Source organism: Loxodonta africana, chromosome 24, assembly GCF_030014295.1.
Source record: "Loxodonta africana isolate mLoxAfr1 chromosome 24, mLoxAfr1.hap2, whole genome shotgun sequence".
NCBI classification, from domain to species: domain Eukaryota; kingdom Metazoa; phylum Chordata; class Mammalia; order Proboscidea; family Elephantidae; genus Loxodonta; species Loxodonta africana.
The window spans coordinates 56,930,842-56,993,071 of NC_087365.1; the positions used below are offsets into that span (position 1 = coordinate 56,930,842).

The following is a 62,230-nucleotide window of genomic DNA, read 5'->3' on the forward strand; positions in this document are numbered from 1 at the left end:
GGCAAATGATGACGGACGACCTCATGATAAAAGACGAGCACAGGCCTCTCCAATGCTCTCCTTTCTGACTCATCCGAGTTTTTATCGATTAGGTAGCTTATGTAAGAGGGCAACGCACGTGAAAGGTCTGATTAATTTTGAAAACGTCACTGAATCACTAATACGAAATGTGCTTTGCTTCGTGCTTTTATGTCTAAGGTGATGCAGGCACAGGCAGAATCTGTGTGCTTGAGTGGCGTCACTGAGCCCCCCGTGTGCCGGTGGATGCCGGAAGCCCACACTGGAGGGCGTACCCCGCCGCCCCCCTTGCCCTCCTTGATGACAGTCAGCTGCAGCGATTCCTAACAGGGCACATTTGGGGCAGGACAGTATGTGACTCTGTCCAGCACTTTGTAGGACCCTGAGTATCCCTGGCCCTAACTCTCCAAATGCCAGTGGTGCTCTCCAATACCTGTGACAGTCAAGGAAGCCAACCCCCACATTTCCAAAGGCAGCCCCATGGTAGTGGTGCAGGCTCTGCCCTGTGGGACAGCACATTCAAACAGTTCGGTTCTGCCAGGCTCTAGAAGAGATGCCATGTGTCCACATAGCTGAAGTCAGAATAGCCAAACCAGTTGTCCTCCAGTCAGCTCCCACTCCTGGAGACCCCACGTGTGTCAGAGAAGACCTCCGCTTTGCAGGGTTTTCAGTGGCAGAGACCCTACGTGTGTCAGAGAAGACCTCCGCTATGCAGGGTTTTCAATGGCCGATTAGCAGAAGTAGATGTCCAGGCCTTTATTCCAGGGGACCTCTGGGTGGACTCAAATCACCAACTTCTTGGTTAGCAACCGAGCACATTCACTGTGCCCACCACGCAGGGACTCTTGATGTGTTTGTTGGTGGATGTCTTAGTCATCTAGTGTTGCTATAACAGAAATATCACAAGGGGGTGGCTTTAACAAACAGAGATTTATTTTCTCACTATTTTTGAGGCTAGAAGTCTGAATTCGGAGTGCTGGGTCTAGGGGAAGTTTTTCTGTCTCTGTCAGCTGTGGAGGAAGGTCCTTGTCTCTTTGAGCTTCTGCTCCTGAGTGATCTTCACGTGGCTTGGCATCTATTTTCCCCCCATCCCTGCTTCTCTTGCTTGCTTGTTTAATCTCTTTAATATTGCAAAAGAGATTGACTCAAGATATACCCTAATCCTGCCTCATTAGCATAACAAACACAACCCATTCACAAATGGAATGATAACCACAGGCACAGGTTAGGATTTACAACACATCAAAAATGGAGGATAATTACATCAGATCACAAAATGGAGGACAACCACACAGACTAGGAGTCATGGCCTAGCCAAGATGACACATATTTTGAGGGGACACAATTCATTCCATGACAGTGGGTACTGAGAAAAGGTCATATCTGAATCGTGAGAAGGTCCAGCCATGCACAAACCAGAAAGAACACTCCAGGCAGAGAGGATAGCAGGTGCAAAGGCCCTGAGGTAGGAATGGATTTGGCTCGAGGATGTGGCCAAGCTGAACTCACAAAAGGGACTCTTAATTTGAAGTTCTAAGGGAATCCTTATAGCCCCCAAGGGCTGACCCCCATTTGGATCCTGAGGGTGCAGTTAGCAGATGGAACAAGTTAAAAAAACAACGGACTGCATTTTTCAGGATTCTTCTATTTGCTCTATGTCCCCTCACCCACCAAAGCAGTTAGCATGCTGTCCGGCCTGGTGAACTGTGCTCTGAAACGTGTTAATAAATGTCACAGATGCACTAGAAAGTGGAATAGAACAGCCCTGGGCAGACCTGCAACAAATACATGCCTTTCTGTTGATATACAAATACCTACTACACCTAGGGGAGTTCCTGGGGGTCTAAAAAGGTTAAGCGCTCGACTGCTAACCACAAGGCTGGCGGTTCAGACCCACTCAGAGACAACTAGGAAAAAAGGGCTGGCGATCTGCTTCGGAAAGGTCTCAGCCTTGAAAACCCTTTGGTGTGCTGTTCTTTGCACACACGGGGTCTCCAGGAATCGAAATGGACTCAACGGCAACTGGTTTTTGGTTTATCTGCAGATATTCACAGAGATACCCCTTTCAGGCCCTGCTCCATTCCCGTGGAGAGTTAGATTTCATCTCTGACTCTGTCTTTTCTTTCTTTTTTTTAGGAACAACATATGTCACATGAAACTTTTTTTTGACATGACAATACCTGGAATAATTAGATACATAAAGAACAATGACGAGCGAAGCCTTTCTAAGTGTATTTTGAGCAGTTATTATCCACCATCAGTGCCTTTCAAATGTCACCAGGGCCTTTGTGAAATGCTTGTCTGTTTGTAGAGAAGGAGAAAACTTTTTCGCTGTTCTCCTCCAAAGTGATTGAGAACATTTGAAATCTCCATATTGGCAAGTCGCTCCAAAATAAAAGTGCTTAAAGCCTCTATTTTGAAAAGCCTGAACGGTGTCCATCAAAGCCACCTTGGAAAAAACATTCTCCCGGGTTCTTCCTGGAGATGTCAGCTCTGCTCTGATTGAAATGATGTGACAGCTTGCCAGAAGACACCTGATGAGAACTGCACTCGATTGTTAAAAGTACAACAAAGAAAAGTCCAAAAAGTTTTTTTTTCCAAAGAGTTTATGATCGATCATTCACACGAGCTGCTTTATATGTGGCTGCCGACTGAATGCAGTTAGTTCATCGCTCTCTCCTTGTCTCCTGGTACAGATGGAGACCGTGAAGATGTTTTCACATAAAGGACACCTGGAACTTTCACCTGAAAGGAAAAATACAAAGGCCAAGACTACTCGGATGAGCTTCACGCACTCAATATTGTTGTTGTTAGGTGTTAGGTGCCCTCGAGCTGGTTCTGACTCATGGCAATCCTAGGTATACCAGAACGAAACATTGCCTCCTTCTGTGCCCAACTCACAATAATAGTTATGTTTGAGCCCATTGTTGCAGCTACTGTGTCAGCCCATCTCATTAAGGGTCTCCCTTGTTTTTGCTGACCCTCTGCTTTACCAGGCATCATGTCCTTCTCCAGGTGTTGGTCCTTCCTGATAACCTGTCCAAAGTAAGCAAGACTAAGCTGGTATAGGGACCAGGTAACATTTCATTCTGGTATACATAAGGTTGCCATGAGTAGGGGCTGACTCGATGGCAACTAACAAGAAGCAGAGCCTGACCAGTGCCAGGAGTAGGAACCCTGCAACAGGGCAGCTGACCTCACACGTCACCAAAGATGTGGTGAAATCCACATTAGTAAGTGGACACAATTAAGCCCGAGCGCACCTTGCTTACTGGTTAATCTGGCCCAGGGTATGGACACAATCAGGAAGCCTCCGCTCACACAGCCTCCTTGCCCAGGAGAAGTTGAGCCCCGACGGGTGGAGGCCCTGAGCACATTGGTAATGCAGCCAAACCCATTCCTGTCGAGTTGATTTCAACTGGTAGTGATCCTGTAGGACGAGGTAGAACTGGCCAGTAGGGTTTTCCAAGGCTGAAATCTTTACGGAAGCAGACTGCCACATCTTTCTCACTAACCTTGGGGTTAGCAGCTGAGCGCTTTACCACTGCACCACCAGGGCTTTTTGGCGATGCAGCTGGTGTTGCGAATCCACGGGGAGGAATCGAGTAATGGACTGCCATGTTACCTCTCACCAGGTTTACATTAATGTCTTCAAATATTCCCGTTAGTTAACAGTGATGGATCAAGTGAAGATATTATTAATAAAAATTAGGTACCTGGATTGGGAGGAGAGAATTTTGTTCGCAGCTCAGCATTTAGCAAAGGGCAAATGAAAAAAAGATATTTTCAGTGGCTTGAAATTGCAATGAGTCAGGCCACTTATCAAAGCTGTCAAGATGAGGCTCCTCCAACCCCCCGGCAGCGTTTACCAACGTTCACAACACGCATCCTGCTAATAGGAACTTGCTCGGCTGTAACTCACAAGACTGTGAAAACAACTCTGGCTATTTAGCGTGCCCATTTTATCGAATATGCATGGGTCTCGTAGCCCTTGATGCTTGCAATTATGGGAATGCACTGAGGGGCTTTTGGAAAAGTGAGCAACGTAGGTCTGAAAAGATGCCTGCTTGGGGTGGCTTTGGATCAGCCCAGCAGTGCGTGCACTAGGGAGCTGGTGGAGCAAGGGAAGGGCAGCGTCAGGCGTGAAAAACGAGTGGTTCCGTCAGGTACAAAACATAAATCCAATTCATGGAAATGAGAGGGAAGAAACGGAGACGCGAAAGCATATGGAAAAAGTTCAGCAGAAACCTGAGGTGATGCCACCATTCCTCTATGATTGGAGATTTATCAGAGGGCAGGTGCATTTACTGGGTGCATTTGTTGCCCCCACAATGCACTTGGCACGTGGCCATAAGCAGCCTCCTATGGGGTAGCCTGTAGACCTGCCCAGCTCGCCTTCCCAGCTGGGTTTGCTTGGCAGGCATTTGCTGAGCATCTACTACGTGCCAAGCATGATTTCAGGTGCGGAGGGTGCTAAAAGGAGTGAGAAGGGTGCTAAAAGGAGTGAGGAGGAAGGCACTTTGATGGCAGGGGACTCTGGCTTTGCTTCTTTGAGCCCTCCCCCATGCTGAGCCCCCCATGGGAGCCAATTGTTAAATAAATTTGTACCCATGAAAAACTGTGGTGCTGTGAAGTCAGCCTTCCTGACTCTTGAGGACTCTCTGCATAGGGTTCTCATCGGTTGTTTTGCAGAAGTAGATCACCAGGCGTTTCTTCCTAGTCCATCTTAGTCTGGAAAAAAAGCTCCCCTGAAACCTGTTCAGCGTCACAACCTGTTCAGCATCACAACCTGTTCAGCATCACAACCTGTTCAGCATCACAACCTGTTCAGCATCACAACCTGTTCAGCATCACAACCTGTTCAGCATCACAGCAACACACAAGCCTCTGCTAACATGTGGTGGCTGCGCATGAGTTACGTTGTCTGGGAGTCGAACCTGGATCTCCTGCATGGAAAGTGAGAATTCTACCACTGAAACACCACGCCTTCAAACATGCCAGGCACTATTTTAAGTGCATTTTCTTGGGTGGCCAAATCCAATCCTTGTAATTCTGATGAAGCAAGTACCATAATTACTCTCACTTTACTGATGAAGAAACTGAGGAAACAAAGTTTATGGCTTGACCAAGCTACTTGGCCAAGATATAAGTTGAAGCGCCTGCCTCCAGCATCCATGCTGTTGACTGCTACTATATATTGCTTCCCTAATACGCACCTCGGGCCCCACCTACAGCTCAACAATATCAAGCCCATCCCGATGTCTGATGACCTTCATGGCCGATGGGATCCACTGCTCGGTGAGGTTGATGACCTCTGTATAGAAGTTGGTGTCCAAACATAGGGTTCTCACCCACTGATTTTCAGAAGCAGATTGCTAGGCCTTTCTTCCTAGTCGGTCTTAGTCTGGAAGTCCCTCATTGATTTTCGGCTCCCCAGTAGTCAGCCTGGTATTGGAGAGGGAGCCTCAAAGGGCTTGTGAGCGGAGTCCAGGCCTGAAACCATGCCCTAAAGCGGGCAGGGCCTGGCTGTGCTAGCTCAGGGATGCATCACAGCTTCCTGGCACCAAACCTCAGGCCACTGTAGGCAGAACTATAGGACTAAGATAGAAGCCAATTTAATTGAAAATTAAAGAATTATGGAATCTACCACATATGAAAGGAGCCCTGATGACACAATGGTTAAGTGCTCAGTTGCTAAGTGAAGGGTCAGTGGTTTAAATTCACCCAGTGACTCTTCAGAAGAAAGACTGGTGATCTGCCTTCGTGAAGATTATAGCCAAGAAAACCCTATGGGGCACTTCTACTCTGTCACATGGGTTCAACTCAACGGTACCCAATAACGACATCACCTGTGAGAAGGCACAGTCCCCCCACCCCGACCTCACCACCCCACTTATCATTTTCCTGCCGGAAACACCAACTTACTGAACTAAAGCCCCTGCATTGGCACTGGTTTGTGATTCCATATAGCCAGAGAAAATTTCTTACCCTCTCAACAATTTCACTATTTCTTTAAATATCCCAAACACCAGAATGGAAGCTGCTTTCCTACTTCACCATTTGTCTTTCTGGATTGCAGCTCCAGAACCACATAGGCTAGTTCTTGAAAGGGGGCTATGGGTTGCCATCTTTTTTTGTTTTTGTTTTTGTTGAGAATCTACACAGCTAAACGTACACCAACTCAACAATTTCTAGATGTACAATTCAGTGACACCGATGACATTCTCTGAGTTGTGCAACCATTCTCACCCTCCTTTTCTGAGTTGTTCATCCCCCTTAACATAAACTCACTGCCTGCAGGATTCCTATCCAAACTTTTGAGTTGCTATGGCCAATTTGATTCCATATAGACAGTTCTTAAAAGAGCACAATGCTTGAGGCAGATCTTTTTTACTACTAGTTAAGCTAAACTATTGTCCAGTTTTAAGATTTGAGGGGCTATTTTTGGCTTAAGGTTTGAAGATTATCTCTGGGCATTGGTTTTGAGGGGTTCATCCAGGTTTCATGGCTCCAGAAAGTCTAGATTCTAGGAGATTTGAAATTGGGTTGGCATCTTTTATCCATCAGCTTCTGCAGTCATTTATTACAAAATTAGTTTTTTTTCTGTGTGTGTGAAGATCGACCATCTTCTGCGTCAGGATGTGAGAACGGCGGTGGTGAGGGCCTCAGTTTTCACGATATTTCAGCATAAATATATTTCAGGTTTCGACAATTAGGTCAGATGTCCCAGTCTCTGGCAAGATGTACTGGCAGGGTCCCCACCTCTGATGATCTGTCCCCAGATCTTGGCAGTGTGAACCTACACCCCCACCCCCTCGGAAGAGGAGGTATGAGTTAGACTTCCTGAGTTTTAGAAATTATCCCAGCATGGACCAAAAAAGAGGTTTTTGTTCTGAGCTGCACTGTTACCACGGTGGGAAGAACAATTTGCATAGTTACCAGGGAGCACTGAGAAGGGTCTCGCTTAGTTTCCAAGCAATTATCATTATTTCCAATAGAGTTAACCGTTCTGCAAAGTGGATCCATTTTCTCGCCACAGGATGAGTGAGTTGGATTGTTTTTGTGGTAACTATGCAATTAGTTCTTCCTGCCGACGTTTCGCCTGGTGCTGCTGTCTTTTATCAGGGTGTGTGCTTGGAACAGTGTTCAGTGGCAAATTTGTTCTCATTTTGTTCGTTGAACTCGCAGAAGGTGGACATTGTTACTGTGGTGCTTTGAGTTGGAAGGGTTGTGTTAGTTTAAAGATGAGGAAACCAAGACCGGAGAGGACAAAGAAGTCTCCCGAAGGCTCTGTCTGTGATGAGCAGTGTTGGCAAGGGCCCATCTCTCCCTCTGCTGATTGGCGTGTCCATCTGTCTAGAGCCCCATGCGGATGGCATGGGCATTTTACAAGACCAGATGGAGCACGTCATACAACTACTGCCATCAACTCAAAAAGTCAGATACAAACAAAGGCCCAGAATAAACGGCAATGGTGGAAGATGGGCAGTTTTGGAAAAAATCTGAGGATGCTGTGATTACAACGTGCAAAATGAAGGAGAGAACCAAGTCAGGGTTGTAAAAAATTACAGCAAATCTGAATTTTCAATTTTGTTGGGTCTTAACTGATAAACTGTCCTTTTCGCCTTACGTAGTTGTTATTGTTGTTGGTGGCCATCGAGTTGGCACCGAATCATGGAGACCTTGTATATAAGCGAATGAAACACTGCCTGGTCCTGTGCCCTCTTCATGATTGTTGTTGTGTTTGCATCTTCCAGCATCATGTTGGACAGTGTTCTGTTGTGATCCGTAAAGTCTTCACTGGCTGATTTTCGGAAGGACCTTTCTTCTTAGCCTGTCTTAGTCTGGAAATTCTGCTGAAAGCTGTCCCCCGTGGGTGACTCTACTGGTATTTGGAATACCAGTGGCATATAGCATCATAGCAACCTGCAAGCCACCACAGTGCGAGAGGTTGACAGGTGAGTGGTGAATGTAGTTGGGGACCTAACTACTTAGCTTGTTCCTTCAACCACCCATTATAATCTGTGCATGTGGCACCCAAACAAAGAATTCCCAAGCATCCAGCAAGAACGGAGACAGCAAACACGATGTCAGAGTCATCCGAACCAGATAAAAGGGGAAAGAAACAAAAACCAAACCAAAACAAAATCAAGGCCATCATGGACTTTGGAATCCACAGCAGTGAATGTGTACAGTGATGAAGCGAGATGACTTTACAGCTGAGTAGGCCTTAGATCACCACTCGTCTGTCAGTTTCTTGCACTGTGGTACATTTGTCATACCAGATGTGTTAGGCTTAGTTCTCTACAGAAGTAAAACCAGTGAAATGTATATGTATAATTTTTTTTTTTTAATCTCAGGGAAATGGCTCATGCAGTTACACAGGCTGGTAAGTCCCAAGTCCATGGGTCAGGCATCAGGCTGGAGGCTTCTCCTGGCTCACGTAGCTGGAGAATCTGACGAACTCAAGTTTGGCAGGTCAGATAGCAGGCTGCTGGCTCACGGGCTGCAGAGGTTGACAAACCCCAAAACTGGCAGGTAATACAGCAAGAAGCTGGCTCAGGTCCCAAGAGCAGAGTTCAGATGGTGACGAGCTGGATGTAGGATCCAGAGTAAGCAAAAGCCAGCGAGCTTTGCCAAAACATCCATATATTGGATACAGGCCACACCCCCAAGGAAATTCCCCTTACAACTGATTGGTGATCATATCAGCTCACATCATGGAGGTGACTATATCATTACATAACTGCCACTACGTAACTGAGAATCACAGCTCAGCCGAGTTGACCCACAACCTTAACCATCATAGTCCACCCCTTGTCAACTTGTTTCTTGTACATATCTCCTTAACCATACACAATCTCTAAATAAAGACAGTTACAAAGTCATACGTGCTCCTAACAGGATACAACTAACGTGTACAATCAAAAACACACTATCCCCGTTTACATCTTATATTTTATGAGTGAAGAAAACAAATATTTGATGTGCACATACAAGGAAGAAATACTCTCACCAATTACAGTCCTTATTTCTGCAACTGGTCACATGGTTATAACTGGTATTTAGAACTGCTTTTTTCCATCACCCGTTCCATATTCCCTGTACCCTCAGCAAGTACCTCAGCTGGTGGTTCTGTTGTACATAGGGTGGCTGTGAGTCGGAACCAATTGCATCTCACAACAGGGCCTTAGAGTGTATCTCTTCCACTTCCACCCTTGCCAGGTGAGGAAAGTGAGACCCAGACAGGTTTCAGAAGGGGTAAAAAGGAAAAGAAAAACAAACCAAAAACCAATTGCTGTTGAGTCGACTCCAACTCCTGGCAACCCCGCATGTGTCGGAGTAGAAATGTGCTCTGTAGGGTCTTCGATGGCTAATTTTTTTGAAATAGATCACCTGGTCTTTCTTCCAAGGTGAACTCGAACCCCCAACCTTCTAGTTAGCAGCCGAGCACATTAACCATTGTATCACCCAGGGACTCTAGAGGGGCAGAGACCAGAAACAACCCAGGTCTCCTGAGTCTTAGTTGGGTGTGGACTGGGTTGGCCTGGCTCAGTCAGGACGCTTCTAGATGTAAATAACGGGCAACCAGACTCAAAATGACTTCAACGAGTCTTCTTTGAACCATGCAATAGTTTAGCTTAACTGGTGAAGAATGTCTGCCTTGAGCATTGTGTTCTTTTAAAGAACTATGTGGGATCAAACTGACAATAGCAACCCGAAAGGTTAGATAGGAAGCTTAGGGGACGGTGAGTTTATGTTAACGGGAAGGAACGATTTGGGAAAGGAGGTTGAGAATGGTTGCACAACTTGAAGAATGTAATCAGTGTCACTGAATTGTACAAGTAGAAATTGTTGAATTGGTGTATGTTCTGTTGTGTATATTCTCAACAACAACAGTAAAATAAAATAACAAAAAATGGCTTCACGGACGAGGAGTTCTGTAATTTCCCACTGTCCAGAGGCGAGCAGAGCAATTTTAGAATCTGAGTGCCCCAACTTGAGGGCGATTGTCCTGCCTTGGCCCTGTGTTGCAGTCTCCTCTGTATCAGCTAATTGTCAGCAGCTTGAGGGCGGTGAAGGCTAAAGGGCGAAGCCACTCCCAGAGGCAGAAGCAGGTGGACCTACAGTGGGTGTGATGCTGTAACGTCATCGTTTCAGCAAGGCTGCGGCTCTCTCAGGCCACTTCATAAACCTGGCGAAGAAACCTCCTGAGAAAATCAACAAGATTTTATAGCCCCGCTGTTCCCATGGGTCAGCAAGGGTTGAAACGGGAGGTAATTAGGCCTCTGAAAAGTTCTAATACCTGGATATTGGCATTTATTTACCATGTCTTGAGTGTAAAGCTTTGCAGCTAAAATCATCTTTTATTAACTGTATTCAGGCAAGTGGTTTAGCTCTAGATCCATTTCAATTTCTTCATTGTGGAAAACATAAGCAAACAAACAAAACCACAGCCCTCCAGGGGAAAGACACCTTAATGATGTAATAAGTTGACCCCACATCTTCAAACTAAAAAATGGACTATGTAATCTTTTTTTTAAATTATTATTAATTGTGGTGAAAACATACACGGGAGAACGTACATCCATTCATCGGTTTCTGCCCATACAGTTCAATGACATGGACTACATTCTCCACATTGGGTCACCATTCTTGCTCTCTCTACCCATGTTGTTCCACAACCATTGACTTAGACTCCTTACCCCCTGAGCTTCTTATCTGTGCTTTAGCGTTACTGTTGACAGTTTGATCTCATACAGACAGTTCTTTAAAAGAATAAAATTCTCATGGTGAACATTCTTTACCGGTTTAGCTAAACAGTTGTTTAACGATGGCTTCAGGGGATAATTTTTTTTTTTTAATTTTTTTATTGTAGTTTTTTTTTTTCTTTTACTATGCTTTAAGTGAAAGTTTACAAATCGAGTCCGTCTCATACAATAATTTGTATACACCTTGCTATGTACTCCTAGTTGCTCTCTCCCTAATGAGACAGCACGCTCCTGCTCTCCACCCTAAATTCCCGGTGTCCATTCAGTCAGCTCCTGTCCCCCTCTGCCTTCTCATGTCCCTCCAGACAGGAGCGGCCCACATAGTCTCACGTGTCTGCTTGAGCCAAGAAGCTCACTCCTCACCAGTATCATTTTCTGTCTTATAATCCAGTCCAATCCCTGTCTGAAGAGTTGGCTTTTGGAATGGTTCCTGTCTTGGGCTAACAGAAGGTCTGGGGACCACGGCCTCTGGGGTCCTTCTAGTCTCAGCCAGACCATTAAGTCTGGTATTTTTACAAGAATTTGAATTCTGCATCCTACTGCTCTCCTGCTCCATCAGGGATTCTCTGTTGTGTTCCCTGTCAGGGCAGTCATCGGTTGTAGCTGGGCGCCATCTAGTTCTTCTGGTCTCAGGCGGATGTAGTCTCTGATTTATGTGGCCCTTTCTGTCTCTTGGGCTCATAATTACCTTGTGTCTTTGGTGTTCTTCATTCTTCTTTGCGCCTGGCGGGTTGAGACCAATTGATGCATCTTAGATGGCCGTGTGCTAGCGTTTAAGACCCCAGACGCCACTCACCGGTGGGATGCAGAATGTTTTCTTAATATATTTTATTATGCCAGTTGACTTAGATGTCCCCTGAAACCATGGTCCCCAGACCCCTGCTGCTACTACTCTGACCTTCAAAACATTCGGTTTATTCAGGAAACTGCTTTTGGCTTAGTCCAGTTGTGCTGACTTCTCCTGTATTATGTGTTGTCTCTCCCTTCCCCTAAAATAGTTCTTGTCTACTGTGTGGATACCCCTCTCCCTCCCTCCGTCCCTCCCTCCCTCCCCCGTCTTGTAACCATCAAAGAATATTTTCTTCTGTGTTTAAACTATTTCTTGAGTTCTTATAATAGTGATCTCATGCCATATTTGCCCTTTTGCAACTGACTAATTTCACTCAGCATAATGCCTTCCAGATTCCTCCATGTTATGAAATGTTTCACAGATTCGTCACTGTTCTTTATTGATACGTAGTATTCCTTTGTGTGAATATACCATCGTGTATTTATCCATTCATCCATTGATGGGCATCTTGGTTGCCTCCATCTTTTTGCTATTTTAAACAGTGCAGCTATGAACATGGGTGTGCATATATCTGTTTGTGTAAAGGTTCTTATTTCTCTAGGATATATTCCAAGGAGTGGGATTGCTAGATCATATGGTAGTTCTATTTCCAGCTTTTTAATGAAGAACCAAATCAATTTCCAAAGTGGTAGTACCATTTTACATTTCTACCAGCTGTATGTAAGTGTTCCAGTCTCTCCACAGCCTCTCCAGCATTTACTATTTTGTGTTTTTTGGATTAATGCTAGCCTTGTTGGAGTATTTTTTATTGTACTTTAGATGAAGGTTTATAGAACAAACTAGTTTCTCATTAAACAGTTAGTACACATATTGTTTATGACATTGGTTAACAACCCCACAACATGGCAACACTCTCCCTTCTCACCTTTAGGTTCCCTATTATCAGCTTTCCTGTCCCCTCCTGCCTTCTAGTCCTTGCCCCAGGGCTGGTGTGCCTCTTTAGTCTCATTTTGTATTATGCGCCTGTCCAATCTTTGGCTGAAGGGTGAACCTTCATTACTGAGCTGATAGGGTGTCTGGGGGCCATACTCTTAGGGTTTCTCCAGTCTCTGTCAGGCCAGCAAGTCTGGTCTTTCTTTTTGAGTTCGAATTTTGTTTTACATTTTTCTCCAGCTCTGTCTGCAACCCTCTATTGTGATCCCTGTCAGAGCAGTCAGTGGTGGTACCGGGCACTGTTTAGTTTCAGGGGATAATTTTGGTTCATGGTTTGGAGATTTTCTCAGAGCAATAGATTTGGGGGTTCCTCCAGTCTCAGGGAAACTCTGGTGGTGTAGTGGTTAAGAGCTCAGCTGTTAACCAAAGGGTCGGCAGTTCAAATCCATCAGGTGCTCTTCGGAACCTCTATGGGGCAGTTCTACTCTGTGTTATAGGGTCACTAGGAGTCAGAATCGACTCGACGGCAACAGGTTTTTTTTTTTTTTTTTTCCAGTCTCCATAGGTCCAGTAAGTCTGGATTTTAAGAATTTGAAATTCTGGGCTACATTTTTCTCCCCTTTTGATCAGAATTCACCTACTGATTCCTTGATCAAAACATTCAGTCATGGTAGGTAGCTGGGCACCATCCAGTTCCACTGGTCTCATGTAAGGAGGCAGTTGTTCATGTGTTCATGGAGGCAATTAGACCTGCATAGACTACATGATCTTTTAAAGACCCTTTCAGTTATATTGTCCCATGGCAACAAAATAGAAACTTGGCTCATTCAACTCTATAAAATTACCCTCTAGATTGCAGAGACATTGCGATCGCCCCATAAATGTAGAACATCTAAATATTTGTCCCTAACAAACACAACTGAGGTGGACGACCTGGATCACGGGGCAGGATCATTGCAAGTTGGACAGAGCTGTCCTGCTCTTGGAAACTTTCACTGTGGATCCACTGGGGTGTCGATCTAGTGGCAGCCTTGGCAGTTGAGACCTGGGGCTGACTGGCACACAAACCTTTGGCCCCAAGGCTAAGGGTTTACAGTGTGTTTTGTTTCTATTACCTTCTGAAAAACCACTGCTCCTCTCCTTACCAGGTAGGGGCCATGGCCTTCCCATGAATTCAAGTTCCTGAGTGGAGGGGCATTTTCAAAGTCAGTCCCCTGGGTGGAATGAACCCATTCCTGTCAGCCCATCAGTCGGAGGTCATGGTTTCCCAGTTAAGGGCCTTCACTAGTAAAATGGCATATTTGCCCTCTGTAAGCTTTTTTTTTAAGCTTTAGTTGTTTCATCTCTGTAATGAAAGAATCGTTTAAGATTGGTGGATTTCCAACTTTTTCCATCTGTGAATTCCTTGTACAAATAATCCAATACGGAGGCCTAATATGTACAGTGAGAGTCCCTGGGTTGAACAAAGAGTTAATGCGTTCAGCTGCTGATCGAAAGGTCGGAGGTTTGAGTCCATCCAGGGGTACCTTGGAAGAAAGACCTGGAGACCTACTTCCCAAAACCCAGCCACTGAAAACCCCACGGAGCCCCGTTCTGCTGTGATAAGCGTGGGGCTGCCGTGAGTTGGAGTTGACTCAACTGCAGCTGGTTGTTTAGTATGAACAGCAGGTCAAGCCAGACATATTGAAGAGGGCTTTGAGTACTTCTCTCTCAGCCTTTTCCTGTCCCCTTCTTTGAGGGGGCCCAGGGGAATCCCCTAAAGCCCCTCAGAGCACAATTTGGAAACGACTGGTCTTGATTCTGGATGACCTCAAACACTAATATGGCTGGTCTTTGGAATTTCTTTTATTGGCCTCGAGGTAACCAAGAAACACAAAGATACGTTGCAGTCCAGCTGTTCTCAGCATGCTACTCTGTGGCCCCACCCAAGTTCACACCTTTGTTGTCCATGGTTCACCCAGAACACGGCCACATCCCACCCCAGCCTCACCTGGTCACACCTTTTGAATCCCAGTAGGCCGCGCCCTTGCTTTCATGCTGCCTCTTGGCTGTTCCATCTCTTACGGGGTTTCACAAAGCTGTGCACAGGCTCACTGTCTCTCTTCTGCCCAGTGCTTCCTGATAGCCCATAGGTGGAACAGCTGAGGCCCTGGGCCACACAGGTGGACAACTAGGCTGACCCCTGCCTGCGGCTTCTTCTCCACGAGTGGTTGATCCACAGAGTGCACCAACAGACCACGATGTGGGGGCACAGGGGACCTGGGCCGGGAACTCCCCTAGGGTCCCTGGGCTGCTATGTTCGCCCTCCACTTTGAGGGCAGAGTAAGAGCTCATCGCTGGAGGAATCTCACCCCTGCTGATCTCTGGGCCATGTCCATGCCACCGTTGACCATGGCCTGCCAGTGCCTGCCCTCCTAGGGAGCGTGGACTATTGACTTGGTGGCAGACTACACACTAGTCTCCCTTGATTAGACCCCTCACGGAGGTCTGATGGAAAATCTAAGGTTCTGGCATTTGGGTTGTCTCTCCAGCCTGACCTGAAGTCCTTGAGGAAGTTGTTTTTGAAGAGCATAGTGCTCGGCTGTACAGATGGCTACGTAATCTGCAGGGCCCCTAATCACAAAGTGGGAAACAACCATTTCCTCTCTTCACGTCTCGCTCTGACCTGTCAGGGTGCTTTTTATTTGCTAGTTGATGCCACACTCTGTTGGGCATGGGGTACTCAGGGGCGAGGGCAGACTCTCACAGTCCCGTGACTCAGTGTGGGTGATCATACCCAACCCCGATGGTCTTCACACGCCCCATGGGGGCAGGAAGCTACAGTGGTCCCTGGATGGGGGTGGGGGGACAAGGGGGCGGGCAGCCGGGAACCCATCCCAAGGAGGTGGGGAGGTGACAGAAGGCAGAACCGTCAGTGAGCTGAGTTGCATGACCCATCATCCCGTTAAAAAAAAAAAAAAAGTTACCGTGGAGTCTTTTTCAACCCGTGGTGACCCCATGTGCGTCAGAGTAGAACTGTGCTCCATAGGGTTTTCAATGACCTTTCTTCTGAGGTGCCTCTGGTTGGACGCGAACCTCCAACCTTTTGGTTAGCAGCTGAGCACATAACTGTTTGCACCACCCGGTGACTCCTACAAAACACAAATTCAAATATAATATTACTTAGAATTTCAAGATGGTGACTTCAGAGCATTAAACCCCAAGTGTGCGGTTCCCTTTTGAGTGTCCGTGAAGCTGGCTGAGCTGAGTATACAGTAGGTGCCCAATATGTGCTTGATAACTAGGTGTTGGGGGTATATAGAGAAAAAGAAAGTCAAAGTCAAGGGGCTCAGATTTTGGAATCTTTCTAGAGAAATGACTGTACTGGTCAGTACTGGTTGAATGAATGAACATACTTGCTTTGAGCCTCAGTTTCCTGACCTATAAAATGGGGAAGATAATAGAAGTACTTACCTCAGAGAAGATCGTGTCGGGCATGCCATTCCTGGCACACAGTGAAAGCCCAATACTATTAATACTGTTTTCTCCAGTTTTGTAGGCATAGTAGTCAGTTCATAAATGTTTAAGCTGAGGATTCCTAGAGAAAGTGAGAGTTCAGCAAATTGTACTCAAAACTTCCCTTTTTCAACCTGTTTGATTATCTTATATCAAGGAAGGATAAAGCTGGTGTAGACATGTTGTTTTTGTTAGCTGCTGTTGAGTCGGTCCCCCACCCGATTCCTGGTGACCCCATGCACCATTGTGATCCATAGGGTTTTTTTTTGGCTGAATTTCAGAAGTAGATTGCCAGGCCTTTCTTCCTAATTTGCCTTAGTCTGGAAGCTCCAATGAAACCTATTCAACATCCTAGCAACACGTAAGTGTCCACTGACAACCAGGTGATGGCTGTGCGTGAAGTGCATTGGCTGGGAATCGAACCAGGGTCTCCCATATGGAAAGCAGGAGTTCTACCACTGAACCACCACTGCCCCTTGGTACACACGTAGGAGGAGTGAAAAGAGATCAATAATAGAGATCAATAACGGAGTTCAATAATAGAGATCAATAATAGAGATCAATAATAAAAGAGATCAACAACGACAACGTGTGTATGGAACCTCAGGAAGGAGGTAGGGTTAGGTTTGAAACTATGTTTGCAGTGTCAGGTCTTCCTTTCTCCTTCTTTCCCCAAAACAGTGTTGCCTCCAGGCTCAACTTTTTCTAAGTTTCAAAAAAGAAGAGCTTTCTTGGAGCTAAGAAAATATACACTCAAGTAGCTCTTGAAAAGCTACGGGCGGGGAGTGGGGGGGTCCCTCTGGCATTTGCCCCAGGAAAGACAAAGGTATTGGCTGTATAAGCCAGCTGCTATAGCCAGCTCCACCCCCCACCCAATGCACAGAGAAAACCCACCAGGGGTCTGCCTGGGGTCCACTGGGGACTTCACAAGTAGGCTGCCAGTTTGGCTAGTTCAGCACAGTCAACCAAGTTGGTGGTCCCATGGGGAAGACACGCTGCTTGGCTCAGCTCCTTGAAGATGTTGCTCAATGAGTCCCTGTTTGGGTCAGAGAGCTTCCCAGGGCACAGGAAATTGGGGCCTCAGGTTGCAATTTTAACTGAGGGACACGGGAACTTCGGCTATACTTTTGCCTATGTGTCCCAGACCCCAGCTTCCACTGGTATCATTTGCTTTTTCCAGGGAACTCTGTGCTTTCAGGTGGATTCGCAGCAATATTTGCTTTTTAGCATTTTTGACATGGGACAGTTGCAGAAGAAGAACGCCATGGTTCTGCACTGGGAGTGTAAGTAGTTAGATGGCTGGATGGAGGGCTGTGATGGTTAACGTTGTGTGTCAGTTTAGCTGAGCCATGATTCTCAGTGGTTTGGTTGGCAGTTATGTAACGATGTAGTCATCAGTCCTGATGTGATCTGATGTGATCAGCCAATCAGTTGTAAGGGGAATTTCCTCAGGGATGTGGCCTGCATCCAATATATATGGATGTTCTGGCAAAACTTGCTGGTTTTGCTTGCTCTGGATCCTGCATCCAGCTCATCACCATCTGACCTCCAGTTCTTGTGACTTGAGCCAGTGCCTACCATATTGCTTGTTGATCTTGGGATTTGTTGGACTCTGCAGCTGGTGACCCAGCAGCCTGCTGTCTGACCTGCTGATCTTTGGCTTTCAGCCCCCACCAGCTGTGTGAGTCAGAAGAAGCCTCCAGCCTGACACCTGACTCACAACTTGGGACTTGCCAGCCTCTACAGCTGCATGAGCCATTTCCTTGAGACAAATCTGTCTCTATAAAAATAGATATATGCATATATATATGCTTCACTGGTTTTTCTTCTATAGAGAACCCAGCCTGAGACAAAGACAATGGTGATTCTCTGTTGCTATATTTTAACTTGACCTAGGTGTTTCTCTCCCACAAGATTCAGCATATAAACGCCTTGAATTGAGAGGTAACATTAAGGACTGCAGACAAGCTCAGGTCTTGTTTTCAATCTGTGTGCTCTTGCAGGAAATCAACCCATTACACTGTTATCAGCAAAATGGAATCTCTCCCAGTTTGGAGAGATGAAACACACAGCTATAAATGTGTGTTTTGCATATTTATGGTTGCCTCTGAATGGGTAGTTTCACTGATGTCAGATGCTAAGAAAGTGCCCCTTAGCAACTGGGTCTTACGCAGTTGTTGGATTTGGACAAAACCCAAACTTACATATGGATAACAGTGCCACTGGTTATAGATTATAAATGGGAAATGGAGTTCCTGGGTGGTGCAAATGATTAATATGCTCGGCTGCTATTCAAAAAGTTGATGGTTCAAGTCCACTCAGAGGTGCCTTGGAAGAAAGGTGTGGCAATCTACTTTGGAAAAATTAGCCATAGAAAACCCTGTAGAAACTAAATGGTGCCCAGCTACCATTACTAAACATTTTGATCAAAGATTTTATAAAATTCTGATCAAAAGGGGGAAAATACAGTATGGAATTTCAAATTTTCATGGAATCCAGACTTTCTGGAGCCATGGAGGCTGGATGAACCCCTGAAACTACTGCTCTGAGATAATCTTTAAACCTAAACCTCAAACCAAAAATATTCCCTGAAGTCTTCTTTAAACCAAACAATAAGTTAGCTTAGCTAGTGAGGAGCATCTGCCTTGACCATTGTACTCTTTTAAGAACTACGTATATGGAATCAAATTGTCAACAGCCACTTGAAAGGTTAAATAGGAACCTTAGAGGTCAGCGAGTTTATATTAATAGGGGACGAACAACTCGGAAAAGGAGTGTGAGAATGATTGCACAACTTGAAGAGTGTAATTAATGTCACTGAATTGTACAGGTAGAAATTATTGAATTGACCTGTACAAGGTAAGGTGGTGGAAGCTCCATAGACACATCCAAACTCCCTGAGGGACTGAATTGCTGGGCTGAGGGCTGTGGGGACCATGATCTCGGGGAACATCTAGTTCAATTGACATAACATAGTTTATAAAGAATATGTTCTACATTCTACTTTGGTGAATAGTATCTGGGGTCTTAAAAGCCTGTAAGTGGCCATCTAGGATACTCCACTGGTCTCACTCCTTTGGGAGCAAAGAACAATGAAGGAAACTAAGATACAAGGGAAAGATTAGTCCAAAGGACTAATGGACCACAGCTACCACTGCCTCCAGCAGACTGAGCCCAGTACAACTAGATGGTGCCTGGCTAGCACCACTGACTACTCTGACAGGGATCACGATAGAGTGTCCTGGACAGAGCTGGAGAAAAATGTAAACAAAATTCTAACTCAAAAAAGAAAGACCAGACTTGCTGGCCTGACAGAGACTGAAGAAACCTTGAGAGTATGGCCCCCGGACACCCTTTCAGCTCAGTAATGAAGTCACTTCTGAGGTTCACTCTTCAGTCAAAGATTGGACAGGCCCACAAAACAAAATAAGACTAAAAGGGCACACTAGACCAGGGGCAAGGACTAGAAGGCAGGAGGGGACAGAAAAGCTGGTAATAGGGAACCCAGAGTTGAGAAGGGAGAGCACTGACATGTCGTGGGGTTGTTAACCAATGTCATAAAACAATATATGTACTAACTGTTCAATGAGAAACTTGTTTGCTCTGTAAACCTTCATTTAAAAAAAGAAATTATTGAATTGGTACATGTTCTGCTGTGTATATTCTCAACAACAACAAAAATAAAATATAAAAAAATAAAAGAAAACCCTATGAAGCACAGTTCTACTCCGACACCCAGGGAATCACCATGAGTCAGCTGGACAGCAACTTATTTTCCCCTACGGGAAATCATTCCAAACTAAATAAAAGTGCCCCATATTGTATTTGCAATGGAAGACCCAGTTGGTTAAGTCTGAGTAAGTGACACACAGCGATGCGCTGCTGGTTTGAGTGGACGTTGGTGATGCATGCGTGCTAACACAGCCCTGCGCCTGGTCCTCCCTGTGCTCCTGGGCTGAGACTGTCATTCGCAGCACCTTGCATTTACCACAGTTCCTTAGGAACTGTCTCAGCTGGCCATCCCACGCCCACGGGGAGAAGGGAAAGTCCGGACCTGACCTCACCTGAGGCCTAGGGCCCCCCTGAGCTGTTTGACTCGCTGTGGGCGGCTGAGTTGGGTCCTCCCCCCGGACTTCTCACCCAGTGCTCTCTAAACTCCAGGGAGCAGCTTCCATAGCTCATTAAACCAGACCGAAGTTCTCTCGGTTTGCAAAGCAGATTCTTTGCGGCTGTGATAAAGGTCCCACTGTTCAGGTGTAATCTAGCAAAACCGACAAGCCTCCTTCCATCCCCAAACTCTTAGACTTGCAAGTCTGGTGAAAAGTATCTAATTAGCTCCAGGAAAAGCAGCACCCAGACCCAACCACTGGAGAACACATGGAAGGTTCCAGAAATGGCAATGGTAGCTCATGAGGGGCAGTGTGATGGGGTACTCAGAGCCCAGCTTGCCTGAGTCCCTCTGCTGCCCACAGTAAACACTTGATGAAGTTATTTGCCCCCAGTTGGACCTGATGCTTCCCATCTTTGCCAATAAGCCACCCGCTGTCCCACATTAGGGTGCCTTCTACGTACGAGCCTTTGGCTGTGGGGTGACACCTCATGTCTGTGGTGTTTTGTCAACCAGCAGCTGTCGGCACATACAACAACCCTTGAAGCCCAGAAGGGGCTAGGGCCAGGGTGGTCCTCGATCCCACCTACCCCATGGGGGAAGGGTCCTGTGTTTTGCATCAGCAGCGCACTGGGCCAAAGTTTAGTCAATCAAAAGTTGTGTAAGAACTTACTAGGTTGGTAGGTCCAGGGGCCAGAGGTCACCTGCATTCATGGACAAGTTTCTGTTCAATGATTATCTCCCTGGGATTTATCGTGGTGAGCTGATCCAAGATTTTTTGATTCAAAGCATGACCGTCAGTGGCTGGGATCCAAAGAACTGCCCCCTGACGTAAGAGGCGAGCCTCCTTGGGCCCAGCCAAGGGGCAGGGCCTTCTTCCTCAATAGTATTTAAAGCCAGGAGGTCCTGCTGCCAGGCATGGCCTTCCCACTGGGAACACACCCTCAGCAGCAGGGAGAACCCAGAAGGAACCCTGAATCTCTGATTGAGATCATCCCAAGGGGAGAAAAGTAAGTAGGGCCTTTATATTTACATTTCTAAAAATTGCAAAGACGACACAAACTCTTTTTCTCTCTTCTTAGCACGAGAGCGGTCTGGTGCTGTGGAACCCAAACAAAGCACATGAGGTGTGCATGACGGTGTCTTTGGGTGTTTGGTTCAGGAGCCTGTGTTTTTGTTCCAGGAGACCTCTGCGTTCGTGCCTGTGAGCCCACATCTGCAGAAATGCCTCCTCAGCTGCAAAACGGCCTGAACTTCTCTGCCAAAGTCGTCCAGGGTACCCTGGACAGCCTGCCATCGGCAGTGAGAGAGTTTGTGGAGAGCAGCACCACGCTGTGCCAGCCAGACCACATTCACATCTGTGATGGCTCTGAGGAGGAGAACCAGCGGCTTCTGGAGTGCATGGAGGAGGAGGGCGTGATCAAGAGGCTCAAGAAGTATGACAACTGGTAAGTGTGCGCACAGCTCCCGGCCGCTGGCTCATGCCTTCCCCACCATCCCCTCGGTATCAGGAGAGAGTTGACTGAAGACCTGGTTGTGGGCAGTAGACTCTCGAATAACTTCAAGCAATGGTTCAGAATCCTGGAGGGTTGACTTTCATGGCGTTGGTGGGGCAGCCCAAGCCTTACATGAGATGGCGTGTGCAAAAGCTCTTTGCAAAAAAATAAAAATAAAAATAACCCTGTCGTGTTTTGTCTTGTGTTTTTGAGCCTCTTCCCTCCTGCAGACAGGGCCCTAATAATTGACCAAAGTATGTCACGTCTTGAGTGTGGGAATAACAGTCAGGCACAATAAGACAAGATGAAACAAAAGGAAAGCTCTTTGCTGACTACATCACTGATCGCAATGAAAGAAAGGCAATCTTTGTCCTAAAAGACTAACTCCCAGTCAAGTAAATGTCCATGGGCCATGTCCTGGCTGGTCTGGCTGCTCACACCTACTGAGCATCTTCAGTGTGCTCAGCAGGCCGCTAGGCATGGCAAAGAAGACAAGCATGAGTGAGACTGGTCCATTCCCAAACAATGCTTGGTGGAAGGAGTCCTGCTCAGAGGCGCAGCGCAGGTGGACAGCCCTTCACCTTCCTTCCTAACCCGTATGTTTTTGATGTTTGCAGCTGGCTGGCTCTCACTGACCCCAGGGATGTGGCCCGGATTGAAAGCAAGACCGTCATCATCACCCACGAGCAAAGAGACACAGTACCCATCCCCAAAACTGGCCTGAGCCAGCTGGGCCGCTGGATGTCAGAGGAGGACTTTGAGAAAGCATTCAGCGCCAGGTTCCCGGGGTGCATGAAAGGTGAGCAGAACATTATTCAATTGGGCAATGTCCGCAAACCTCTCATTGTTATGTCTATCTTAAAATGGCAATTCTGGCTATTTCCAAAATACCAGCCACTGAAAACCCTAGGGAGCACAGTTCTACTCTGACACAAATGGGGTTGCCCTGAGTCGGAAGTGACTGATGGCAACTGGTAACTCTAGACAGTAATAGAACTCCTGTAGCCTCGGGTATCTTTAGATTCCGTACGTGAGATCAGCAATGTATTCAAATGCGCAGCTGTTCTGGTTTTATGGACTGTCTCTGCACCTGGACTTAAAAGAACGTGGTGGAGCCCATTGTACGGGAATGAAAACGCCTTCACTTTTGCATGCTGTTCGCTTCCTAGTGGACTCTTCTGTGTGTGGGGGATAGTGGTGGGCAGGGTGTGATGCTGTAATGGGTCCCCCTTCTCACCAGTCCCCACTGACCCGGTCCCCAGGTCGCACGCTGTATGTCATCCCGTTCAGCATGGGGCCGCTGGGCTCGCCTCTGTCCAAGATCGGCGTCGAGCTGACGGACTCGCCCTACGTGGTGGCCAGCATGCGGATCATGACTCGCATGGGCACCTCAGTCCTGGAGGCGCTGGGTGACGGGGAGTTTGTCAAGTGCCTGCACTCTGTCGGCTGCCCTTTGCCTTTGAAAAGTAAGCTTTCTATTTCAAAGTGGAAAGTTCAAGTTACCAAGCAAGGTGGCCTGTAGCTCAGGGACCTGCTGTCCATGTCCCGGGGACCCCCAAGCAGGGACATGGTATGCTGATGGGGGACATGTCCTCGTTTCAGGGCCTTTGGTCAACAGCTGGGCCTGCAACCCGGAGCTGACTCTCATAGCCCACGTGCCCGACCGCAGAGAGATCATCTCCTTTGGGAGCGGCTATGGCGGGAACTCGCTCCTGGGGAAGAAGTGCTTTGCTCTGAGGATGGCAAGCCGGCTGGCCAAGGAGGAAGGCTGGCTGGCAGAGCACATGCTGGTGAGAGCATAAAACCTCTTGCCATCAAGTTGATTCTGACTCATGGCAACCCTACAGGACAGAGTAGAACTTACCCATAGAGTTTCCAAGGAGTGGATGATGGATTCAAACTATTGACCTTCTGGTTAGCAGCTGGGCTCTTAACCACTGCACCACCTGGGCTCAAGGATGAGGAGTCTTAAATGCACCCAGGCCTATGACATGACAGTTCTCATCAGGCATGACCCAATGCGCCCTCTCCGTGTGTAGGTTCAAGGAGAGGTTGGAAAATTCCATCAATAGGTTCAATCCACTTGTCCACCCCCTCTTGGGGGACCCCAAAGATAGTGGGAATTCCTTTGGAATTCATTACTTTGTAAATGTTACTTGGTACTGACGCCTGAAGTAGACCTTTTTCGTTTTGTACATCAGTGGGAGATTTTTATTAAATATATTATGGTACCTTCATACAATGGAATACTATGCAGTCAATAACAGGAATTAAACAGATCCATATATATATACAGATATGGAAAGAGGTCCACGATATATGGTAAAGTTAAAAAAAAAAAAACACCATAAATAGTTGTATAGATTGGTGAAAAAGATCTGAGAAGCTATGTTCTCAGGGCTTCCCGGCCCATGGGGTTGCCGTGACTCGGAATCGACTCTACAGCAACTGGTTTGGCTTTGGGTTCGGCACATTCGTACCTGAAGTCCTGACCACTGGGGGAGAAATGTGCAAAGATCTTACTGAGAATTGGATCTCCAACAGATCCTGGGCATCACCAGCCCTGAGGGTGAGAAGAAGTACTTTGCAGCAGCATTTCCCAGTGCCTGCGGGAAGACCAACCTGGCCATGATGAACCCCACGCTCCCGGGGTGGAAAGTGGAGTGTGTCGGGGATGACATCGCCTGGATGAAATTTGACCAACAAGGTAACTCTTTTAGACTTGGCTACCATTGGTAAAAGGAGCTCTGGTGATGTAGCGGTTGAGAGCTCAGCTGCTAACCACAAGGTTCGTGGTTCGAACCCAAGAGGCTGCTCGGTGGGAGAAAGATGTGGCAGTCTGCTCCTGTAAAGGTTACAGCCTTGGAAACCCTGTGGGACAGTTCTGTCCTGTCCTGTAGGGTTGCTGTGAGTCAGAATCAACTCGACAGCAACAGGTTTTTTACCATTGGTAAAAATTGGACCTGGGTGAATTTTTGACCTTCAAGGCACACCAAACTCTTCTAAATCCACAGTATTTGGATTTTTAATTCAGTTATTTCAGACTATGCATAGCTTTAGGAATACATATTCTGTAAACATTCTTTCATTTAATATCACATCTGGATGGAAAATGGAGCCATATGTTGCTGTTTGTTTACATACACAAATTTGTTAAAATAGTATTGGTGGAAAATTAATGAGGAGAAAGAGTTGTAAAAGCCTCACAGTTTAATAAAATGCTTTGATGGAAAAAGATCAGTGTATATTCTAGGAATCTGTTACCATCAAGGCAATTCCGACTCATAGTGACCCTGTAATGCAGAGTAGAACTGCCCCCATAGGGTTTCCAAGGAGCAGCTGGTGGATTCGAACTGCTGACCTTTTGGCTAGCAGCTATGTTCTTAGCCACTGCACCACCAGGGTTGCATTTTCTAGGGAGGAAGGAAAAAAAAAAAAAAAGAGCTGAGGACTTGGTACACAAATTAGCCCAGCAAGATATGAGTATAAATGGTATACTTTCTTTAGCACTCACTTCTTCTCGGATCTAAACTTCTCCAGGTAACTTAAGGGCTATCAACCCAGAAAATGGCTTTTTTGGTGTTGCTCCTGGGACCTCTGTGAAGACAAACCCCAATGCCATCAAGACTATCCAGAAGAATACAATCTTCACCAACGTGGCTGAAACCAGTGACGGGGGTGTATACTGGGAAGGTATTGACGAGCCTTTGGCCCCTGGCGTCACGCTCACTTCCTGGAAGAACAAGGAGTGGAGCCCGGAGGATGGTAAGCCCCCTCGGAGGACGTGGTGCTTCTGGCCGAGGTGGGCGCCATCTCTTCAGCCAACCACTGAGCAGCCTCTTGCTCTCTTATGTTCTAGGGGAACCCTGCGCCCACCCCAACTCGAGGTTCTGCACCCCTGCCAGCCAGTGCCCCATCATCGACCCCGCCTGGGAGTCTCCGGAAGGCGTGCCCATCTCGGGCATCATCTTTGGGGGCCGCAGACCTACTGGTGAGGCTCCCCTTCACTCAGGCTGGGTTGTGAGAGGGCTGGCTGCAGAAGGACGTGGTAAAATCTCTCCCTTTCCGTGACTTGTTAAAACCACTTGCTGTCAAGTTGACTGCAACTCCTGGCGACCCCACGTGTGTCGGAGCAGAACTGTGCTGCACAGGTTTCCAAGAGCTGATCGTTTGGCGGTAGATCGCCAGGTCTTTCTTTTGAGGCACTTCTGGGTGAACTCGAACCTCCAACCTTTCAGTTAGCAGCCAAGCACGTTAACCATTTGTACCACCTAGGGCCTCCATGGCCTTGACAGAGGGTCCCAGAGATCAGGAGCTTCCTTTCAAAATCCCGGGATAATTGCCAAGCTCCAATGTAGAACCAACGCTCCTGGTCACCTTGAACCTATCTAGATCTTTGATCTAATGTAGCTTTGCCCAAATTTATTTTCCCGGAGTGGTCCTGGCAGTGTAATTTCGAGTTAGCAGTTTTTTGTGCTTTAGCTCTGTGAATGCAAAAGTAGCTAAATTAGAAAGATTCTGTTTTGCTGCATGCTTCCAATTTGTAAGGTGACATTTTTAGCCCAAGAGTCAAAGCCTTTAAGAAAGATTTCTTTATTTTCCTGCTAAAGGTGTCCCTCTAGTCTATGAAGCTCTCAACTGGCAGCATGGAGTATTTGTGGGGGCAGCCATGAGGTCAGAGGCCACAGCGGCTGCTGAGCACAAAGGTAAATCAAAGTCAAGGTTTAAAAACACAAAGGAGGGTGATTAGTGCTCTGTGTGTGTGTACACGGAGAGAGAGAGAGAAGAAGCGAGAGAGAACCAAGCATGCTGATCTCAATGATAAATGGTAGCCAGTCTTGCCCATTGAGAGTGCCATTTACCAATGGAGCCCCCTCTCTGTTTAATAGGCAAAGTCATCATGCATGACCCTTTTGCCATGAGACCCTTCTTTGGCTACAATTTCGGCAAATACCTGGCCCACTGGCTCAGCATGGCCCAGCGTCCAGCAGCCAAGCTGCCCAAGATCTTCCATGTCAACTGGTTCCGGAAAGACAAGGAAGGCAGATTCCTCTGGCCTGGCTTTGGGGAGAACTCCAGGGTCCTGGAGTGGATGTTCAAGCGGATAAATGGGGAAGACAGCGCCAAGCTCACACCCATTGGCTACATCCCCGCGGAGGATGCCTTGAATCTGAAAGGCTTGGGCAGCATCAACGTGAAGGAGCTGTTCCATATCTCCAAGGAGTTCTGGGAGAAGGAGGTGGAAGACATCCAGAAGTATCTGGAGGAGCAAGTCAATGCCGACCTCCCCTGTGAAATAGAGAGAGAGGTCCTAGCCCTGAAGCAAAGGATCAGCCTGATGTAACCAGAACCTGAGAGCTTAGCCTTCAAAATCATCCCCTTTCCAATCCATAAGATGCACAGGAGCAAAAGAAGGTGGGCCAGAGTGGACCCCACCAGCAACATGATAATGACCACACTGATGAGCAGATCCCAAAGGCACACTTTAATTTTTCAGATAGGAGTCATAGAGTACCAGCTAGTAACCAGTGTGATTGGGAGGGAGAATCCTAGCATGTCTCCAGTATCCATTATCCAGTGCACATTCTGTTTAACCCTGAGGACACTCAGGCATTTACGCTTTTTTTTGTCTTTCACTTTAGCTATCTCAGTTAGCTGGAATGCACACACACAAAAAATACTTGAGCTGTATATATGCGCGTGTGCGTGTGTGTGTGTGTGTGTAAGTACTGTTATCTAAAATATATTTTATATCTTTGGACAAATCTTGGGAAAGATTACCTACTAGTTGTTGCTAGAAAGAAATGTTGCCTTATGACTAATACATGTGTTTAAATTATTTTTATATACCATTGTTCCTTACCTTTACATAATTCAAATTTTCTTCCCCTTACCACTTCTTGTAAAAATCACAAAATAAACTTTTATAGAAAAGATGGATTTCCTTTGCTTTTTCAAACCACCTAGAAGATAGATCTTTCTGATTAAGCAACTTATGATCCAAATTCCAACCCCCCAAAAACAGGGGGTGTTTAGGGTCACGCTCGAAGAGGAGGTGAGTTGAATGGCCAAGGCCTGAGCAGAGAGAATGAGAATACGGAGGCCCCCTAGAGACACATTTGGAGTTTTTCTTGTTAGCTGCCATTGAGTCCGACCCTGGCTTCTGGCGACCCCATGAACAACGGAATGGAACGCTGCTTGGTCCTGTGCCATCCCCACAATTGGTCGTAGACTGGACCATTCTGATCCATGGGGTTTTCACTGACTGATTTTTGGAAGTAAATGGCCAGGGCTTTCTTCCTAGTCTGTCTTAACCTGGAAGCTCTGCTGAAACCTGTTCAGCATTGTACCAGGAATGGAACCTGGGTCTTCTGCACGGAGGCAAGAATTCTACCACTGAGTCACCAGTGCCCCCTTTAACATCGTTCAGTACGCAAAATGGTGGGCCTTGTGTAACCGGAGTGGGGTGAGTTTAACACGGAAATTTGGGTCTGGGGGCCCTGCCATCCACAACAATTACATGGTGAAGAGTTTCACAGGCTTGCCAGTTATCTCTTTTTTTTAAGCAAAACTTTGTCGTCCACAGGGGAGGAGAGAAGGGCGAAAAGTGTTTTTCAGAAGAAAAGACCAGTGGTATCTACCATTGCATAGGCACTAACTGAGCTCCTTCTGTATACTGAGCATGGTGCCCAGCTCAGCAGGCTATTGTGAGAAGGCACAGCCCTCACCTGGTCTCCTTTGCTCCATGTGTTTATGGGGTGTTCTAGAACAATCCAAACAGACCATAAACTTTTATGTTGCACATTCACTCTGTAAATAAATGCTACTGCCCTCCAGTTGGTCCTTCCTTCTGGACGCAGGCTGTTAACTGCGCTTTGATCTGCACCACACCCGAGCAAGCAAGCTGTTCCCACTGTGGTAACCTCAGGCTTCCACACCTTCACAACTCACAACCACCCGTTCCCCTACAGCCCTGTGTCCCTTACAATGGCTCCCCGTGGAAGGTGAAGCAAGAGCCCCTGACTTGACAGGTGGGGAAACTGAGGCCAGGAGAGCCATTGGAGCCGAGGAATGAGGAACAGCAGCTGGAGTTTTCTTCCCTTAAAGGCACAGAGCGTCTCATTCTAACACCAAAACCAGGAGCCCTCGTGTGCAACGGTTAAGCGCTCAGCTGCTAGCCACAGGGTTGGAGATTTGAACCCACCCAGCAGCCCCGAGGGAGAAAAGACCTGGTGATCTGGTTCTGTAGAGATTACAGTCTAAGAAACCCTATGGAGCAGTTCTTCTCAGTCACATCAGGTCTCCATGAGCTAAAATCCACTCTGTAGCACCCAACAACATCAAAAGTACTGATGGGGAGAAAGCCATTTAATTAATTAAATGCTCCCTGCTGTATTAATTCGAATCAGCACCTTTCAAACGTGCTACTGCTTCTGGCTGCAGAGCACTCTCTCTCTCTCTTTTTTTAAACTGTGCTTTTTTTTTTTTTTAGATAAAGATTTAAAGAACGAACTAGTCTCTCATCAAACAGTTAGTACACACATTGTTCTATGACATTGGTTAACAACCCCACGACATGTCGACACTCTCCCTTCTCAACCCTGGGTTCCCTATTTCCAGCTTTCCTGATCCCTCCTGCCTTCCAGTCCCTGCCCCAGGGCTGGCGTGCCCCTTTAGTCTTGTTTTGTTCCATGGGTCTGTTCGATCTTTGGCTGAAGGGTGAACCTGAGGAGTAACTTCATTACTAAGCTGAAAGGGTGTCCAGGGGCTATACTCTCAGGGTTTCTCCAGTCTCTGTCAGGCCAGAGAGCCTTATCTTTCTTTTCGAGTTAGAATTTTGTTCTACATTTTTCTCCAGCTCTGTCTGGGACCCTCTATTGTGATTCCTATCAGAGCAGTCAGTGGTGGTAGCTGGGTACCATCTAGTTGTACTGGACTTAGTCTGGTGGAGGCCATGATAGATGTGGTCCATTAGTCCTTTGGACTAATCTTTCCCTTGTATCTTTAGTTTACTTTACTTGTCCTTGCCTCCAAATGAGTGAGACCGGTGGAGTATCCTAGATGGCCGCTCACAGTCTTTTAAGACCACAGACATGTAGAGAACTCTCTTGAAATGTGCTCTGACTCATAAGATGAATGTCTGAAAGAGAAGACAGGAGGCGCTGTGTCTGAGGCTGGGGCAGGTCCCATCCCAAGCCACCTGGCCGCCATGTCTCCATCTGTCGTCGGTGGCCTCCAAGGCCGATCCTCGGACCCCCAAGAGGGCGACTGGGACACAGCTTGGGCACCATTGCTCAAAGGTGGGCCTGTGCCCCACTGTCCCATCCTAAGCCTTTAGTGGTTGCTATTCCCGTTGGGGGGGGTGCGGCTGTCTCATGGAAGCCCCCTTAAATTCCTGAGCAGCCTTGCTTGGGTAGGACCACGTGGCTGCCAGGCTCTGGAAGCCTGGGGGGCAGCCTAGAGGAGGTGACTTAAACAGAATGGATGTTTGCTTTTGGCCCACCTCTCTGGGAGGTAGGTTTAGAGTTGGAATGGCAGCCAAGCCTCCTGTCACTAGGCCAGCCCTCCCCATGGCCCCACGTAACCCAAACCAACACCAGATTGACATCTTCTATTGGAATGCAACAAATGAACTGCTCCCTGACGCCCCGTGTGTTCCCGGAGTTGGGTTGGAGTGTGGGTTAAAGACCACAACACAGTAGGTACACAACAAACATTGAACCAGGACAACAAACCTGCCCTCCTCAGGCATCCAGGGGAGTGTTGTAGGTAGGTGGGGCTGGGGAAGGGCAGGGTAGGTGGGATGGTGCACACTTGGGAGACAGGAGCTCTCTTCTTCTCTGTTGGGGTCAACTCTGACTCCAGAGTCCAGATCTGCTCACTTGCCCCTCTGGGCCCCCCACAACATATTCCTCCCTGAAGGCAAGGTGCTGGCCTTGGAACACCGGAGTAGGGCCCTGGCAGCTCCCCTTACCTGGCTGCCATCCAAAGGACTCTGGGCCAGAGCAGTGACCTCTGATTGGACACCATTGTTGACAATTGCAGTAACAGGGCTCCAAGTGACATCAGCTATGGGAAAGGACTGGGCATCTGCTTCTTCCTTCCTGCCTTCCTGCTTTCCTGGGGTAGGGGGTGGGGGTAGGTAGTCAACTCTGGCAACCTTGATCAAATCCCACCTCTGCCTCTGGCCACGTGTGTTAACCTGTGCTACAACCACACCCCTTGTAGGGTACGATGAGAATGAAATGAAAAACCCAGCTCAGCATGGACTGTGGAGTCAGGAGGGTCTGATTACAGTCACAGCCTGCCTCTTTTCTTTTCTTTTTTAACTTTTTGTTGCTATCATTGAGAATATACACAGCAGAACATATACCAATTCAACCATTTCTACATGTACAATGCAGTGACATTGATTACATTTCTCAAGTTGTGAAACCATTCTCGCCCTCCTTTTCCAAATCATTCCTCGCCCATTCACCTAAACTCCCTGGCCCCTAAGGTTCCTTTAGAGTTGCTGTTATCAATTTTGATTCCATATAGAAATTTCTCAAAAGAGCACAATGCTCAAGGCAGACATTCTTTACTAATTAAGCTAACTTGTTTGGTTTAAAGAAGACTTTGGGGAATATTTTTGGTTTAAAGTTTAAAGATTATCTCGGGGCAATAGTTTCAGGGGTTCCTCCAGTTTCCATGGCTCAAGAAAATCAGGAATCCATGAGAATTTAAAATCCTGTTTTGCATTTTCCCCCTTTTGATTAAGATTTTTCTATAGAATCTTTGATCAAAATGCTTGGTAGTGGTAGCTGGACACCACCCAGTTCTTCTGGTGTCATGGCAAAGGAGGCAGTTATTGATGGAGGCAATTACTCACACATTCCATTATTTCCTCCTGTTCCTGACTGTCCTTCTTCCTCTGTTGCTACAGGCGAGTAGAGACTAATTGTTGTATCTCGGACAGGTTACCTCTTACTAATAGTGCGTGACCCTGAGCCTCAGTTTCCTCAACTGCAAATTGGGATAAATAATCGTAGCTTCCCCAGGGGTTGTTGAAAAGATCAAGTGAGATGATGCAAAAAAGGGACATGGCTTGTAACAGAGGCTGGTGCACGGCAGCTGTTACCATCGTTATTTTACCCCAGGTCTTCAGTGTGGCTGTGTTGGAATGACATCCGGGACAGGGAGCTCACTCCCTCCAAGGCAGCCAGCCCACTGATGAGCCGCTTGGCCCAGGCATAGAAGCCTGCCTTCCGTGCAGTGTCCACCCACTGCTCCTGCTTCCACTGTTGATTTCAAGAAAAGAGATGAAGGGTGGGACTGGAAAAAGAAGCCAACCAGAAAGACTGGGAGCATTCTTCTTGAGGAGCAAGACCCTTCCCCAGGGGCAGCCCCTTCACCCTCCTTGAGTATCTTAGAAAAAAGCTCTTTAGCTTGTACCCAGTAATTCTAACTTTCCATCATCCATCTACCAGTTTGTTGTACTGTGGTGACTTGCATGTTACTATGATGCTATAAGCTATGCAACCGGTATTTCACATAGAAGCAGGGTTACCCATGCTTGACAGGTTTCAGCGGAGTTCCAGACTAAGACAGACTAGGAAGAAAGGCCTGGCAATCTGCTTCCCAAAATCAGCCAATGAAAACCCTATGGATCACAACAGAATATTGTCTGATACAGTGCTGGAAGATAAGCCCACTAGGTTGGAAGGAATTCAAAATACACAGTGACCACAATGGACTGGCTCATACCAACCATCGTGAAGATGGCGTAGGACTGGGCAATGTTTTGTTCTGCTATACATAAGGGCACCATGAGTTGAAGTAGACTCAACAGCAACTAACAAGAACAACAACAACAAACTCTAAGAAACTTATCCTGAGGGAAAATCGTGGACGCGCTCACAGATTTAACTACGAGGATTCTCATTGCGGGGTTGTTCATAAGGGCCCAAACGTACGAACCAAGCCAAATACTCAACAGCAGGGAATTGCTTAAAGAAATGGAGTCAGCCGACTTGGCAGCCGTTATAAAATGACTCGACCAGAGATAATTTATTGACATGCAATACTTGCCACCTACTGCCATGTGAAAAAGGTAGGTAATGAAAGTGTATTGAGTATTTTGTAAGTCTGTGCCTAGAAAAAAATTCTGGAAAAATATATCATAACATGGTAATCACGGTGATTTCTGGGAATATAAAACCAAACCAAACCTGTTGCTGTAAAGTTGATTCCGGCTCATAGCCACACTATAGGACAGAATAGAACTGCCCCATAGGGTTTTCAAGGAGTGGCTGGTGGGTTCGAACTGCCAACCTTTTGGTTAGCAGCCAAGAGCTTGCCCACTGCGCCACCTATAGGTGATTTAAAAAATTCTCCTTTTGGCTTATTTCTGTCTCCCACTGTTTCTACAATGATTGTATGTTGGTTGCGCAGGAGGAAAAAAAATAAACGTGACCATGTTGTAATGGTCGCATGGTTCCCTGCCACCTTGCTCAGGCACCAGACACGCCCCTAATGTCTGTGGCGAGGCCGCATGGGTTGTGGCTGGGTGAGCACCCTGACTGCCCACTGTCAGTCGGTGAAAATGGACCCTTCTGGGCAGATGAAGCCTGTGCTGGGTGCAGGTGGGAGTGCATCCACATCGTCAGTATTGTCACGGAGTTGTTTGGGTCTATAAATACCCCCAGGGGCCATTCAGTGCCAGGCCTCCAGGTGAGGCAGGTGACCCAGCCAGGCCCTATTCTGAAGCCTCAGGCAATTGGTGGGGGTTTTGGAGAGGCGCAGAGCAGACCCTCGTCAAGGTCAACAATAACTTACTGAGCGCCTACCGTGTGTCACACCGGGGTAGTCCTCCTAAGAGAGCATGAGGGGGTGAGGTCACCCCCTACTTTACACCAGAGGAAGCTGGGCCAGACGCCAAGCTTCACAGGTTCCCCTGGCCAGAAAGGACTAGATCTGGGGTGAACCCAGCCCCCCGCCCCTTCTCCACTCCTCAACTCTCTCTAGTACCACCACCCGTTGCCATCCAGTCTCCCTGACTCCTGGGTCAGAGTAGAACTGCAATCCACAGGGTTTTCAATGGACAATATTTCAGAAGCAGACCGCCAGGCCTTTCTTATAAGGCACCTCTGGGTGGACTCGAACCTCCAACCTTAAAGTTAGCAGCCGAGCATGTTAACCATCTGTACCACTAGGGACTGACTAGCGGTGGCAAACCCAGAGCTGAGGAGGGGGAGGTGGGGTGTCCAGGTGCATCTTTGAGAGGGCCCTGTGTGAAGCAGATAGGCTTGCCAGCCGGGATGGCGAGTCTGGCCCCGTTCCAGTCGACATCAAGCCTTGTAGAGCCTCCTCCTTGCCAAGCACTGTCCAGGAAAAGCAGAAACTGCAGTGTGATGCGTTTAGACTGAGAAGGCATGCAATGACCCCATCAAGGTTCCTGGAATCCAAAGCGGTGTTGGAGAGAGCTAGACATTGGTGCTGTTTCCAGGAGCGGTGCCGAGCCACTGAGCAAGAGAGAACGAGGGGAGCACGTGGTGACCTGAACATGGTCACCAGAACTCAGCAGGAAACGGCACCCCCCACACCAACACTCAGGGCTGGTGTTCATACGGGGGGTGCTGGAAGTTAAGAAGATGAAAGCCTCCCACTGGATGCTGAAGAGTCACTGCCCAGCCTCTGACTGCCCCCTGCTACCCGCCTATCCCAGGCCCTCCTCCAGGGCAAACAGGTCCTCCCACACAGCTGAGGGGCTCCTGAACCTGTCTCTGGAATCTTCTCTGAGTGATCATTGTCTCCACCAGTTGTTAAGTATTTTGAATGTCACTCCTGCTCCATCCCCGACCCCGACCCCACAATGCATCGAAGCTACACAAGCTCCCCCAGAACTTTGCTGCAAACTGGGGCCCTCGGCAGGGAAAGGGACTTCCCTGAACTGAGAAAAACCAACCAGTTGCTGCTGAGTCGACTGACTCATGGCGACCCTATGTGTATCAGAGTAGAACTCCACGGGGTTTTCAATGGCTGACCTTCTAGAAGCAGATCTCCAGGTCTTTCTTTCAAGGTGTCCCTGGGTGGGCTTCAACCTCCAGCTTTTCAGTTAGCAGCTGAGCAAGTTAACTGTTTGCACCACCCAGGGCTTCCATATTGAACCCTGAGTCAACTGCCTTTACCCCAATGGACTAACGTAAAGTTTCTCCCACGAGTGAAATGGGGGCTTGAGATGGAGACAAAGTTCAGACCAAGGGAAAAAAGAAAGCGTTTCTGCTCTGTCGAAGTTTTGCCTTGAGTTTCCTCACCCCAGCTCACACAGGAAGCTCACACAGGGTCCTGGGGGAGGCCACCACAAGGATCCTTGTTAAGGGGCCCCCTGACATGGCTGTGCGGATCCCAGGGAGAGGGCCACTCCATCCATTCAATTCTGGCGATGACAGCACAGCTCCCACGCACAATGTTCTCCCTGACATCTGTGCCCATCCTTCAACAGTGGGCCCAGGGTTTCCGCCACACCGCAGGGCTGGGACTGGGGGCTGCTGAAGCGCACCAGCAGATGCCATGTGGTCCACAATTGGGCACACAGAGCGCCCGTGGCAGCCGAGAGCCCATTTGCCTCTTGTACACTTGCCAGCGTCTTTGGGCTGATGTGTAATCCTGAGGTCTTGCATGTGTGCCACCTGCTTGGCACGTGGCCGGGTGAGCAGCCCCTATGTAATGGGCTATGCAAATGTCTGCGTATGTACGAGGCATGCTGTCGTGCCAGCCGAGTGCAGAACCTTCTCCAGGCGAGGCAATTTGCAGCAAGATATACTGTAAATATTTGTTCAGCCCGGGAAAATGACTTTAATTGCATAATTAAACTTGCTATAGATGCCGCTTCCGGACACAGACCGGAGACAGGGCTGAGGCCACAGCTGTCCTTCGGAGTGTGTGGGATTGAGGGGCTGACGTTTGTTTGCCCTGACTCCTGTCTTGGAGAACAGTTGAGCAGGTGAAAGAAAGGAGCTTGGGGAGAGGGTCGCTATCAGGAGAGGAAGGAGAGAGAAGGTCCCAGCAGCATGGGGACTCCAGCTCCTCGGACAGGAGTCAGCTTTGGGTGTTCCAAACACTCTCGCACACACATCAGCTTCACAACTTTTTGGCACAACAGTGGACACTGGCCACTTGAGCAAGTGATCGATTACTTAAGTGAAAAAATCCTAGTAGATTGAAAGAAATTTGTTTTGAAAAGAAGCATTGCATCACAACTGCAAATTAAAAACCAGTGTTCCTTGCTAAGGTAACCATCAGAATAAATACCATGCAACAACAACAACAACAGAGCAGCTGCTGTGCCTGCTTATGTACAACCAAACACCTTGTGGGATTTGGTTCCTTGGTTTGGAGGTTTAAGATAATAGTCTCATGGGACATCCCAACCATTTGGCCCAATATCATGTTTAGTGCTTCTGTTCTACCTCCGTTGTACAGTGCTTGGGGTCTTAAAAGCTTGCAAGCAGCCATCCAAGGTACAACAATTGGTCTCTATTCACCTGGAGCAACAGAGGAAGAAGGAGAGTCAGGAACAAGAGGAGGGTATAAAATGTGTGGCTAATTTCCTCCACGAACAACCGCCTCCTTTGCCATGAGACCAAAAGAACTGGATGGCGCCTGGGTATCATTACAGAACGCTTCGATCTATGATTCTGTGGAAGAATCCTGATCAAAAGGGGGAAAATACAGAACAGAATTTCAAATTATTATAGAATCCAGGCTTTCTGGAGCTATGGAGGCTGGATGAACCCCTGAGATAATCTTTAAACCTAAAACTTAAACCAAAAAATAGCCCTTAAAGTCTTCTTTAAATCAAACAATAAGTTAGCTTATAGAGAATGTCTGCCTTTAGCATTGTGCTCTTTTAAGATCTATCTATACGGGATTCATTTGACAACAGTGACTTGAAAGGTTAGACAGGAACCTTAGGGGGCAGTGAGTCTACGTTAATGGGGAAGGAACAATTCAGAAAGGGAGGGCGAGAATGGTTGCACAACTTGAAGAATGTCATCAATGTCACATGTAGAAATTGTTGAATTGGTGTATGTTCTTCTGTGTGTGGTCTCAACAACAACAACAAAAACAAATTATAAAAATAAAAAAGGACAAATACAATGCTAAGTGAAAGAAACCAGTCACAAAAGACCCATAGCATATGATTCTATTTATACGCAACGTCCGGAGGAGACAAATCATAGAGACGGAAAGCAGTGGCTGCCAGGGGCTTGGGCAGGGGGAAGGGGAGGTCTTGCTAACGGGCCCGGAGGTTCTTTCTGGGGTGATGAAAACATCCTAAAGTTAACTGTGGTAAGAGTTGCGCAACACTATGACTGCATTAAAAATGCTTGGATTGTATACTTTAAATGGGTGAATTTTATGGTATGTGAATAATCTCAATAAAGCAGTTAAAAAAAAAAAAGAGTAAATACAACGAAAACCAAACAGTGTTATTTAATGTGAGTTAGAAACCCGTCACTTGCCAAGGGCTCCAAGGGGAGCCCTAGGTTCATCACGTTAAAACGAGGCTCTCCTGGAGCGGAGTACAGTCCCTGTCATTTTATGCCAGGTCCCTGTGCCTTCCCAAATTGTCTCACCAACCAAAGAGGGGAAACTGAGGCCACAGGGTAGAGATCTGCCAAAGTCACGTGGACAGCCAGCGGCAGAGCTGGGACCTCCGGGAGCTCAACTTCCAGGCTGACCTACCAGCGTGGAGTCCATGGCCATGGCCCCAAACCAGCTCTCGTTCAACAGAAGGAAGCAGCCCAGAGCCAGGAGGGCAGGGTCCTCACCCGAGCCCTTCTGGGGATCAGAAAACCCACCCCAACTGGCTTAGACACCAAAGCAAGCTCATGTAGTGGAAGCCCTCGTGGCACAACGGTTAAGCGCTCAGCTGCAAACCAAAAGGTTGGCAGTTCAGACTGACCCGGCGGCTCCCCAGGAGGAAGACCTGGCGATCTGCTCCCGTAAAGACTACAGCCTGTGAAGCCCCACGGGGCAGTTCTACCCTGTCACGTGAACCTGCTTCGAGTTAGCATCTACCCCACGGCACCTCACAACAGCAATCGCAGCAGCACAACGGGGCATTAGGCAGGCCCGGGTTCGATTCCCGGCCAATGCACCACACGCACAGCCGCCACCGTCTATCAGTGAAGGCTTGTGTGTTGCTGTGATGCTGAACGGATTTCAGCAAAGCTTCCAGACTGAGATGGTCTAGGAAGAAAGGGCTGGCGATCTACTTCTGAAAATGAGCCCCTGAAAACCCTGTGGATCACAACTTTCTGACCCAAAACTGTTGGTGCAGGACATGGCAGTGCCTGGTTCCTTTGTGCTCTGGGGTGTCATGAGTCAGAGGCCAACTTCCCGGCAGCTGACAACAACAGGTGTGGCTGGACCCAGGGCCTCCAACAATGGCAGGAGGGTCCAGCTTCCTCCTACCCCCTCCCTGGATGCATGTTGTTGTTGTGTGCCATCGAGTCGATTCCTACTCATAGTGACCCCATGGGACAGCATAGAACTGCCCTGTAAGGTGGTCTAGGCTGTGATCTTTATGGGAGCAGATGGCCAGATCTTTTCTCCCACAGAGCCACTGGTGGGTTTGAACCACCAACCTTCATGGTGATTCAACATTAACCAAGTACTTAACCATTGGGCAACCAGGGCTGGTTTATAAAATAGCAACTATCCACTACAGCCACTAAACTCCCCGTGTCATCTGGGTTCAGTCACTTCCTCTCTGAGCCTCGGTTTCCCCATCTATATGAAGTATTCTACTTTGCCCTTGCCATGAGGCTGGAGCCACAGGGGTCTTCGGTGGGACCCTTAGAATTGGCATCAGTGAGCCCAGGTCCAGGTGGCATGGAGGGTGACAAGGCAGAGAGCCTGTCCTCTGCTGGGGCTGACTTCAGTGACGCTCACCTCATTCTTGTCTGAAACCCCGCCACTGGGGGTGACACCTCCCTGCTCCCCTGTCTGCCCGCTGACAACACAGTCACAGATGCTGGAACGGGAGGCTCCAAGTCATTGGCACCAGGTCCCCGTAGACCCTCTGTCCTGGCCCAAAGCCTGGTTCTCCCACTGGCCCCAGAGGAGAGGCTGGACAGGTTACCCTGCTGCTGGCTCTTTTAGCTTTGGAGTAGAGTTCGCTGGTTAGCCCAGACTACAGAATAGTTAGCTGTCTTCAAGAGAAAACAAATAAACAAAACCAAACTCATTGCCATTGAGTCCTATCCGACTCACGGCAACCCCACATGTTACAGAGCAGAACTGCTCCAGGGGGGTTTTCTTGCTATAATCTTAATGGAAGCAGATCTCCAGGTCTTTCTTCCTTGGTGCTTTTGAACCACTAACATTTAGGGTAGTAGTCGAGTCCGAATAGTTCTCGCTACCCAGGGACCTCCTGGGGAGGAGGGGAGGACCCACTCTGTGGTCCATCTTGACCACAGGGAGGCCAGCCTCTGGGAGCCCTTGGCTGCCATCCACCATCCTGCAGGGTCCAAGTCTCCTTCGGGGTGAAGACAGCCCTGCATCCTATGGGACGTCAGCCTACGGTTATGAAATTCCCTGACAACACTGAGGCTCTGGGTTCTGGGTGAGTGGGCACTCGGCCACCCAGGCCACTGAGACCAGCCTGATCTAGTCAGGGTTGGCACTGACCCCCTCCCCATGGCCCCTTGGTTAATAGAACACTTGGCCCTCAGGGATAAATCCGGTCAGCCCTGGTGGGCATGATGGCTGCAGCTGTCTGTGTGTCTGTCTGGAGCCTCAGCAGGGGCTTCACCCCCATTAAGGGCAGCGACCAGGGAGCCAGCCCTGCTGACTCATGTGGCAGCTGCTCCCTGTTACATAAAAGGGAGCTAGGAGCCATTAGCCCTGAGGAGATGAAATTTACATTTTGAATTAACTCAGATCATCAGAACGCTTCCTCTCGAACCCAGGGAAATTAAACAGGAGTCGGAGGGAGCCGTGGGCTGCGAGGCAGGGGCTTAGCCGAGCGTGCCAGATTGGCATCCTCTTTTTGTTTTTTTCCATCGGCTGCAGGCAAAGGGGATGAGAGGACACTAAGTGAAGTCAGCCCAGGAGAGGGCGAGATGGGAGGATGAGATTCTCTCTCCCTCTCTTTCCTCGGGCAGAAGCAGCCCAATCAATCTGCATGGCAGAATGAAATTCTGATCGTCTGATTTCCTCCGTCGTTGCCTCCCTTAATAACGGTTATTTATCGAGCACTTACTGTGTGCCTGACACTTGGCTAAACACTTTCTAGATAACGCAGAGGTGGATTTGTTCCCTCCCTGCGGTGTTCCTGGTGGGGAGGGAACGTTTGATGGAAGAGGAGAGAGATTTCAGTAACACGAGGCAGTGAGTCATGTCAGAAAGTTTTGTTTGGCTTTGAGATACGCCACGGGGACCAGAGGTCTTCAGCAACTCCCTTGAGTGTGGTTCTTCCATGGTCTCTATGAAGAGCACCCTCAACAGGTGTGCAATGCACACCTTCATCCAGCCACCCACAGAGAGTCTGCACTCTGTTCCAAGTCAGAATAAAACTCACAGTTTGGGATGAGGACTCGGTGGAAAAGGGGATGGCATTTGCACCTTCCTTTGGCCTCTGAGTATGTATGTCATTAAATTCTAGTGGGTTTTTATCCTTCCTGGACAGGGATGGTTTTAACCCACCAGCTGCTCCTTGTAATCTTTACAAGATTACAGGCTTGGAAACTCTATGGGGGCATTTCTACTCTGACCTATGGGGTCACTAGGAGTCAGAATCGGCTTGATGGCAATGGAACATGGGCAAAAGTGGTGCAAATGGTTAACATGCTTGGCTGCTCACCAAAAGGCTGGAGGTTTGAGCTCATCAAGAGGTGCCTCAGAAGAAAGCCCTGATGATTGACTTCCAGAAAATCAGCCACTGCGAAACCTACTCTGGCGCACATGGGGTCGCCGTGAGTTGGCACTGACTCTGCAACAACTGGCAGACGGGGCAGGGTTGTCCTTCCTGCGTTTGCGCATCAGAGGCATTGCGTCACCTACACCTCCCAGCAACCCTGTGGGGCTAGTCCTCTGTTTACGTGACTCTTGGCTCCGTGGACAAATTGACTCCCATGAACTGGGCTATAACTCACACTGTCCTGATACTCAGTCTTGATCCACCCTCAAGCCCATTACGTCCTGAGCCCTGATGGATCAGAGATGGTTGGCCTCCTTGTACCAAGGGCATTTGTTCTAGCAGAGAAGGTATTATTCCTGGGGTCCCTCTAACCTGTGGGGTTCAGTCACTGCACAAGTGTGGGGTGCAGTTACGGAGAACTCAAGTCCACGGCTGCTTACGGCAGGGTCAACTTTCTTGTTGCTGAGTAAGAGGGTATGTGCTTGAGTTTTTACTGATGAGTGAAATGCCTGTGCCATTCCCAGGGGCCAACCCAGCCAAGGATGGCTGGTCTCCAAGATCAATCCGTCACTTTCCAATGAATAGTTATTGAATACCCTCTGACTGTCTGGCACTTAGAGTCGGCCCGAGTGCTTAGAGAAGCTGATCAGGACTGTCCTTCTGATGAATCGGTCCCACAGGAGGCCCTGTCCTTTCCCAGGGTCACTAAAAAACGTCAAGCCTCAAAATGTCAGGAGCAAGATTTCCTGTGGGCAAGAATCTGCAGGTTCACTTTCTGCCCCATTCAGAACTGCCTGGTGGTCAGTCTCCTGGTCCCCATCCCCGCCCCAGACTGCACAATTTCACCTGGGAGGCTGGGAAAAGGTGCCTTCCATTCCACCTTAGCCTGTGGCTGGAATGTAAGTGGGGGTTAGGAAATTTGACATTTGTTGGGTGGAAGTAATATTATCATCCATCCATCCATCCATCCATCCATCCATCCATCCATCCATCCATCCATCCATCCATCCATCCATCCATCCATCCATCCATCCATCTCCAGGGGTCTCTTACTCCAAGAACTCATGGACGAAACTTCAGCCAACGGGAAACTTGGACAACCTGAAAGTCTAGAAACCTGGCAGCAGGATCCAGAGTTTGCCTGACTGGGGCTCAGAATAAGTCTCCCTCTGTGGTTAGTTCCTGTTGCCCACTTCTGTCCCTGCTTATCCACAGAGAACAGATTGATGGTAGGGGGGAGGGGGCAGAACAACTTCCTGGGGTCTGGGGTCTGCCCTCTGGCAGGAGAGAAGTCTGAGTCTTTTGTGGCTTCAGACTTAAGTGCTTGCCTGCTGTTATGCTAAAAAATTCAGCATCTGAAAAGTTCCAGGCTAATTTTCAAGGGGGAAAATTAGGCGAGAAATGGCTTTTTAAAACACGGAGAATCTTGTGCTTAAAAACTTGGTTGCCAGGGAAACTCTTTCTCCAATACTTGCTTGCCACCGAGTTATAAATTAAGCCCCCTATCGGAAGGATAATTAAGGTAATTGGTGGCACTGCTGCAGAGAGAGAATGTGGCCAGGCAACTGGGGGGGAAGGGGCCCCCAACTCTTTAGGGCACACATTCTGCTGAGCCCTGGGCCCATTGCTGCAGGCGAGGAGCTTGAATGCGCCTTTGGAGGAGGACGCAAACCAGCAAACAGCAGTGTGCCATGTTCTGTGAAAGGCCAAGCAAGCCATCCCTGAAAGGGAATCAAATGTCATGCTGCTACCCCGATGCTTTCCAATAGGTGAAAAGCTGTGTGAGTCAGTGAACGAGCGATTGTGAAGGCTGTGCTGTTCTGGCCCCCTGCAGCAGGGTTAAGGGATGTAGTATGGGGCAGAAAAAAAAAAAAATTTGTTTTTATTTTTTTTTTGTGGGGCAGGAGCCAGGGTAATTCTCTTCCACCTTCAGATAGAGGCAACTTAGCACTCAGTTTGTGGTCCCAGCCATCCAGCAATATATCTGTCCATCTGTCTGTCTGTCCATGTGTTCATATATCTAATTGTCCATACAAAATCCATCCATTCATCATCTATCTACTTACCAAGCTAGCCATTCACTCATCTGTTTATTCATCCACCCATTCATCCATGTGATAACCTGTCCATTCAGCTCTCCATCTACTTCCCCCACCCCCCCACACACACACATAGTTGAGTGCATCTATCCATCCACCTCCATTTGCCTGCCCATCTAGGCATCCACCCACCTACCCATCCATCCATCACCCATCCATCACCCATCCATCCATCCATCCATCCATCCATCCATCCATCCATCCATCCATCATCACCATCCACCCATCCACCCATCCATCCATCCACCCATCCATCCATCCACCCACCCATCCATCCATCCACCCACCCACCCACCCATCCATCCATCCATCCATCCATCCATCCATCCATCCATCATCCATCCATCCACCCAACTACCCATCCATCCACCCACCCATCCATCTGCCCACCTATGCAGTCAATAAACACTTACCAAGCACCTATGATCATAATAACAGTAGCTTCCATGCATGAGTGCCTACGGTATGCCAAGTACTTTCCAGGCACATCTCCTTCATTCCTCCCCTCTGTACTGTGACTTGGGTGCTATTATTATCCCCATTCTACAGATGAGACTACAGAGAAATGAGTTCTTACAGCTAGCAAGAGTATGCTCTTGGGCTTGAATCCTTGTCTACGCCCTGGGTGCAAATCCCCACAGGAGGGGGCAGTGGGCTTGGACACCCCCATCAGAGTGCTGAGCCCTCAGAGCAGGCCTTGGGGAGGATGGGACCTGAGGGCATGGGTAAGTACTAGGAAGGAGGCCAAACCCCAGGCTATGGGGCCTGGGGGCTCTGGGAGCCACGGTGTGTTACGGGGGCTCTGACCTCCTGCCCCAGTTCCCCCACCCCCTGGCCTGCACATATCTGGCCTCTTTCCCTTCCTGTGGGGTAAACACTGCCAGCGTGGTCAGGGAGCCTGGGCCAAAGTGAAAAGTCCATGGGCCAGAGACCTTCTGACACCACAGAGGTTGAGCCCCTACAGTACTGTGCTGTTCCCAGAAGCCTGGACCTTTCCCCCACAGAACTTCGACCTACTTCCTCCTCCCCTCCCCAGGGTGCCTGGTGGACAGGCTGGTACACCCCCACTGTGTGTCTCTGCCCTCCCCATCAGCCCCCTTCGCCTCCTTGCTAACCCTCTTCCACCTCCCAGAATTGGGCAGGTGGTTGCTGCTCCTTGATCTCCACATCCCTGCACAGGAAGCCCGGGAAGTGGGGAGAGAGGGGGGTGCTTGTCCAGCACTCCCCTCGGCCAGGCTGTGCAGGGCTCAGGATGCCCCATCCCAGTTGTTCCTCTCCATCCCTAGAGGAACAGGTTGCACTCTTCCCATTTTGCAGAGGAGGAGACTGAGGTTCAGAGAGGTAAGCTGGCTTCCCAGGCTGGACAGTTGGTTTCTAAGGAGCGGAGTCTCATCTTGAACCCTGACACCAACATGCAGGCATCCTTCATGTGGGGAGCAGAAGCTGGAGCTGGCTGCAGAGGGCATGGTGAAAGAGCTGCGTGGCCTTGGGCAGGTCACCCAGACTCTCTGTGCTTCGGTTCCCAGTTCTGCACAGAGGTGGATAGTAGGAGCTGCCTCACAGGGTTGGGAGGGCTCACAGAAAGATAGGGAACTCTCAGCACGTCGGAGACACTTGGTACTTGGTGGCCCTTTCTGACTATCGTCTTCTCTGTACCCAGGAGTTCTGCTTGGAGGAGTCTGTTGGGCAAAAGGGCCCTGCCACGAACCCTTCAGTTATGCCCTGTCTCCTAGACCTGGAAGGGCACTCTGTGGGCTGGCAGCTTTCCGGACCTGGAGAGTGGACTCCTCTCGGTGTGTCCTTCACAGCCCCCTCACAGGTAGGACCTGGGGACAGGAGTTATGAGCTTATGATGGTTTGAAGGGGTTAATGAGCACTGTGAAGTGAGCCACTGAGCAGCAGGGACTGTTCTGTACTTACTTATCTCCCCAGGGCCCAGCACCAAACCAAAACAAACCCCTTTGCCTTTGAGTCCATTTCCACTCAGAGTAATCCCACAGAACAGAGTAGAGCTGTCCTGCAAATCTCTACAGCAGCAGACTGCCACCTCTTTCTCCTGAAGAGCAGCTGGTGGGTTCGAACTGCCAACCTTTCGGTTAGCAGCCCAAGCACTTAACCACTGCACCACCGGGTCTCTTCCTGTTCTCACTCACCCACCCAGCGCTGTCCAGTCAATCCTGAGTCACGGCAACCCTGTAGTACGGAGAAGAACTGCCCCATAGGGTTTCCAAGGCTTTAATCTTTATGGAAGCAGACTGCCACATCTCTTTTCCATGGAGTAGCTGATTCAAACTGCAGACCTTTCGGATAGCAGCCTGAGTGCTTAACCACTGCACCACAAGGGCTCCTCCCATTCTTACAGACCCTCTCAAATCCCACCAGAAGTCTCCCAGAGGGCATTCCTATTTCGTTGATGAGAACACCAAGAGGGGCTTGTTGCCAGCACCACCATCTTTCTCCTCCCTTCAAGCACCCCCAAATCAGGTAATGATTACAGAAGCAGTCCTGCCTGTCACAGGATCACAAGCCCCCGTCGCCCAAGATCCCCAGGTCAGCAGAAGGAAGTGGTGCTAGATCCCATATCTACAAATAGGGAAACTGAGGCTCAGAGCTGGGCAGGGGGCTCGGAAGCCTGTCACATTTCTCTCTCACTGCAGACAGCCAGAGTCATCCAAGGTCACCCAAAGCCGCCACCGCCGCCGCGGCGGCAAGATGACAACAGCCTTCTGCCTTCTAGTCAGGTCCTGCTCCATCACGACGCGCCGCGGAGGGGGGTGCGGGGGCCGCCGGGGGCCTCTTTAATTCATGAGTTACTGGCAGAGGCACCATCTCGGGGGAAGATTGATGACCGGCTGCAGGTATTGGTGGGCGGATTCATAAAGCTGTCGGCAGCGGCAGTAAATCAGATGAATATTCAAGATTCTGCCTCAGGAGCCCTCCAGCTCTGGCAATAACAAGACTGATGCGGCGGCCGCGGCCTCAGAAGCCCCCGCCGGCCCAAGGCAGCCTCCTCTGCTCAGAACTTCTGCTCCAGCTCTGCAAACTCGGGTAGCCCAAGATAGGGACGGTGGTCTGCACCCCAAACCCACCCAGAGATGCCCTTTTAAGGGTGATTCGGTATTGAGGCTTGACTGACATGCAGTCACATACACAGGTTTTGTGTGTGAAGGGTGATAAGTTGTGCACACTTGTGTGAAACCACCACCTGGATCAAGATCTAGAACATTCCATCACCCCAGAAAGTTCCCTTGAGCCCCTTTCTTATTAATTCCCACTCCGAGCCCCAGCCAACCACTCATCTTCTTTCTATCACTGTAGATAAACTTTGCCTTCTCCATAGTAGACTGGGAATTCCACGATAAACATGCAATCACACACCATATGCTCTGGTGTTTGGCTTTTTTAGCTCAATATAATGTCTGTGTAAAGGAGCCCTGGTGGTGCAACGGTTAAGCACTCGGCTGCTCACCAAAAAGTCTGCAGTTAGAATCCCTCAGCTGTTCCTCGGGTGAAAGACCTGGGGATCTGCTCCCATAAAGATTGCAGCTTAGGAAACCCTATGGGGCAGTTCTGCTCTGTCACACGGGGTCGCTATGAGTGGGAATTGACTCCATGGCAACCCACAACAACGACAGGGTCTGTGAGCTCTGTCCACGTGGCTGCACACAGCAGTGGTTCACTCTTGGGTTCTGCTGTGCCGTCTGCCCTTGCGACATAAAGCGCTGTGGGTTCGGACCTTCCCTGTTGATGGCTACCTGGGCTGTATCCAGCTCTGTCTGCGTGGAGGAAGGCTGCTGTGAGCGTTCCTCTGCTGGTCTTTTCATGTACTTTATCTTGGGTAAATACCTGCTGGTGGAGCTGCTTGAGATGTATGTTTAACTTTGTGAGAATCTGCCAAAGAGATTCCAAGTGGTGGCTGTGCTCACCAGCAGGGGGCGAGAGTTCCTCAACAAGTCCTCAGGCCTACCATTTCCAGGACGCCCATCCTGGTGGGCACTGAGCAGCCCTTCCCCGTGAGACCCCCCCCCTTTTTTTTTTTTTAAACTTACAAAGTCTCTGCTGGCCCTGGATGGGGTCAGCCTTTTCCCTCATGTCACAAGCAGATGGGAAAGCAGTTCGTCTTTTTGGCTGAGTTTAGGAGCCCTAAGATCATCCCTCCAAACTGGGCTGAAGCCTGTTCCTGGGCTGAGGCTTAGCTATGCCCTTTCTTAAAACCCTCCCGTGGCTGTCCCCTGCACTGAGTATGAAATCCATACTCCTGTTCGTGGCTGCAAGGTCCTTCACGATTTGACCCTGGCTGCCTTTCTGGCCTCATGGAAGGCCACCATCCCTCCTGCTAACCCTGCTGCAGCCTGCTGGCCTGATAAGCCAGGTCTTACCTCAGGACCTTTGTACTGGCTGCTCCAGTGTCAGGGTGTTCTTCACCACCTTTCTGCATGGCCAGCTCCTGCTCATCTGCAGGCTAGGCCCAAATGTCACCTTTCTGGACCCCCCCCATCTAAAGCACCCTCCCTGAGGTGGTCCCCTACCTGGACCTGCACGGTCCTTGTCACAATCTATATTCTTTCCCTCTCACTGTCCCTCTACTCCAGGAGAGCCGGGACTCAGGTGTCTTTTGTGTGGCCACATCCCCAGGGTCTAGAACTGAGCCAGCACGTAGTAGGTTCACATCAATATCGGTGGGATCAACAAAGCCCCCGGCCTGAGACCCCCAAACCTGCTTGCTAGGACCCCTCTTTTGGGAGTGTGCCACTGCACAGATTGAAGGGAGCAGAGACTGTGCCCTTTCACCTTCCAACAAGGCAGCCAACCATCTGGGATGTGGGACAGACCAGGGCGAGTGGTCACCTGCCTTCAAACCCCGAGAGCCCCGTGGCTGTGGTCTAGGGGGCGCAAGGGCATGGAGGGAGTGTCAGGGCCTGACAGGCAGAGCAAAGATGAGGCTCGGAGATTGGAAGGAGGGGAGAGAGAAGAAAAGGCAAGGCTCCCATCTGCAATCTACAACCCTGCCACCGGGGGCTTAACATGTGTTAGGAGGGGACAGCCCTGACAGCAAGAGGGCCTGGGCTGAGGTGCCCTGGTCACCCAAGACCCTGGGCACTGCCTCTGGCCTCTGGTCTGGCCTCTAGCTAACAGAAGCTTCAACCTGGGTGTGGGCTGAGACTCTTCTGCCTCCCCAGAGATGGAGCTTAGGAGAACCCTTCGAGGCTGCTCTGTGGGGTGAGAGAGACCAGAGGCCCTGTGTGGAGAAGGATATGCTTCCTCTTCCCTCACCCCTGCCCTCCCTCAGGGTCTCATGGGCTCTCTCAGGTGAGACCCTGAGGTGCCAGGATCATAGAGGCCCCCCAGCCCATCTTTCTGAGATTCACTCTGGTCACAGCCATGTCCAGGTGGAGGTGTCGCCCCTGCCTTCTACAGGTTGGGGCTGGTATCGTCATGGACTTCATCTTGCAGACAAGGAAGCTGGGGCTTACCAGGTCAGGAGCTGGTGAGGGGTCTTTGAACCCCTGGTAGGAAAGCTCTGGGCTGTCTGCAGACCGGTCTAGACTGTGTGGAGTGCCTCCCTTTTGGGGTTCCCGCCCTCCCAGTGGGCAAAAGGAACGCTCTGGCCTTGTCCTCATCTAGAGAACATGCCCCCATTTCCCAACTATCAAAAGATGGGCTTTTTCCCTAATTCTGGGCTGTAGTGTTCTGTAGGCATCAGCTGACCCTACAGGCAAATACTCTGTTTAGTGGGAACCTGTAGAAGTCAACCTCTCAGAGACCTCCCACCCCACTGGGTTTCCACACACCTGGGCCCCCTCCATCCTAGCATGAGACCAGCCCCCGGGGCTCATTAGAATCCCAGAGGCCACAGCCCCCCAGGGTGGGAAGCCACTGCAAACCTCACCCCACCTAGGACCTCCACCCCTGTGTGACCCCACCCTGGGTCAGCTGTTGATGGCCGACACCACCCCCTCCCCAGGCGTCTCTCCTGGGAGCTGATCATCTAACAGACCCCAGTCCTGGCAGGAAGGGGGCTGTTCCCTGGGTCCTCTCTTGGCAGGTCCTGCCAGTAGCCCGGATTTCTATTTACAAATATCAGTGCTACCCATTAAGGCCTCAAATCAACTCCCTAAAAGGCAGCGACCCCCCATTTCCCCCCTGTGGAGACAAAAGTTTCTTCTCCTAGACTTCTCAAGTTCAAGAAAGAGCCTTAGCAACAAAGGCACGTCTCCGGCCAGACATGTGCGTCATGGAAAAGTCGGCGACCGGTGATTGGGCGGCCTCTGCTGCAGTGAGCTGTCCCGGTGCGTCTGAAAAACAACATAATGTATTCCTGTCTGCAGCTCTGAGCAAAAGCTCATTTCGTGTCTTGTGTTTCCATTTCCTGGGGATTAATAAGTGTGGAGGGGGACTCGGGCTTTGTGCCGAATATTTATTTAGTCAATATACACATCAATTTAGCAAATTGGAGATTGCAAGCCATTTCTAAGCAATGCTGTAAAAATAATAGCTGTACTTTAAACTTGTAATGGATTTTGGTGTGGGGGGGTGGCAGCTACGTGCTCACCCAAGTTCGCTTCTCCTCAAACTTCAGAGACTGTTTGAGTCCTGGGGGGGTGGTGGTGGGGGGAGCCTTGTTGGAAATGCAGGTGTCTACAATCCAAGATTGGAGACACAAGATAAAGGCCCTAGGGTGGGATTCTGGGGCACTTTTGGGTGAAAGGACCCTGGGTTTACTTCTGATGCTGGGTGGTGGGCCAGGGCAGGGGTCTCCTCAGCACTGCTGATATTTGGGACCAGTGATTCTCTGGAGTGGGGGCTGTCCTGTGTGTTGTACGGTGTTAAGCAGCATCCCTGGCCTCTGACCACTAGATGCCAGTGGCACTAGGTCCCCCACCTGTTTGTGACAACCCAAAATGTCCCCAGACAATGCCAAATATTTCCTGGGAGGCATATGGGCCTGGGTTGAGAATTGGTGTAGGACAAGACTCACAGCCTCCCTAAGCCTCCTTTTTCTCACAAAGACTCAGTTCTCATGAGCAAGACTCCCACCCTGCAGCCCAGTGAGAGTGGCCACTCTGCACCTTTGACAGGTGCAGAAACCACAGCTCAGACAGGTGCACCTGGGGTACACGGTTGGCGTGTGCAAGCCACTCCCTGGTCATTGCCATGGTCATTGGCTCCTTCTCATCCCTCAAGCCTCGGGTCAAATGTCACCTCCTCAGAAAGGCCCTCCCTGCCTCCCTAGCTGGGTGGGTGCTCGTCCTCTCCCTCCTCAGTGCTATTTCTCAGGACAGTACTGTTTTCTTCACAGGACTTAGCCCAGTCAGCATCCTGCTTTTGTGTGTGTGCTTACCTGCTGTTTGTTTGTGTCCCGCCCCCCCCCGCCAGAGTGTCCCCTGCTCTTTCCCCACAGCCTGCTACATCATGGGTGAATCAAAGACTAATAAAATGACCCATCTGAAAGCTTAGTAAGGCAGAGCTGCCGGCTGCCCTGCCCCATCCATTATCCCCATATGCCTTAGTAATGAAACCACTACGTTTTAGCTGGCACAGGGATGTGCGTGTGGTCAAGTGCTGGCCGTGAGATGTGAGTGTGGAAGTCTTATGTGTGGCCTTCCAGGAAGTGTCCTTACAGGGACAGAGCAAGCTCCTCCCTGGCCCCCTTTTCTCTTTCTTCATGGCTGGACTAGGGACATGATGGCTGGAGCACAAGCAGCTATCTTGGGCTATGAGGTGGAAGCTCCGTGGAGATGGAGAAGCAACATAGTAGAAGGAATCTGGTCTTTGGTGACTTCTGAAAGTTGTCTTACTACCTCCCTGGGCTTCCTCCCTCTGATCTTCTGTTACCTGGGGTGAAGTAGTCTTCTGTTTTATTTAAGCCACCCTGACCCTGGGTGTCGGTTCCACCCACCACAATGAATCCCAATCAATGCTCTAGGATCCTGGAGTGCCCAGGTTGGAGGAGGAAGCAGGTGTTAACTCTGCCCAGGTTGTTCTCAGATTGAGGGTTCCATGGGGCCCCTCAGTTAGAAGGAACTCCCACCCATATGGTCAGCCGATCCCTCCAACACCCTGAGGTCAGAGACTATTGGTGGTCCCACATGAGAGGTGCACCCTGAGGCTCAGAGTGAGGCACGGAGCTGGGATCAATCTTAGAAGAGACACAACAAGAATGTTCCTTAGAATCGAGAGGGCAAAACTTCGGCTTACTTACTTTGGACAGCAACAGGAAGGACCAATTTCTAGAAAAGGACATTGTGGTTGGTAAAGGAGAGGATCAGAGAAAACAAGAGACATCCTCCATGAGATGGACTGACGCAATAGCAGCAATAATAGATCAGACATAGAACGATTGTGGGGATGGTGCAGGGCTGGGCAGAGTTTCGTGCTGTTATACAAAGGTCGGGTGAGTCAGAGCTGACTCATAGCAGCTAACAACAACAACAAAGCCAGCTCATGAGCTTTTTCCTTAGATGAACCTACTTCCTCTCTGACTCAGTCCAATTATTTATTCACTGATTCATTCTATGCCTACCACTGTATGTTTGGTAGAGGCTGGGGACAGGGTGGTAAACAGTACGGCTCCTGGACCCCTGGGGTGGGACAGAAAACAAGGAAACAGACACAAGATTACAAACAATGCTAAAACCAAACCCCAAAACTAAACCCATTCCCGTGGAGCCGATCCAACTCATAGCAACCCTATAGGACAGAGCAGAACTGCCCCATAGGGTTTCTAAGGCTGTATGCTTTATGGAAACAGACTGCCCATCTTTCTTCCTCAGAGCAGCTGGTGGGTTCGAAGTGCCAAACTTTTGGTTGGCAGCTGGCTGTTTTAATCACTGTGCTAAGTAGGAAATAAATGGGTGATGGGGTCAAGAGTGACCGAGTAAGTGGGCGGCTTCTGAAGGGGAGAGACAGGAGTGCCATCTGAGGTGGCTAGAGACCTGGGAGGGGGGGAGTGAGGCTGGGAAGAGCCGGGGGTGTGGACTTTTGGCCAGGAGGGAATCCAGCCTGTTAAAGGGCAGCTGGGACAGGAGGCAACCCAGCCTAGAAGGAGACTCGGCCAGGAGCCCAGGCCCGGCAGACCCTGGGGAAGAAAGAGCAGGAGGGGCTGGTGCTATGGAAACTCTTACCTTGTGCTTTGCGCATTGTAGCAGATTGTGGGTACCTGCTCGAGTGCCTCGACACCCACCCAGTGACGTCCAACAGCAAGTGCCTGTGACCCCCTCCCCATTTTGCAGAGAACACGTTGGGGATGGGGGTGGGAGTGAGTCAGCAGTGTGGCCCCGCCCTCTCCTTGCCTCTCCCTGCCTGCTGGGAGGGTGAAGTGGGATAAAGTGCATGAATGAGCTTCCTGCGGCCACTGTAACAAAGTGCCACAAACCAGGTAAAACAACAGAAATGTATTCTCTCACAGTTCTGGAGGCCAGAGGTCTGAAACCAACGTGGGCAGGGCCATGCTTCCTCTGGAGGCTTCTTCCTTCCTCCCCCAGCGTCAGGTGGGTTCCTGGCAATTCTTTGTGTTCCCTGCTTGTGGCAGCTTCACTCCAATCTCTGCCTCTATGGTCACATGGCTGTCCTCCCTTTGTGTCTCTGTCTCTGTGTCTCTTCTCTTTGTATAAGGGCACCAGTCATATTGCACTAGAAACAAACAAACAAAAAACCCAGACATGTAGTGGTCAAGCAAACAAAAAAAACCCAGACATGTTATGGTCAACTCTATTTCTACTCACAGCGACCCCATTGTTACAGAGTAAAACTGCTCCACAGAGTTGCCTTGGCTGTAATCTTTGACGACTATGAATCTAGGAAAATTGGAAGTCCCCAAAAATGAAATGGAACACATAAAGATCGATATCCTAGGCATTCCCTGCCCTGCTGAGCTGAAATGGACTGATATTGGCCATTTTGAATCAGAATATCCTATGGTCCACTATGCCGGGAATGAGAAATTGAAGAGGAATGGCATCGCATTCATCATCGAAAAGAACATTTCAAGATCCATCCTGAAATACAACGCTGTCAATGATGAGATGATATTCATATGCCTACAAGGAAGACCAGTTAATATGACCATTATTCAAATTTACTCACCAACCACTAATGCCAAAGATGAGGAAACTGAAGATTTTTACCAGCTTCTGCAGTCTGAAATTGATCAAATATGCAATCAAGATGCATTGGTAATTCCTAGTGATTGGAATGCAAAAGTTGGAAACAAAGAAGAATCTGTAGTGGGAAAATACGGCCTTGGTAATAGAAATAACGTTGGAGACCAAATGATAGACTTTTATAAGACCAACAACTTCTTCATTGCAAATACATTTTTTCTTTTAACGACATAAACTGCAACTGTACACATGGGCCTCACCAAATGGGATCAAATCGACTACATCTGTGGAAAGAGATGATGGAAAACCCCAGTATCATCAGTCAGAACAAGGCCGGGGCGAACTTGAAAAAGACCATCAATTGCTCATATGCAGGTTTAAGTTGAAGCTGAAGAAAATTAAAACAAGTCCATGAGAGCCCCAAATATGTCCTTGAGTATATTCCACCTGAATTTAGAGACCATTATGAGAATAGATTTGACAGATTGAACACTAATGACCTAAGACCAGACGAGTTGTAAGATGATGCTAAAAACATAACACATGAAGAAAGCAAAGGGTCATTAAAAAGACAAGAAAGAAAGAAAAGACCAATACAGATGTCAGAAGAGACTCTGAAACTTACTCTTGAAAGAAGAGTACCTAAAACAAATGGAAGAAAGGATGAAGTAAAAGAGCTAAACAGAAGATTTCAAAGGACACCTCAAGAAACAAAGTGTTATAATGAAATGTGCAAAAACCTGGAGTTATAAAACCAAAAGGGAAGAACACACTCAGCATTTCTCAAGCTGAAAGAACTGAGGAAAAAATTCAAGCCTCGAGTTGAGGCTTCCACTGGGAAATATTGAACTATCCAGGAAGCCTCAAAAGAACATGGAAGGAATACACAGAGTCACTGTACCAAAAAGAATTGGTCGATCATTTCAGGAGTTAGCTTATGATCAAGAACCAATGATACTGAAGGAAGAACGCCAAGCTGAGCTGAAAACACTGGTGAAAAACAAGGCTTCAGGAACTGACGGAATACCAGTTGAAGATGTTTCAACAAACGGATGCAGTGCTGGAGGTGCTCACTCATCTATGTCAAGAAATTTGGAAGACAGCTACCTGGCCAATTGACTGGAAGAGATCCATATCTGTGCCATTCCAAAGAAAGGTAATCCAAAAGAATGCAGAAATTATTGAACAATAATTTTCTACAGAAGTAAAATTTTGCTGAAGATCATTAAAAAATGGTTGCAGCAGTATATTGACAGGTAACTGCCAGAAATTCAAGCCAGATCCAGAATAAGCTGTGGAATGAGGGATATCATTGCTGATGTCTTATGGATCTTGGCTGAAAGCAGAGAATACCAGAAAGATATTTACCTGTGTTTTATTGACTATGCAAAGGTATTCGACTGTGTGGATCATGGCAAATTATGGATAACATTGAGAAGAATGGGAATTCCAGAACACTTAATTGTGCTCCTGTGGACCCTGTACACAGACCAAGAGGCAGTTCTTCAAACAGAACAAGGGGATACTGCGTGGTTTAAAGTCAGGAAAGGTGTGCCTCAAGCTTGTATCCTTTCACCATACCCATTCGATCTGTGTGCTGAGCAAATAATTCAAGAAGCTGGACTATGTGAAGAAGAATGTGGCGTCAGGATTGGAGGAAGACTCATTGAAACCTGCGTTATGCAGATGACACAACTTTGCTTGCTGAAAGTGAAGAGGACTTACTGATGAAGATTAAAGACTACAGCCTTCGGTATGGGTTATATCTCATTGTAAAGAAAACAAAAATCCTCACAACTGAGCCAATAAGTAACATCATGATAAACGGGGAAAAGACTGAAGTTGTCAAGGGTTTCATTTTACTTGGACCCACAATCAACAGCCATGGAAGCAGCAGTCAAGGAATCAGACAATGCATTGCACTGGGCAAATCTGCTGCAAAAGACCTCTTTAAAGCATTGAAAAGCAAAGAGGTCACCTTGAAGACTAATGTGCGTCCGACCCAAGCCATGATGTTTTCAATCGGCTCATATGTATGTGAAAGCTGAATGGTGAATAAGGAAGCCCTAAGGAGAATTGAAGCCTTTGAATTATGGTGTTGGCGAAGAATACTGAATATACCATGGAAGAAGAATGAACAAATCTATTTTGGAAGAATTGTAGCCAGAATCCTCCTTAGAAGCAAGAATGGTGAGACTTTATCTCACATACTTTGGACATGTTATCAGGAGAGACCAGTTCCTGGAGAAGGACATCATGCTTTGTAAGGTAGAGGGTCATTGAAAAAGAGGAATTATGAGGATGACACAGGACTGGGCAGTTTTTTGTTCTGCTGTACATTGCATCGCTATGAGTTGGAACTGATTTGACGATACCTAACAACAACAACAATCTTTAGGGAAGCAGTTAGCCAGGCCTTTCTTCCATTGTACCACTGGGTGGGTTCAAAGCACCAACCCTCAGGCTTGTAGTCGAGCGCAAACCTGCCTGCACCACCCAAGGACCTACTGGACTAGAGACCATCCTGAATTCAGGATGATCTCGTCTTAACTATTTACATCTGCAAAGACCCTATTTCCAAATAAGGTCACACCCACAGGTACCAGGGGTTGGACTTCAGCATATCTTTTAGGGGGGACACAGTTCAGCTCACTACAGCATGCAAAGCTTTCAGTACAGGCTGACACCCAGTAGGTTCATTACAGCCCTCTCCTGCCACGGGCCATTCCTACCTGTGCCTCCCACCACTTTCAGATGGGGCTGTTTTCTCACTGGGGCCTGGCTTCCGGACAGCTGCCAGCTCAGAGGAGGTTCGGGACGAGGTTCGGGACGAGGTTCGTGGTGGGGATGGCTGCCTCTATGAACCCTGGCTCCCTGGGCTCCGTGCTGGCAAGCAGCTCCTCCCAAGGAAGGCCTCCAGGTTCAAAATTGACCCCAAGACAGATGGGACTGTGGTACCTCGTGGACTTGGGGAAAACACCAGCCCCTTCTTTGGGTGCCGGCCAGCGTTGAGGACTTTCACTGTCCTGGCAGGTGGGAGGGTGTCCACCCCAGTGTCCCCTTTGCTACCTGCTGGGAGAGGGCTTTACAGGGCCTTGTTTTTCTTTACTAGAGTCCTGAGCACTGGAGAGTGAGCCGAGACGCAATGGGGCTGAGGACTGGGAGGTCCCAGCAACAGATCTAGCCCCGGCCAGCTCCGTTAATCATTCCCTGTTCAGCAGGACTCTGCCTGGGTGAGTTTTCCAGGGCATGGGGGTCCTGGCCCAGCAGGGGTGTTTTGGTGACTTCCCCAAGGAAGGGAGGAGCAGGGTCATGGGGAAGGAATGAGCTCTCCATGCTGGAGGTAGCCAAGGGGAAGCCCCGCCAGATGCTGCAGGGTGACTCCTGATGAGCTTGGACCACACCCCTTCCAGCACCAAGATGGGGTGGAATGGGATTGGATGCAAAACGGGGGGGGCCTGTCCAACCGCAGCATCAGTGGACAGTCGGCAGTCTAGGCAGACTGCTGGTTCACTCCACACCTATGGAGTGCCCAGTGGGGTAGATACATGGGCCACACACAGGAATAAGGAAATAACAGCATGGCTAGAGGTGGATGAGATAAAACCAGCAGAGCCCCGACATCTACCCGACAGATGCCCACCTCCAGGTGATGAGAACTCTTCTCATTTCCACTTCCCCATGAGGGCCCTGAGGTCAGGTCCTTCCCTGGCTGTGTGCTTGTCATCAACAAAGCAGGATTTGAACTGGGGTCTCTGGCCCCAGGGCCAGTGTATGAGGCTACGTGGGGATGGACGGCCTGGAATGGAGATAGACAGGCAGACACCTCCCGCCCCCAGGTACCCCAGCCCAATGGCCAATTTCCCTTGACTGGGTGCATGGGGCAGTTGGGGGACTCTTGGGGACACGCAGACCCCAGGGGATGCCCAAGGCCAGGAATGAGACTGGGACACCAGCGGGATGGAGGGGACTTCACTGGGAGGAAGCCTGGGAGGCAGGTAAAGCCCCCTCCAGGCCTGGGCGGGACGAAGCCAGGTGGGGAGCTGGGCCCACTGATGCGGGCTCAAGGCCCCGGCCCCTGCTCTCCTTCTCTGCAGCTCTGCTCTTTGCTTCTCTCTCACGGGATACCCCCGAACTCTGTCTCTCCAGGTCCATGTCCTAGATGCAGTCAGGCTCCACTGACCATCCAAGACCAGGCTCAGAGGCCAACCAACAGACCCGTCTTGATCCCAAATTTCTAGGGATTAGGCCAGACGTGTCCCTTCCGGACCCAAGTAGCTGTGGCACGGGGGGCACGTGGCACAAAGGTGGTGCCTCCATGGGGGGCAGACAGCTCTCAGAGGGGACATGTACGGTGCAGATGCCTGGCTCCTCCCAGGAAGAGGCCGGGAGGTGTGCAGACCTGGGCCACAGATGAGGTGGAAGGGTGCCCCTTGGAGAGGGAACAGCATTGCACAGAGGCAAGGGCAAGGCCCAGCTGTCCCCAGGACTGGAAGGAAGCAGCTGTGTGCCCTTGTAGAGCTGGGGTGGGGAGCAGAGGAGGAGGGGCAGGGTGGCAGGGTTGGCCCTGATCCTGCAGGCACTGGGGTGCCACCGAAGGCGTGACAGGACCTGAGCTGCATTTCCAGGTCCCCGATGCTGTGGGTGGGAGTGGGAGCCCTGGTGGTGCAGTGGTTAAGAGCTCAGCTGCTCATCAAAAGGTCAGCAGTTGGAATCCACCAGCCGCTCCTTGGAAACCCTATAGGGCAGCTCTACTCTGTCCTGTAGGGTCGCTTAGGTGTCTGAATCAACTCCACAGCAATAGTTTGGTTTTGGTTTGAGTGCTGGGGTGGGGGGGCGGGGGCGGGGAATGGCTGGAGGGGTGGAAAGACCCCGGAGGGGAGCTTCCAGGAAGAGATGGTGGTGGCTGGACTTGGCGGGGGGTGGGGGGGGACACATCTGGAAGTGGGAGGAACCAGTGGACTTGAGGATTTTAACAAGTGAGTTTTCACAGGACCCTTCCTGGGGAGGGCAAAGGATCAGCAGGTGGCCTGGGGAAGAAGCCAACGAGCAGGCTGTGGGGACGCCCAGGGGCCGATGTCCAGGCAGTGGGTTGGAGAGACCCAGGGACCCGGGAGCCGGGGTTCCTGCTCTCTGAGACACCCCTGTCACCAGAGACCTCGCTCAGAGCTCCAGGGAGGACCCTCCCACCCCTCACCAGGTCGGGGGGCAGAGTGGGCAAGGGTGTGGGGGCTGCTCAGTATGTGTGGGCCTGGGGGCTATGACTGAGGTTTAGGGTCAAGGGCAGAAAGGTGTTTGGTCTGGCACAGCAGAGTAGAGGGGCGGGCCAGGGAGCCATGGTCATTAATCCCACACCCCCCCACCTTAGGTGGAAAGTCCCAGATGGTCTGTGCCTACAGCTCCCTTGGATGTCCCCTGTCCTGAGCCAGAATCAGGTGGAAAACTCAATGCTTAACCTGGCCACTCCAGCGGAACGTGGACCACTAGCGTCAGCACTTGGACCCAGGCCTGCTCCCCGTAAACACCCAGCCCCGATGAGGTCCCGGCTCAAAGTCCCCATCTGGTCAGCGGGATTCCAGTTCCAGTCATGGTCCAGGGTCCACGTTGGATGCCTTCTGTGGGGTGTCTGGTCTCCAGGCCACCTGAAGGTGGGCATGGAGACCGCGGGGTTCCCGAGGAGGAGTGGAAGCGAGGGCACAGGAATGAGGGGCTGAGTCACCGTCTTAGGGACTCCCAGTTTAGTGGAAGAACAGAGACCCAAGCCAAGTCTAAGCCTGTCCTTCTGCTGAGGTGCGAGGTCACACTGATGGGGTTCCCCCCCTTACAGATAAGGAAACTGAGGCATAGAGGGCACCCACAAGCAGATGCAGGGTGGGAGTGGAAAACCAGGTGTGCCTGGGAAGCCAGGTGTGCCTGCCTGGAAGCTGGGTGTGCCTGCATCTGCCCACCTGCCACCTAGTCCTGTTACCAGAAGGGAGGAGGCTTCGAGGCAGCCCGCAGCTCACAGGGCTCTGCTCTGGGCTGGCTCTGTCTTGTCCAGAGTCAGTACTTCCTCCACTCATGCCTGTCCACCCGCTTTAGGTGTCTGGGCTCGGAGGACCCCACACAGCCTGTGAGGTCTGTGCAGATGATACAGGCACAGAGAGGGTCTGAACCTGTTCAAGACCACACAGCTCAGGGGTGGGGTTTGAGCTCAGCCATTTGGCCCCTCCAAGGCAGTTCTGGCGCCAGGCCCCTGCCGTCGGGAAAAGGTAGATTGGAGGCCTCGGTTTATCCCGAAGCCCTGTTCCTGCTGGGCTGAGGCCCAGAATTGCTGTCCGCTCCACGCTCAGTAAGATAATAGTCACCAAGACCAGACAGAGGGCTGGCTGTTGAATGCTGATTCCTGGGCCATTCTCCGGCCCTGCTGGAGCAGCACCTCTGGGGCAGGGGCCCTGGAGTCGGCATTTTTATCCAACCCATTAGCAGATGTGTATACACACAGGGTCTGAGGACCAACAGGCATGACCCTGGCCAGGACAGTGAGGTCCAACAGGGTAGAAAAACCCCGGTGAGGAAAGCAAGAGCCTGGGCTGGACACACACAGCTGCAGAGTGTGGGTAGAGTTTTTAGGACAGAGATAAGGTTTGACTAGAAGGGCCCAGGAAGGCTCCATGGTGGGAGTGGAGGTGGGGTGGGGTCTTAACAAAGAGCTCAGTGGGCCAGGTGAGAGGGAGGGGCTTCCAGGTGGAGGATAACCCCCGAGCAAAGGCGGGGGTTGGGGCATCCCCAGACTGGAACGATCGGGCTCGGAGTGTAAGGGATGGACCAGTTTTAGAAGGCCTCAGATGACAGCCTAATCTTCTGGGTTTCCAAACCCCACCAGGCATCAGAGCTTTCTGGAGGAGCTAATTCATTTCTTCATTCAGGAAATTTAGATCGACTCCCTACTGTGAGCCAGGAGTCCTTGAATGGTGCAAACAGTTGACAAGCTTGCCTGCTAACTAAAAGGTTGGAGATTCAAGTCTGCCCAGAGGTGCCTTGGAATAAAGGCCTGGTGATCTACTTCCTAAAAGTCAGCCATTGAAAACTCTATGGAGCACAGTTCTATTCTGACACATATGGGGTTGCTGACTCAATGGTAACTGTTTTGTTTGTTTGTTTGTCTTTTACTGTGGGCCACACAGTGTCCACAGCACTGGAGCAACCATGGAGAAGCTGACCAATGAGGTCCTTGCCCTGGTGGAGCTGAGAGTGTAGTTGAAGGAGACACACAGTAATTAAAGGAACAAGGAAATGAAGTAATCACAGATCACTCTGGGTGCTTAGAAGGTAATGGATCATGAGGTGTGATGGAGAGAGCCTGGGGTGACAGGGAGCACCCCTCTAGGGAGGGGACATTTGAACTGAGGTTCCGCAGATAAGCCAGAAAAGACAGGGAGGAGAAGGCAGAGGAAGCACGTGTTCAAAGGCCCTGGGGCAGGAAGATGAGTAAATTCATGGGAGGAAGCTGGAAAGAGGTCAGTGGGTGAAGCCAGAGGTTGCAGAGGGGTTAGGATTGATTCCGAGCACAGAGAGTTTTCAGCAGGAGAGCCCCTAATGAGGATTACATGAAATGCAGATTCCTGGGCCCCACCCAGACCTGCTGGACCAAAATCCACAGGGACCAGGCCTGGGAATCTGCCTGTGCAGACACATGGGTCTTTGGGAATTTGTTGGACAATTAAGACGTCATTATGTAGGAGGGATTGGCAAGAGGGAGAGAGAGGGAGTCAGAGAGACACACAGGGAGGAAATCAGAGACAAAAAGAGACCCAGAGACAGACAGACAGACAGAGACAGGCAGGGAGAGGCAAAAGCTGCCAAGGCTGCTGTGCAGAACCCAGGGTGAGAAGGGGCAGGACACCCGCTGGAAGGAGAGGCTCAGAGACCCCTGGGAAGGAGCTCAGGACAGATGGACTCCAGTGGCCCATGTGGGGGATGGACTCAAGGGTACCTGAAGGTCACTTTGGGGACACACCACTGGGACAGATTTGCAGCATGGCCACCATGCTCTGCAGAGAAACTGCTGAACTTGGGGGCCTGGCGTCCACAGAATTGGGGTGAGGGGTATGGGAGGGTCCCAGAGTCAGAAGCTCCAGCCCTGAAGGGACCTTGGGGACCAGCCTCCGCCCCGGGACTCCTGGGTGAGTTGAGCCTGACCCCTGGCACAGGACCTCTGATCCTGCCACCCCTCTGCCCCACGAATTCTGAGAACTCCGCTTGCAAAGACAGATCAGGGTCGCCACCTGGTGGTCAGAGCCGTCACTGCTGCCTCTTCAGCCCAGGTCTGGGTCCCCAGGGTCCAGGGGGTCTAGGGCTCTGGAGGCTTCGCAGGCCTGTCCTTGCAGGTCACTTTTGTATTTGTAGATGTTTGTAGCTCCCCAATTAATATGTGCACCTTGAAGATGAAACAGAAAGCCCAGTTGAAGCCGAAAGAAAACTAGTCACCTGGAATTCCACACCCACAGAGTCTTTTGATTTCCTTCCAGACTTTTTTTCCACACCCGTACATTTTTTAATTCAAGAAGCAACAGACTCCAGGTAGACTTCTATACCTGCTGGGTTCCTTTCCCACCTATCTGTAGATCATGGAACTCTTACAGTCTGTGTGAGCAGCTGTGAGCCCTCAGGTGTAGCGGGAGGGTGACGGGCTGACCGAGCCATTTAGGCTGCGTTCATAGAAGCAGAGCGGATCCTCCACCCAGTTTTGGGGGTTTTGCTGCCCTTGGGGAAGACTGGAGCTTCCAAGCCCTGGGTGCCGTGATGGAATGAGATTTTCACAAAGCCGCATTTGGAGACAAGCAAAATGGTCCTGGGGACTGACCCCACTCCTCCTGGTGTCTGGGAGGCTCTGGTGAGGCCTCGGTTCCCTTGACTGTGAAATAGGCTCAGTTACCATACAAGGTCCGAGAGGAGTGGAGGGACGAGAACTCCGAGGACCCCGTCTGGCAGCAAATCTGGCTCCACCAGCTATGGGGCTGTGGGTAAACTCCAGAGAAGGCGTCAGGGGATGGTGGAGGGGGCTAAGCTACATGGTGTCGTTAAATTACACTAGATTAGATCAAACGGGTGCTGTCCTTGTGACATCGGCTGTGATGGAAGCCAGAACCACAGTGAGGACGACAGCCATCCCTCCTGTACAGAAGTTTTCTTCCACACCCACGGGCGGGAGTGCACCCACTTGGCACCCACATCGTGCCCTGGGTTTAATCCTAGCAGGGTATTTACTGGCTGTGTGATCTTGGGGAAGTAGCTTACCCTCTCCGTGTCTCAGTTTTCTCACCATGGGAAGTGGGGGAATAAGCCCTTCATTTACGGTGTTGGTGGAAGGATTAAGTGAGCTGCTGTGCGTAGGGGTCCAATAAACGTCAGCTACTGCTGGGGGCTCAGCTCAGGATGGTGCAGGTAAGGTCCTTGGGGCCGCAGGAGCTGAATGGGGACTGGGGGGAGGGGGCGGGTTGCAGGAGGTTTTCCCCACTGAGAAA

The 62,230-nt window shown here is 49.5% G+C and overlaps 1 protein-coding gene across 1 annotated transcript; it reads left to right on the plus strand.

Annotated features, from left to right (window-relative positions):
- Positions 1-21,308: 21,308 nt before the first annotated feature.
- PCK1 (phosphoenolpyruvate carboxykinase 1) lies at positions 21,309-26,956 on the plus strand. The gene is made up of 9 exons (XM_003419943.3): positions 21,309-21,564; positions 22,230-22,411; positions 22,875-23,078; positions 23,215-23,402; positions 24,157-24,319; positions 25,153-25,377; positions 25,472-25,603; positions 26,223-26,318; positions 26,502-26,956. The coding sequence occupies exons 1-9, from the start codon at positions 21,341-21,343 to the stop codon at positions 26,954-26,956; spliced, it is 1,869 nt and encodes a 622-aa protein (XP_003419991.2). The 5' UTR covers positions 21,309-21,340.
- Positions 26,957-62,230: the final 35,274 nt, after the last annotated feature.

Bases quoted from the DNA above. Each gene is read 5' to 3' on its own strand.
- PCK1 (XM_003419943.3), top strand. From the start codon at position 21,341: ATGCCTCCTCAGCTGCAAAACGGCCTGAACTTCTCTGCCAAAGTCGTC. The intron at 25,378-25,471 runs GTAAGCCCCCTC...CTTATGTTCTAG, and splicing joins GGAGTGGAGCCCGGAGGATG to GGGAACCCTGCGCCCACCCC. The intron at 26,319-26,501 runs GTAAATCAAAGT...TCTGTTTAATAG, and splicing joins AGCGGCTGCTGAGCACAAAG to GCAAAGTCATCATGCATGAC.